Source organism: Lytechinus pictus, chromosome 18 (genome assembly GCF_037042905.1).
Source record: "Lytechinus pictus isolate F3 Inbred chromosome 18, Lp3.0, whole genome shotgun sequence".
Classification (NCBI taxonomy): domain Eukaryota; kingdom Metazoa; phylum Echinodermata; class Echinoidea; order Temnopleuroida; family Toxopneustidae; genus Lytechinus; species Lytechinus pictus.
The window spans coordinates 24,774,708-24,846,796 of NC_087262.1; the positions used below are offsets into that span (position 1 = coordinate 24,774,708).

The following is a 72,089-nucleotide window of genomic DNA, read 5'->3' on the forward strand; positions in this document are numbered from 1 at the left end:
TCAATACTCGTCTCGTGTCTAGAAGTAACCAGTGTAAATCATAGAAAGCTCAATTTGAATAATAAAACTCAAAACAATGTTAATGCCGTATGCTTTTGTGGTGAATTCGTCAATTATTTTTCCCAAAAATGTGTAAACATTGCTGAACATTGGGCCTACAAATTCTAGTTAAGTAGACAATATGCCTATGCGCTTAGGCCTAGATCTCTCACACCAAAATAACACTTTCACCCTAGCAGTAATATGAAGTTAATAAAAAAAAATAGCCTCACAATTTCATGAAAATCTACTGTAAATATTAAAAAAAATAAGAAAAATAATAATTCGTAATGATGACGAATTAGGTGGTCTTTCGTCTCAGTTTTATTTTGGAGCAACGTAGGCCTGTATGAAATGATTTGAACATTTGAACAAATGAACTCCTTGATGATCTTCATAGTAATCTTGAGAATATTTTTTTTACCATGACAGTGATGGTCATTGAGATAGGGATTGTCCTGATGATGATGATAATTTTTTTATTATCCGCGCGTTGAAGTCCTGCTCTATTATCTTTCTTTATCTCTTTTCCCTTTTATTTTCATATCCCTTGTGTGTGTTTCCATTTTTCTTGTTTCTTGTTTTTTGTTTTTTGTTCTGCTGTTCTATGTTTGTCACCTCCTTGTCCGTCTTCGTAGGCAATTCTAAAATAATTATTTAGAGGGGTCCACGGTAATACAAGCACTGTTTTTTAGTGGATTCCTCCATTTTCTCAGAATTTTATTTTATAATGTTTATGATATTTTGCTTATACACTCTAAATTACAGGGATTTAAAACAAGTCCACATGGACTGTAGTTAGGGACCAATCGAATTCCGGATTTAGTTTGAATCCTTAAGATTCATTTTTAAATCTCGAAAGATTTAAATTTAAATCATTTGAGATTTAAATTTAAGTCGTTATGATTAAAACTAAATTCAGAAATCGATTGGTCCCTAGCTACAGTCCATCTGGACTTATTTTAAATCCCTGTAATTTAGAGTGTATATAATACTTGTTTTGTTTTACTTTTACTTATAGATAAATATCATATATTGTACATGCCTCAATTTATTTTGTCTGTATAAGTTCATTGTAATTATTTCGACCACATTACTTTGTTCTGTTGAAAATGAAATAAAATAAATTGAATACGATGATGATAATGATGGTGTTGATGATAAGTATGACGATGAGGAGGAAGAGGAGAATAATAATCCTATAATGGTGATGATAATGATGCCGCTTGTGATAATGATGGGGGTGATGATATCAATAATCATGATGATAATGATTATGATGATGAAGATAATGATTGATGATGTTAGGCCTTTGATTATGATGGTCATCATCAATATGATCATGATGGTAATGATGATGGTGATGATGATGAGGAGAAGGAGGAGGAGAAGGATAGTGTTGGTTATTATTATGATGATAATAATCCTATAATGATATTAATGATGCTGCTGATGATAATGATGGATGATGATCATGATCATGATCATGATGGTAATGATGATGTTTGTTTGTATTTATTTCCATATAAAAATAAAATATATACATGCTCGATTTAACATAACGTACAGATTATGGAGGATGGCCCATTTCAGCGGTATTAATAAAATACCACTGTTCTTCCATGATGATGGTGATGATGATGATGATGGTGGTGGTGATGGTGATGATGATGAAGATGATGATGATGATAATAGTGGTGATAATTTTGATAATGATGATCATGAGGATGAGGGTTGCCACAAAGTCAAGCTAAGCTTACAGTGGCAACCCCTGCAGCCTTTCTAAATCTTTGTTATATAGAAAATACAACCTTGTTCACATTTTGTATTATTGTTCAATATTTTGTTACATTTTTTATTTTTTTGTTACTTTGTATAATCTATGAAAAGTTGCAGAAACAATAAATGAAATGAAATATGATGATAGGATTATGATAATAAAATATCATAATGATTACGATAACGATAGTGATGATTATTATGATGATGACTATATGATTATGTTTTAAAAATCTCAATGATGACGAAAAACATAGTGGTGATGATGATGATAACTTACGATTATCATGATTATGATGACGAAAATGATGATGATGATGATGATGGTGATGATGGTGGTGGTGGTGGTTATGATGATGATGATAATATTGAAGCTATAAAGATGATGGTGATACAAACAAACAATGACAATAACATTTGGTAACATAATAAGAGTAAAGTAAACTACAGAGGGAACAAATACTTTGAGAAAATTAGCCGTCATGGTTTCTATTATTATTATTATTATTATTATTATCGTTGTTGTTGTTGTTATTATTATTATCATTATTATTGTAGATTATATTCATAACTACATCCAAATCGTTTCGGAAATGATACTTTTTCAATCACTTTCATCAACGGTGATTATTTTGACTCATTTTTATACAAATGAAATGAACATGTATACAACATCGACCCAAGTTCATGATAAGTTATTTCAAGTAAATCAAGAAAAATTAACTGATTTTTTTCCCCGTGTATAGTGGACCTATGGGTATTGAAGATTCTGGTCAGTTTTCATATATTTTGGACTTTTGTGGTGGAATTCTTGGATATGAATAATAAACAAGATGGTTTTGAGCATAAGCACCATATTCCATGTTTATCATTTTAAACTCAATTTGGCTAAGATATCAACGTTGGTTATTTCCAATATATTCAGTAACAGAATCATATTCATTTGCATATCACCCGAATCGAGCATATTCAAATATGAGGTTGGTTAATTGCCAATTCGTCTATTGCCAACTCTTCCACTCATCACATGGTCTATATACCTTAATTTAGTCTAATGCTATTCCGTCCATCAACAAATCGTCTAACAATCAGTTGGTCCAATAACTATTTGGCCCAATAATAACTTCGTCTAATCACCAGTTTGTCTATGGCCATTTCGTCTCTGATAACCAGTTGGTCTAATACCCATTTTGTTTTCAATCACTTTGCCCAATTACTACACTTAGTCAAATTAGACCAAATGGTATATTAATGGCTATTGGACCAACTCTGGTGAATTCAGATATAGCTGATACCTTCAATTAATTTTTTGTTAATATAAGACCTTCTTTGGTAAAAACTTAAAAATACCAAATCAAAATGTTTGATTTGATTTGATTTGATTTATTGTTTTCTTCTGCATCCATAACATTCGTATAATACATTTTTCATAACATAATAAACATAACATGCTAGCATTTTTGGCATGAATCATAAATAAAGAGTATTAAAAAGATAATTCCAGACAAAAATGATATTCACAATTTGCAGGAGAAGGATTGTCATCATAAGCAGATTGCTTGAAAAAAATGACAATCCCAAACTTATACTAATTGAATTAATTAATACATTTATAAAGCAGAATGGGCATACATTTTCAAATACGAAACATGAATTCATGCAATATTATAGTATGAAGATGAAGATGATAAAGCTGAGGGTGACGGTGATATGATGATGTTGATGATGAAAGCCATGGAGATGATGGTGGTCATGATGAAGATATTGGTAATGACTTAATCGAAGGAGGAATAAATTCACGATAAAAGGGGTACGACACAGAAATTTTACTTCAAATATTCTGATAATAACATAGATTTAACGTTTGCCTTAAATGAGTGAAGAGACGAAGATTGTTTTTTCAGACTCTGGTAGAGAGTTCCACAAATCTGGACCATGGTGTCTTATGGATCTCTGCGCAATAAGCAATTTAGGGTTGATTAAATGGACATTTGAAGAGTTACGGGTAGGGTAAAAATGAATAGATGTATTCAGAGTATAAAAAATGTGGAATGAAGGTGGGAGCATGTTATTTACGTACTTAAACATAAGTAGTAAACTTTGAAGAGTCTTTAGTTTATGGAATAATGGATTTGTGTGTGATAAATATTGGGAATCAGTACAGATTCGAATAGCTTTTTTCTGTAATAAGTATATTGTATTAATTTTTGTTTTGCACATGTTGCCCAAACTATGTTGCAATATGATATATAAGGCAATATTAATGAATTGTAGAGTATGACAAGAGTTGTATGTGGAATTATGTTTTTCATTTTGTAAAGTATACCAACGTTTCTAGAAATACTATACATGTTCATTCCAATTTAAATTTTCATCTATTGTGACACCTAAAAACTTTGTTTCTCGTTTCCTTTTGAGAGGAGTTATGTCTATGTTTATATTGTAAGGAAATTCGTTATCATGTGAGTGTGTATGCTTGAAACATATAAAGTTTGTTTTATCTATATTGAGTGAAAGCTTATTACACTTAAGCCACAAAGATAGTTTTGGTAATTCACGGTTAATTATATCTACTAAAGTTTCTAAGCTATTATGTGAACAAAAAATGTTGGTGTCATCTGCAAATAATACATTTGATAATAAAGGTGTTACAGAAGTCAAATCATTGATATATATTAAAAAAAGCAAGGGGCCTAGGATTGATCCTTGTGGAACTCCGCATTGTATTAACTGAAAATCAGAAGGAATATTATTGTGAATTACATATTGTTTTCTATTGGATAAATAACTCTTAAACCAAGATAGTGTAATTCCGCGAATTCCAAAATTTTCAATTTTTTAAAGTAATATCTGGTGGTCAAGAGTGTCAAAGGCTTTGCTTAAGTCCATGAATACGCCTATTATATGTTCTTTTTTTGCCATTGCAAAAATCAAAATGTTTTTTTGCCATTGCAAATCAAAATGTTGCTAAATTTCTACCCACACCCACTAATTATTTCTAATTCTTTAACCCTAAAAATGTTAATGAAATAATTGAAATAACAAAATTTCTTAAATCGAGCAAATCACAAGGAGATGACTTATATAGTACTTTCCTTCTTAAACAAATCATGCATAATATTGCATCTCCTTTTTGTCATGTTTTTAATTAATCGATCAGCACCGGTAAATACCCTGATTCCCTTAATATTGCAAAACTTTCCTTCTTAAACAAATCATGCATCATATTGCATCTCCTTTTTTGTCATGTTTTTAATTTATCGATCAGCACCGGTAAATACCCCGATTCCCGTAATATTGCAAAAGTAAATCATGTAAAAAAAAAAAAGACAGTCCTCATGAAATTACAAATTACAGGCCCATATCTATTCTTCCCAGCATAATTTATCCAAAATATTAGAAAAGATTATTTAGACTTCATAAGTTCCTAGATACTTTTCATTTTCTACATACAAACCAATATGGATTCAGGAAAGGACATTCAAAATAATGACCAAGCCTTAATACACATATACGCTAAAATTTCAAATGCAATGTCAAATCAACATAATTTAATATGAGTATTCATGGACCTATAAGCAAAGCCTTTGACACTATCGACCACAAAATTTTACTTTAAAAAAATACGGAATTCTGGGAATCACATTATCTTGGTTTGAGAGTTATTTGTCAGATAGAAAACAATGTGTAATTCACAATAATAATTCTTCTAACTTGCAGTCAATAAAATGCGGAGTCCCGCAAGGATCGATTTTAGGCCCCCTTGCTTTTTCGAACTGATTTGACTACTGTAACGCCTTTATTATCATTTGTTTTATTTGCAGATGATACAAACATTTTTTTGTTAAGACAGTAACAGTAACTATACAATTCATTAATATTACATTATCGTATTGCAATATAGTTTGGGCATCTTGTGCAAAAACTAAAATTAATACAATATACTTCCTACAAATTAAAGCCATTCGAATTTGTACTGATTTGCAATATTTGTCACACACAAACCCCATAAACTAAAGACCCTTACAGTATTTGACATAAATTCACTTCAAAGTTTACTGCTCATGTTCAAGTACGTAAATAACATGCTCCCATCTACATTCCACAAAAGAACATAGCTATTCATTTATACCCTATACACGAAGCTCTTCAAATTTTCATTTCATCAACCCCAAATTGCTTATTGCGCAGAAATCTATAAGACACCATGGTCCCGATTTGTGGAACTCGTTACTAGAGTCTCTTTTAAAAAATGCTCGTGTCTTTTATTTAAGGCTATTAAATCCATGCTATTATCAGAATATTTTAAATAAATTTCTGTATCAACATAATCATCACTGTTAGCTCCACCATCACCATCATCATCTCCATGATCTTCATCTTCACCATTGTCACCACCACCACCACCACCACCATCATCATCCTCATCTTTATCATATCCATCTGAATTATTCGAATTATGAACTGATATTACCATTCTGCTGTATAAAGGTATTTTTTTATGGAGTTTTAAATATGGGGTTGTCATTTTTATTTCAAGCAATCTGCTTATTATAATCACAATCCTCCTGCAAATTTGGTAGTAGATCATATTTGTATAGAATTATATTCTGTTATCAAAAATTTGTCTCTATATACGATTCATGCCAAAAACCGTTTTTAATATGTTATGTTTGTTATGTTATGTAAAAATGTATTATACGAATGATATTAATGCAAAAGAAAACAACAAAATCAAGACGAAGTGGTGAATGGACGAAATGGCAAAGACCTTGTGGATAGAAGACGAACTTAATATGGTATAGACCAAAATGATAGCAGACGAGTTGGTAATTGGACGAAGTGGCGTAAGACCAATTGAAAATAAAGGTTCACTTAAATTTTGAAATCTCATAATGTATGACCGCCAGTTTTGATGAAAACTATGGGTGTAATGTCTGATTTCATTTTGTTAAAGTTCGGGGGAGGGGGGGGGGGGGAGCTGGTGGAGAGCAAGACATCTAAATGTGACGTTATATATATATTTTCTTTAATACTATAGAATTACTAGTATAGGAGTATACCTTTCATTTTTAGTCATGTATTCTTCTCACATTCATTTCGATTTCATTTGTAAACTGCAAACGGCTCTGAAATTTGGGAATGCACCAGCTTCTTAAAAGACTTCTCCCCTTTTTTAAAAATATATATTTCTCAATTCAAATAATAATAATAATAATTGTTCACTCACTATGTGGTAATTTTACTGATAGAGTGATAATCATTTATAGTTCGAGAAGAAGTAGAAACCAAAAATTAATGATTATTATTTTGAACTATACACCGTGGCAAAAATAACTGACTTTATTTATTGGAGGGTAACATTCAGTCTAAATCTGTTGCCTTACCCTATTGCATAATGGTGCCAGTTAAAAATGACAAAGGTAAAGAGGCAGATGTAAAAATAGCAGAGGCAAAAATGACTCATAAATGGCAAAGGTATTGAAAGTTTGAAGAGGCAAAAAAGGCCGAGGTAAAAAAAAATATGACACAAGCAAACGCGCAGTATAAAAAGTGATTAGCGCCAGCTCTTGATGACTTATTTCTAGTTTCAACTTTTTTGTTTACATGCAAAGCTTATTTCGATGCTCTTGTATTATTTTATTTGAATTTAGAGTAAAATTATTAATCTTCATTCGTATAAAAATGTTAGAAAGTGAGAGAACACTTATTTTTGTACATCAATTCACATGATAATTCAATAATAATTCTAAAATATTGAAAAATAACAATAATACTGATTATTATTATTAATTAGAGACTGAATTGAAACTAGATTTTTCCAGCTGCTCTTTTGACGTCTGCCTTATGCATGCACGAGCTTCTCCACACACATGTTGTCCTATTGTGCTCCGCTGTACTGTGCAGTGAGACAGCTCAGGCGGTTAGTACAAATCTACTGTGTAGACCTCATACAGTTCCAGTCTTGACAATTGCAGACGACAAACAGAAAGAAGACAGATTCCTTCTTGTTTTTGTGTGTGGACGGCATCCCTGTGTTGTTTGAAGGAAGCATTGACAAGCGGGTAAGCTGGTTAGGATGAGTAAATCAAAGGCCTAAGCCTAGGCTTACCCTTACTCTTACTTAGTCTTAGTGACTAGATAGATCATCTATCTAGCTGCGGCATGATACTACTACTACTACTATTTAATACTACTAGATTGGCCGGGTAGATTGGTCCATTTTATTGCCTCTGTGCCTGGTTTAATACTTGTGGCATTTTGTGCTAATGACAGATAAATGTGATATTGACACTGAAAAAATGACTACTAAATCTACTGAATGACTGATCATCGTGATCATTACTAAAATTAAAAACTAGAGTCTTTTAGAGACAGTCTCTATTATCATATTCATTAAATTCAAATTATGTTCATTTATAAAAAAGTTAGTATATCACATCACATCACATCAGGTATGGAAATGAAGGACTTCTCCTGTAGGTTTTCCGGTCTTTGCTTCTGGTAATTGACAATTATGTAGACAGTTTAAACTTGTGAAACTTTAAGTGCGTTGAGAAAGTATAGATCTAATTACTAATTACATTGGTTTTATGATAATGATGATCAATGAAGATGAATCATGATTGATCATGACGATGATGATGACGACGATGAAGATGATGGTGATGATGATGGTGATGATGATGATGTTTGTTGTGATATGATGATGATGTTGGTGGTTATGATATTGTTGAAAACTTGATGGTGATAGTGGTGATGATGATGTTGATGATATTGGTTATATGGTGGTGATGATGTTGGTAATGATGATGGTGATGATGATGATGATATTGATGATGGTGATGATGTGATGGTGGTGATGATGGTGGTCTGGTGATAATGATGTTGGTGATGATGTTGATTATAGTGATGGTGATGGTGGTGTTGATGATTTTGATGACTTATTTTCCATATGGTGGACCCATATTCATTTTCTGTGGTCCATATTAAATTAGAGGTGTTGTGGCTCAGTGGATAAGTCTCTGGAATTTGAACCACAATGTCTGGGGTTCAAATCCCACTGCAGCACTCATGTCCTTTGGCAAGGTGCTTATCTACATTTGCCCCTCTCCACCCAGGTGTAGTAAATGGGAACCCGGTAGGAAGAAATTCCTTGAATGCTCGAGCATCCGATCAGGATAGCTGTGCTAAAGCCGGGATAATAGAATGCAGTGCTTAGAAACATTTGTATTAAGTGCTATATAAATGTTGCATATTATTATTAAATCATTTATAAAATGAGGCCTTCACTTAGCCTTAACCAATAAACAAGGCGTACAGAGATGTTGTTGGCGTTGACAGAGCACTAATAGTAGGCTCAGTCACATCTTCCACATTGTGATGTCAAACACTGATTCAAGATGTATTGTAAATAACGTGCTGTTGTGACATTAGGCATCGGTGCTGTATGACCGGTTGTAACAGGGCCTCTGTGAGTGCAACGTTTCTGTGTGGTCGGTGATTGTTTTCTATAGAACCTGAGACCAATACCTATGTGTGTTGATGCAGAGATGCGTTATCAAGAATTACAAAAAATATTATCTCTGCCACTACATGTACAGTATGCCACAATGTGTCAGACAGATGCATGATTTATATTTCCTATATTGCTAGCACTTTTAAAACATGTTGCGATTGATCGTTTTATGATTTGTGATTATTAATGTGTAATGACTTTTATTCCGTCATCTGCATTTGTTGGATATATGCATCATTTATCGTATCTTTCTGAGGAATATGACTTCATACCTCAAGGCATATTTATGTACAAGGCTTGACATCTTTTTAGATTTAGATTTATGTATTTCCATGATCTTGATAAAAATACAGGTATAATAGCATAAAAACATTCAAAAATACATTCAAACACAGAAATACAAAAGAGTACATTATAAATACAGCAAATAATAGAAAGTGGTGGGATTAACAATAGGCCTCAAGAGCTTTCAAAGGTCAATCCTTTCAAATAAATACAAAAGAGCTACAAAAACAAAAACCAAAGGGGGGGGGGGGGGGGGATGAGGAACGGATATCAAGGCAAAGTAATACGCGTTCAATTTTTTTTTCTGAATGTTTGTTTAAAAGTCGTAAGACTTTGGCAAGATTTCAGGCTACTTGGAAGGCTATTCCACATACTCGGTCCCAGGTATTTAACAGTTGATCTAAGTTACTAGTATCATTCTGTTGTATATCGTATACCGGTACATATTTTTTCTTAATAAAACAATTACCTATTAAGTTTGGCAAGAAGTTGTGGACATATTTATACATGAATATACAGGTAGAAAATTTGTGAATATCATAGATATTCGATAATTTCTTTTCTTTAAGGACAAGTCCACCCCACAAAAGAGTAGATTTGAATAAAAAGAGAAAAATCCAACAAACATAACACTGAAAATTTCATAAAAATTGGATGTAAAATAACAAAGTTATGACATTTTAAACTTTCGTTTAATTTCACAAAACAGTACTATGCACATCCTGGTTGAGGGAACTGATGACATCACTCACTCACTATTTCTTTTGTATTTTATTATATGAAATAGTGAAACATTCTAATATTCTCCTCATTGTCTTGTAAAACAAAGTTTTATTTCTCCCTGAACTTGTGGAATTACCATTGTTTATCATTTTATGGTTCAGTCAAGTTGGTACTTATTGTCAAATCTGTAAAAATAGAAATATTGTATAATTCAAACAATAAAAAACATGAGAAATAGTGAGTGAGGGACATCGATTCTCTGATTTGCATGTGACTAAATTGTGCATATTTTTGTGAAAAATAAGCGAAACTTTAAAATGTCATATATTTATTATTTTACATCCGTTTTGATGAAATTGTCAGCATTATGCTTGTCTGATTTTTCTCTGTGGATCCAAATCAACATCTTTCTGAGGTGGACTTGACCTTTAAACAAAGGATTTGAGTGAGTGTAGGGCTTAGAGTTTGTAATTATCCATTTTGCACGCTTTTGAAGAATGAAAATACATTTAAAAGATATTTTGCACAGTTTGCCCGTACAATGTTGGAATAAATGTGAGGAAAGATCATAGACAAATATAGTTTTCAAAGAATATGAGATGGAACAATTGCAATTACTCTACTGATTGCACTTGATATTTTACAACTTATTTCATTTACGTGGTAATTCAAATTAGATGATTATCTAAAGTTACTCCCCAAAAATTAGTGGGATGTACAACTGGAATATTAAAACCATCAATTTTTACATCTATAGAATAAGTATCAATATGCTTATTTTTAGTGTGGAAAATCATGCACGATGTTTTATCAATATTTAGTTTCAGCTTGTTTGCTAAAAACCACTGGCCTATATATTGCACAATTCCCCGTTTAGTATTGCACAAATGTTATTTCCATAAAAAAATGCTATCATCTGCATATAATACAGAATCTAATGTTTTACTAATAAAATGTAAAGTCATTTATATACATATTAAATGGTAGAGGTCCTAAATCAGATCCATGAGGAACACCAATATTAATATTTTGTATCTTAGGGATGAATAACCATTTAAATGTACATATTGTCTGTCATTATAAAGATAATTTTGGAAAAAATCTAAGGCAAGACCTCTGATATCGGATATTGGATACGGTAGTATCAGTGGCCGGATGGCCTTTTTGGACCGGGCCACCAGAACTTTACCTCTGGCAGCCATATATTATGTCAAGAGTTGCCCTGATCGCTGTTTCTCCTGTAACATCTCTGTATGTAGCTGGATTTAAACCATATTTATTGTTTCAACTTAGTTTCAAGAAATATTGTTGCTATGAGTTCTTGTCTTGAGATTGAACTGTGTCAGATTTGTAAATAAAACACCTTCTAAGAAGGATTATTGTATACCTTTGGCTCTGGAAATTAACTCCCTTTTACCGCCAATTACATTCACACCACACACAATTTTGGACTTTGATATTTCACCTGTTTTGGGTCATTTTTTCAAAGTGGAAGTCCACCCCAACAAATAGTTCATTTGAATAGCAAGATCAAATCAAGTGAGCTTCATGCTGAAAAATTTCATCAAAATCTGATAAACAAAATGAGAAAGTTATAAGATTTAAATGTTCTGCTTGGTTTTCAAAAAGGTAAATATGTAGGACCTACATCCTGGTCAATATACAAATCAGGGAATATCACTATTATTTTATCATGTATGAAAAATTAATTATATTATTTTTTCCCCATAATGTTAAACAAGGTTTGATTCATCCTTGAATATGTGGGATCGCCTTTGCTGCAACCTATAGTTTTATTTTTAATTCTACAACAATTGATATATACTATGTGCACCTTGATTTATGACAATATACATAAGTATTAGTGAGTGTTTGACACTGACTCTCTTGAGGAAATAAATGAAACTTTAAAAACAGTTTGTATTCAAAGATATTCCTGGTTTTCTTCATTTATTCAAATCAAATTTTGGTTGGGGTTGGCTTGCCCTATTAACGATTTAGATGGTAAATTGCTCGCATTTCAATATTTCTACTTTTCATTCATTTTTCTTTATCAAATCCTAAAGTTATGGCTTGCGTTTCAATATTCTACTTGTCATTTATTTTTCATTATCAAATCCAGATGATCAATTAATTTTCACCATTACATGCACATCGAGGCAATAGTTTTCACTAACTTATATCCAGATGCCGCTGAAGCATTGTTCATAAAGTGCACTAATCAAATACTCTGTTCAGCATGTTGACTTTTCTCTACAATTTTACTAGAAAGAACATTAGGTCCGTTCCAAAATTTAATTAAACGTCTCAGTCTAAGTGCCATAATTTCTCACTTTTGTTAGGAAAGGAAGTATTTTATGACACTTCAGTAAACACAGCCATCATTGCGCTGTACAAGTACAATATTCACTTGTTGGAGAATTTGATTTTTAGCTCAGAGATTTTCGAACAGGGATTATTTGTATAGAAAAACTAAAAATTGAATTATTTCCATCTTGTGTTAAACATGGCTTCTATTAGTGTATTTGTGTATGATTTGCAGGTGTAAATTTAGATGGAGGTATCTAATATTAGTGATGAATTGGCAGTGCAATCATGCTATGTTTTCTTTTAGGATTAATGAACCTAAAATTAGAAAAGAAATTAATTATTGTTTACTCAAGAAGATCAGTGTTGAATTTTGTTTCCTTTTTTTGGACAAAATTCCAAAGTTATGCATTGAATGATTATGCAATGCAAGTTGATATAATAAGCAGGCTAAACATTTATGTGAGATATGAAATTCAATATTGTAAATACAAATGCTTTTAGAAATATGGCAGATTATTAAATCTGTCAAAATTTTTGTTTGTGTGGAGTTTTCTAGGGAGTATTATGTTAACTTTTGGTCCCAAAGAATATCGCCATCATGTATATTTGTTTGAAGTAGTTTTTGAAAAAAAATAAAGAAAGTGCATAATTATGATGAGGGATAAGAAAGAATTATTTAAAGAAAGTAGGAAGAGGAAAAGATCGAATTAATTAGTTAATATTTTCACATTCATGTATACAGTGCTCAAAAGTTAGTGAAACCCATCACAAAATGAACTCTGTCATGCCGAGTGTTGAATGTAGACAACAACACTACAATATTCGATTAATCCAGAGAAACAAACTTTATTGAATGTAATGTTTTATAACCTGATTTCACAATTAAATATCTAAAACATGGCAGAACTTGAACACTTTTAAATATGTTCATTTTCTGGTAGGGTTCACTAACTTTTGAGCACCACTGTATGTATGTTAGTTGCATGTTGGTTTAAACTTTAATGCTCTTCATATCGTTTTTGTTATCCCAACATTAACATGGAAGACAAACATACACATCTCAAACGTAAAGAAAATAAAGCAATCCAATTGCATTGACTTGGTGTAAATACGTGGCATATTGCTTATTGTGTAAAACATTAAACATGGAAGACGCAACATACACACCTCAAACGTAAAGAAATATTGGAAAGGAATCCAATTGCATGGACTTGTAGCCTCCGCATTACTCAAGAATTATGCGGAATCATAATATATCTCCTAAGTTGCTATGGTATTTGTTCACCGTGCAGCATCTCTCTCTCTCCTAGCCTAGTCTGCAAGCACAGACTCATATTTGATGCTTTAACCAATAACAGGTCTAGAGTAAAGACTAGACGACAAAGGCTCTATCTGTGTCAAATAAGGAAGGGCCAGGTAGAGCCAGCCACAGTACATAGTGAATCTAGTCTCACTACTTCAGACTGTGCATTATGCACTGTGTGAATTGCGAAAACCAAGGGTCTGTGCGTGCAGACTACTCCTATCCACGATGTTCATCCATTCATTATACTGTAATTTGAGCCGTGTTGCAAAATAAAAGATATAAAGTCATTGTTGCATGCTTTATTCTGAAGAGGAGCGTGTGTTTGATGATGGTCACCCGAGGCTCTTCCGTGATCAGTGGGTATATCCGTGATCGGTATAGCATTAGAGGAAAGGGGGGGGGATGTCATTGTCTGTTTTACAAACCTGCAACTTGGTGCACAGAAACCTAAGTTGGTGTAAAATGGCCTAACATATTAAGGTATTGTGATGTAACAAAATTAGCCTCTTTTATAGTCCTCTATTGATATGTAATTACATTAATAATAATAGGCATTTATATAGCGCCATCTATCTTGAAAAAATATGTTAAGAGGCACATTGTTATTATTATTATTATTACCCCAGCTTTAGCTAAAGCTGCCTTCAGCGCTCAGTGCATTCAAGAAATTAATCCTTCCAAGGACCCATTCACCTCACCTGGGTTGAGTGCAGCACAATGTGGATATATTTCTTGCTGAAGGAAAACATGCCATTGCTGGGATTCGAACCCATGACCCTCTGATTGAAAGATGAGAGTCGTAACCACTAGTCCATGCTTCACATTCGATTGAAAGTGGCTTAATGAACTGAGGAATATTATTTGTAAAAACAGTTAAGTTTTGTGACATGGTGTAATGAAATGTGTCACTAATACGTGCCAAATATACCAATTTGCCAATTTATCTGACGTTTTGTGAAAATTTTAAGGCAAATATTAAAACGGTCGGGTAATCTGGACCTGGCCTTTTAGGAATTTAGGGGGCCTTTTTCTCAAATGGTTTGGCTACGCGATTTCCCAACTGGATGTGATAACCTGATGTGATGACACAATACCTCCCTTTTAATTGGCCTCATAATAATAATAGGCATTTATATAGCGCCATCTATCTAGAAATATTCTATTCTGAGGCGCACAAGAAAAGAAAGAAAGAAAGTTTGGATGAGTGTCAAAGTGCCAATAACTAATACTGTTAGAAAAGATAAGACTTCAGTTTGGATTTGAAGGTCTCCAGTGATGGTATAATTCGTAAATTTAACAGCAAATTATTCCAGAGAGAAGGTGCTGAGGCAGAGAAAGCTCGCGCACCATATGCTACACGTGTCTTGGGAGTCTTAAGAAGTTGCTGGTGTGATGATCTCATACATTGTATGTCCCTATCATTGTACCCTATATATTTTTTTTCCATCTGTGCTGCTATTTACAAATGTGCTCATTTGAAAACGAAAAGTGGCCTTGTCCTATTTAAAAGATATTTAAGTGCAAGGCACGAAAATCGATTCTAGGACATCTACCCCCTGGACATCCACCCCCCGGACATCTACCACCCGGACATCCAGCCCCCGGACATCCACCCCCTTAGGACATCTACCCCCTAGGACAAGTACCCCCTAGGACATCTACCCCCCGGACATCTACCCCCCGGACATCTACCCCCGGACATCTACCCCCCGGACATCTACCCCCCGGACATCTACCCCCCGGACATCACCCCCCGGACAATTACCCCCCGGACATCTACCCCCCGGACATCTACCCCCCGGACATCTACCCCCCGGACATCTACCCCCCGGACATTTACCCCCCCGTATCCAAAATATCCGTGAGTAGATGCCGGGGGTAGCCTGTCTGGGGGGGGGGGGTAAATGTCCGGGGGGTAGATGTCCGGGGGGTAGATGTCCGGGGGGTAATTGTCCGGGGGGTGGATGTCCGGGGGGTGGATGTCCGGGGGGTGGATGTCCGGGGGGTGGATGTCCGGGGGGTGGATGTCCGGGTGGTGGATGTCCGGGGGGTAGATGTCCGGGGGGTAGATGTCCTAGGGGGTACTTGTCCTAGGGGGTGGATGTCCTAAGGGGGTGGATGTCCGGGTGGTGGATGTCCGGGGGGTGGATGTCCAGGGGGTAGATGTCCGGATACGACGAAAATCTATTTCTTGACTCTGCCACTCTCTGTTATGAGCTTGTGTGTGCAGATAAGATGTTACTTTGGACTTTCCTGGGTTAGGCAGATAGCAACAATTAGAAAAGCCTCAAGTTCATTCAGTCTTGACATCTTTGACTAATGTGATGCCACAGTCCTCATTTCAGACTTTGTCTTTTTTAGTCTGCAGGTACAGACCCTGATTGAAACTTTAATCAACAAGTGGGTCTCCACGCAAAGACCAGCACATACAAAACTGTCTCAATCCTGAGCAAGAGGGCCTTCAGTACACAAGGCATTATAGGCTGTACATTCAGACCCTTAACTGGAGTGAAGGGTTTGCACAGCAGACTAATGTCTTTCAGCCCCACATATCTTTGTATGCAAGCATGATTATATATATTTTAAGTGTTGAACATACAAGTAAAGTGAGAAGCATTTCTTGCTGTTTTCCCTGATACCATATACATGTATGTCCACACAAAAGACCCTGGTGAGAATTTGTTGAACTCCGTCATGGGATTATTCACGGCGGTATTGATTCGTAAGAGAGGATACTCGGCAAACGACGAAGAAGAAGAGGAGGGGAAAGTGAAGAGAAATGAACAATGAAGTGTGATGAAAGAGATGGATGGGGATCGTGCGCAAAAAGGAGGACATTTTAAGATAGAGTTGATCATTCTATTAATATGCTTTCACTCTTGTTCATTATATGTATGTATGTATTATTGGAAAGCACTTAATGCACAGTCGAGGTACAAATCCTTCAAAGGCTGTTTTGTATATCATGCATATTTCTTAACTTTTAAATAGCACATTCTGCTAAATTGCTTACACCTTAGCCACACACTTTGAAAAAATAATATTTGTCCATCTGGGAGCTTTTCATGCAAGGACTTGTTTGACGTTTTATCCGACAAATCCTTATTTATCTGACAGTTACCATAGTAACAGACACCTTTCTTTTGCAGCCAATCAAAATCAATGTCAGATGAAAAAAATATTGATGACACATTGTCCTTACTTATCTTCTTGTCAACATTATGCTCTTATTTTCTTTCTAATCAGAACAGATTAACTGATAGAAACCTTATAAAAATTGCAAAGGAAACAAGAAAACAGCACTAAATTGAAACATATACACAAAAAAACCTTTGAAACCAACCTGCAACTGGATGGATCGTGTAATAGAGCTTTACAACATGGATTTCGAGAAAATTCTTATTTAAAAGGAGATAAATTTTTAAACAAACATGAGAAGAATATATTACAATCATTAGATACAGTTTCCAACATTAAAAGAGATCTTCACGTAATTAAAACTTTAGTTTGTCAATTGAAGCGATTTTGACTGGTCTGTATAATGATTGATATTTTCCAACCATATTGAATTGATGATATGATTAAATTTATAAATTTTAATGGAAATTGAAACAGGTGTTACAAGAATTGGAAAGCAAACAAAATGATATAACTCAAAAAGTATTTACTGCCTTAGCTCAGATTTTTCACTATATATCGATTAAAAAAAACCTTAAAGGAGAATGAAACCCTTGAAACCAGCTGAATCCATATCAAAGAGAAAAATCAAAGAAACATATTGTTGAAAGTTTGAGGAAGATTGAATGAATAATAAGAAAGTTATGAGCATTCGAATATTGAGATCACTAGTGCCATGTAGATCCTCCCAACGGCAATGCGACCAAGATCTGTGATATCACACACGTACAACTCCCTCATTACTTTAGTACTTATTTCACTTATATTCTCACTTTTATAGAGTCTATCACAAGGTGAGGTGTTTTCTTTATGAGATGACAAGTACAGAGGTTTCACAACATTATATAATTGATGAATCGTTTGTCATATGATTAGAATGAGCAAAAAGAGATGTTTTGGGGTATATTTTCAGTGTCCAAATGGGAGAGTTGTACGTGTGTGACATCACAGATCTTGGTCGCATTGCCAATGGGAGGATCTCCATAGCATTAGTGATCTCGACATTCAAATGCTCATAACTCTTTTATTGCTAGTCCTATTTTACTCAAAGTTTTGTTGATCTTATTCTTTGATTTTGCTGCTTTCACAAAAGCTAACTTGCTCTGAGAGTTTCATTCTCCTTTAATGGGGAATCCAACCCAAATGAAAATTTGTTTTTATAAGGAAAAGAAAAATCAGACAAGTTGATAGGTGAAAGTTTGAACAATATTGGACAAACAACAAGAAAGTTATGAATTTTTAAAAGTTGTAAATATTGGTAATCACTATACCCATGGAGACTTCAAATTGGCCGCATATGGGATGTCATAGTGATGTAAGGCAAGGACTACCCTTCCATGTACTCCAATACATATTATGGCTAAAATGTGATTTTTCCCAAAAGTTTTATTTCAAATTAATATTTTTCTTTCATGAGGACATAAAACAATATACTACCTGGGTTACATTTAGATTACTGCCCCAGGGGAATGGGTACTTAGGAGAAAACCACTAATCCCTGATAATAAAGTACATGGCCTATGGGAAAGTTGTCCTTGCCCCTTGTCATAATTTACTTATCCAGTTGCCAATTTGAAATCTACATAGTATTAGTGATCTCAATTTTAAAGCAGCTATAACTTTCTTATTGCTTGTCCGATTTCTTTCAAACTTTCACCATTCTGTTTAATTTATTTTTCTCCTTCCCAACACAACATTTAATGGCCAAGGCTGGATTCCCCGTTAATATATTTGGCAAAGGCTTCAGTAACTAGATTATTCAGCAATTATGGCAGTCATATTATGTTTTCATTCTTTGAACATGGGGCTTTCTGAAATTCAGAATTTGTTGTCAAGCATTTATGAATTTAAAGTGGAATGGAGCTTACATGTAGGGTTCCTTTGCCTTACTTTGATTCTTTTCAATGTCAAATATATTTTAAATGATTAGGACATTTCCACACTTCAAGCCTTCATGTATATCACTGTGTCAATTTGTGGTCGTCTGTTGTTGTTTTTTCGTGAAATAATTTTTTGATGAGTACCTCTTTTAAACTGAAATATTATAGATGAATTATTTTATTATGTAGACTTGTTGTACAGTACTGACACATCCAATTAAAACTGAGCGATTTAAATCAAAGATTTCAAAAGGACAAAGCCATTCAGACATAATATGCACCAGGGGTGTTGCTTCAAGGGGGGGGGATGGCGACTGTCCGTATGGTTTTTCTAGTCCCCCAAAATAAAAGAAAAGGAAGAAAAAGAAAGAGAGCTCTGAAATAATAGTGCCAGAAAGAGAAGTATTGGTCATGTAACTATATCACGCCAGTAATTAATTTTTGAAAGAAAAAAGGTTGCCTTGCTCCTCATCATTATACACTCGTGCCGTCCCTAATATATTCTTTTGAATTCAGTCGTGTTATCTTTTATTTCATTTCATTTCATTTATTTCCATATTCATGTTGAACAACATAAAAACGTGATAAATAATGCAAACAAGATTTGATTAAAAATTGATAACAAAAATCAACAACATAAAAAACTACAAAAATGCAAAGAACAACTGACAACCAAAGAAACAAAACTTATGTAAACCTGAATATGGAGGAATCGCTCTAAGTCAAAGATGCTTTATCAAGGGCAATCCCAGAATAAGATTATTAAAACATACATTACATAATATGAGAGACAGAGAGAGAGATAGACAGAGAGACAGACAAATTGAGGAGTATGTGGAATAAAAAGAAAGAGAGGGAGAGAGAGAGAGAGAGCAAGAGAGGGAGAGATAGGAATAAGATGAGAGTAGAAAATTGACAAGGATATAAGAGTAAAAAAAAAAAAACAAAACATGGTACATGTATGTATTTGGAAAATCTACATGCAAAATATTACCCAGACATAATTATGTAATGATATCCAGTAACGATGTCCAAAATACATGTACATAAAGCTATCCAAGGTAGATATTGACGTAGTGTTCAATTTTACAAACAAGAGAGAACAAGAAACTTAAAGGACTGAATTCACAAAGATGTTTTTGAACCCATGGTTTATGCAGGATTTCCTGAATAAATTACGCTTAAAGGGGAATCCAGCCTTGGCCATAAAATGTTGTGTTGGGAAGAAGAAAAATAAATTAAACAGAATGGTGAAAGTTTGAAAGAAATCGGACAAGCAATAAGAAAGTTATAGCTGCTTTAAAATTGAGATCACTAATACTATGTAGATTTCAAATTGGCAACTGGGTAAGAAAATTATGACAAGGGGCAAGGACAACTTTTCCATAGGCCATGTACTTTATTATCAGGGATTTGTGGTTTTCTCCTAAGTACCCATTCCCCTGGGGCAGTAATCTAAATATAACCCAGGTAGTATATTGTTTTATGTCCTCATGAAAGAAAAATATAATTTGAAATAAAACTTTTGGGAAAAATGACATTTTAGCCATAATATGTATTGGAGTACATTGAAGAGCAGTCCTTGCCTTACATCACTATGACATCCCATATGCGGACAATTTGAAGTCTCCATGGGTATAGTGATTACCAATATTTACAACTTTTAAAAATTCATAACTTTCTTGTTGTTTGTCCAATATTGTTCAAACTTTCATCTATCAATTTGTCTGATTTTTCTTTCCCTTATAAAAACAAGTTTTTATTTGGGTTGGATTCCCCTTTAAATACCACGTATGATAAAAAAAATTGTCAAATGCTGATGCGCTTCTGTCACAGTGCGCCAAATTGACGCCTATTGCTGTGGTTGAGTATGCTATTTTATTCATAAGTGTACTGTTTTGAAGAGTGGACTCGTTAATTAAAAACAGTGGACTTGTGCATAAAATAGCATGCTTAACCATGGAAACAGGCGTTAATTTGGCACAATGTGACAAAAGCGCGCATCAGTAGTGGACATTTTTAATATACACGGTAAATAAGCGTAATTTATACAGGAAATCTTCATAAACCATGGGTTCAACCGATGGATTTCAAAACCACCTTTGTGAATTCAGGCCAAAATGTCTCAGAGTACAATTATTCCTGCATTGATTTCGGGTGAAAAATTAAATGTGCTGTGGACACTGATATTAACATGTTTTTTTGTGGACCGTGATGGGGTGTCAAAATGTATTGTAGGAAATTCATAGAGTCTGGAACTCGAATAATTATGTAGGCTTAAAATACAATAAAGTAAAAAAAGTGTCAGGAATGCTTGCTATACATTATAATTATACATTATGTGAATGTATATATCATTTTTACTTACCTCAAATGTTTATTTAAGCAATATGTATGTATTATATTGGGAATTAAAAAAAAAAACTAAATAGACTGTGACCACATGTGTATAGAGTGAACATATGATGAGTGGTGTCACAGGTGATATTCTGGTACTTGTTTATTGATATCCCTGTAATAATTAAGATGTCTCACAAGTGTCCTTACTCTGATAAGTTTTAAGTGCCTCTTATTTCAAACGCCCATTTGCTTATCAATCTTAAGTGTTTATCCTAACTCCTTGATTAATCCTTGTTAAACAAGAAACCCGTATTACACCTTCCGCCCTTTCACAAAACTAACAATTTCGTAATTTGAATGATGATTTTAGTAAAAAATAAGGCTAATGACAAATTTTAAGCACGTGTGAAACCAAACTAGAACATGATTAGAATCCCAAACTCTGGTCACAATCACGAATTCAGATTCTACTCCGGAGATGAATTCCAGTTGAGTTTCACTCATATTACGGTACAAATTTTGCATGTGAAAGGTCCGATGATTCTAAAGACAAATTGCAATCATCATTACAATGATGATTCAAGATTCATGAGTGAAAAGGCCCCTTGAGTGTCTGGTATGGATGTAAAATGCATTCCACTCTTACACATAATGACATACGTGTATCTTCAGATCAATGCCATAAGATACTTGTTAATTGTCCATGTATACGTTATCTTTCCCCAGGATCAGAGGGCCGTTACGATCCCACATCTGATCCAAGCACCTGGATGAGAGCATCCCCAGCACCTAGGGGGCGCTAATGGGTGCGCGGGGCTGGAGGAGGGTGATCATCGTCTGTTACGCATCAGAGACCACGAGGTTAGACTAGGCGGGTCCGTCCTACTCCCTACGGTAAGTGGATTTATCGGGTTGTCGTTTATTGATCATATCTCCACACCACTTATCGGCTACCCATGATGATGATGCTGTATTTAACATTGATAGTGAATTGGCATATGTCTCACTCAGTGCCTAATACTCCATATCTTCTCTAATAACGGAGTTGCATTAATCTCAGACAGTGTTTAAGATGTCTTACTAGTGTCCTTACTCTGATAAGTTTTAAGTGTCCTTATTTCAAAGGGTACATTTTTATTGATATATGTGTTTGTATGTTGAGAGTATTATATTTTTCTCCATACAGTTTCTTCTATGATGGATTAAAAATAATAGCTGGATTTATATAGCGCTTTTTGCCTGACGATACAAAGTGCTGCTATTATTACCCCTTTTTGTAGCTTGATCTACCATCACTGGCATTCTGTGCATTCAAGGGATTAATCCTGCTGGGTTCCCATTCACCTCACCTGGGCCGAGTGCAGCACAGTGTTGATAAACTTCTTGCTGAAGGAAAACACACCATGGCTAGGATTCAAACCCATGACCCTCTGTTTGAAAGGCGAGAGTCAGAACCACTAAACCAGGATTGAATATGTCAGCACATGGGATTTCTCTCTCCAATATAAAAAAAGCATAAAATCTAAAATGTAACCCTTAATAAAAGATGTGAAGGTTCAATACTAATATCTGCATTATGGAAAGAGGCAAAATATCTTTTGACATCAGAGATGACCAATTTAAAGATACATATAGTGTTTGTTGAAAAGAAGGCTTTTGACCTTTGTAATGTATCTAATGCAGCAATGAAAACCAAAGGTAATTGCTAGATAAGTGAACCTTTTTAAAAATTTGCATTCATTTATTTTTTTAAATACTGCAAGTACAGGTGCGTATTCAAGGGGGGGGGGGGGGGGGGGATGTGCCTTGCTCCAGACTTGTTTTTGGTTTTAAACAAAATGGCACCACTGAGTGATGAAACCTCCCCTTTTTTCGGGGAAGGGGGGCCTTGTCATATTTTAAGGGCCGCCCCTATCTCTGGTCAATGCTGTATCTGCCCCCTCGATTGGTATAATGCTGATTAAAGATTCACTTCTGTAGGCCGAGCTAATTCAAAATCATAAAGCCGTTTGAATTATGAATTACAAGGAGATTGGGATGTAGAGGTTGAATGGATGGTAAGAGAATCTAAGCCCCAAAATATGATTTTACCTTGATCAATGGTTTCAAGGCTTTTAAAATCTGTTGCTTGAGTGGAAAGTTAAATTGTATTGCTCATAGGCAGAGCAATATGATCCCCTATCATCTTTTTGATTAGCACAAGAGCCTCGATTTTCATCAGGCTAAACAACAACGGTGTAGAGAAGATCTGTGCATTATGGATGAGAAAAGGCTGAGAGAGAGAGGCATTATTGACAATCAGTGCAATGGAGCGTGGAGAGTTCGGTGGTAAAAGATAGAAATATGGAACTGGTAGTTGAGTCCTGATTGAGTGCATGAATGGAAGATGTGAGGAATATCAGGAGCGAGGATTCACCACGGTTTCGCTGATGATCGTAAGTATGTAGGTGATTCTGTAATGGAAGAATGTATTTCAAGTGGATGCTATGTTGTCGCAGTGTATTATATTACAGGTTTGAGAGATATGAGCTTTAATTTGATATTTGGAGGAGCGCAATGGAGAATGCACCTTGTCAGTTTCTTGAATAATTATCTCCTTGTATATGTTAATTTTTTTTTAAACGGGAGGCACATTTGTCTTTATGAAGATGAATGTTATTTTGTCTTGTATCAGGTATTCCTTAATTATTCATGGATGATATTCCACAAGAGTGTTGCTTACGTTAATACCAGTGGTAAACATCGCGACGTTTGTATTAAACATTAAGCTCAGGGTCATGTGTCAACTGGTATTCTATCAGAGAGATTATAGAAATAAATTCTTGTCCATGATTGATTCCAAGTGTTGATTAAGTGACTATTCTTTAGTTCCTTTACTAATCACTGATCAATGATTTCCCTTTCCAATTCTTTATGAAGCAAAGGGTGATTTGGAAAACTTGCGATATATGCAGGTGGTGAAGCATTGAACATGAATGTTATTATTACATACCTGTTTGTTAGTTGGTACATTTTTATGTCCTTGTAGGTGTAAGATCAATAATATAAAAACATGTTTTTAGGAGATTTAAAATGTAGGAGGAAAAGTAATGGCAAGAACCAACGTCATGCATGTGGGTGGCAAAAACAACCTGTTTAGACACCATATCTCGTTATCGTCTGTGATGAGTGATTAAGTAGAATATACTTGATTTTTTCTCATTTTTATATCAATCTGGTATATTAAAAATCATTAGAAAACTAATGAGGCATCCAGATATATATTTTGGCGCGGTATAGTTGGGTAGCCTTGATTTGCATTTAGAATGAAACACCTTTTTACTTTGTTGTCTTTGCAGAGTGATTAATTAGAATGTGATTACTTAGTTCTTCTTATTTTCACTGGCCTATCAATCTGGAATATTAACAAACACTAGAAATAGCTAATTAGGCATACAGGTATAGTATTCAGGTGCAGTATGAATCTACATTTTGAGGGGGTGGTGGTGGGGGGGGGGTGGGTGGGTCGTTCTCTGACGTGGAATGCCTCGGAGGAGTAAGTTTCTATAATTGTGTGCACGGTAACAGAGACTTAGCAATCTGATGTGGTTAGCTGTCATAAAGCGTGATTATCTCTCTGGTTAGTGAGAGCATTGTTGCCATGGTTACGGCAAATAAATCAATGACATCTGGCTTGTTACTTGTGAGCCGCAGAGAGGAGAAGTGTCCAAGAGGAATTTCGTTCCTCGGTGGCGCGAGACGGAGGGAGGGAAGTAGACAATAGGCTTCATAGAAGAAGAGGTAAATATTAAATCTAGGCATCATTGATGGTGAGGGGAGTGCTTTTTGTTTAATATAGTAAAGTTTAGCATTGAAATTATTTCATGAAGGGAATATTTGTGTTCTTACCAGTGAGAACAGATATTTTATATTATATCACTTTGCACTTTATTATAAACTCTGTCAACTAAAAAATTGATATTTTCTATTTGAAAATGATTAAAATTCCTCTGTAAACACGTTTGTTCTCTGTTCCTTTAATTTTTGATAAATTTTTAGATCTAATAATAGCTCTGTATATTTTGCTTCTCCTTTTAATGATATACATGTAGGTCCATGTTATGGATTGCTCTGTGAAGCTGAAGTAATTCCTGTTTGACTTAAAACTTGGAATTATGTTAACAACAATAACTGGAATAGTAATTATTTTGTAGTAATTATTCAAGATGTTTTGAAGAGAAATGCTCTGTTGAAATATAATACCTAAAATCTGTGTGTGTTTCGTACCAACCGATATTACAACCCCCCCCCCTTGCACTTGCACTTTCACTTTTATCAACATGATTATAACTTTCTCATTTGAATTTTTCTTTCCCTATCTACATTTTTGGTAATATTCCTATTATTTTGTGTAATAAAAGATAAGTCTCTTTTATTGCACTGTTTGTCTGGTTTTCCTTCCCCTTTCCTTTCGAGGCCTTTATCAATTTCAAGCTCTAAGCTTAAGATGGAGGTCTCTCACATTTCAAAATGTATTATGTCGATATATGTATATATATATATTTTTTTTGCTATTTGTTTTAATCATAATTTTTTTTAATCAGGTATAAATATATTTCAATTAGATTGTTAAAATGTACCGGTATGTATGCATATGTTATACATTATATCATTTGCTTATTGTTATGTTATGCTAAGAAATAATTATTACACTTGTATATACTTTTGTTATTGGAATGTGGAAATAAATAAATCACATCAAATCAAATCAAAATCAAGATTAAGTTTACTCCGGGAAATATTGATTTGAATCATTAGAAAAAATCCAGCAAGCGTAATGCAGAAGATTTCATCAAAATCAGATCTAAAATGAGAAAGCTATGACATTTTAAATTTTGCCTATTTTTCACAATCTAATAGAACATATGCACAACTCAGTGACATGCTGATGAGAGGATCAATGATGTCCCTCACTCGCCCTCTCTTGTTATTTTATTGTTTAGATTATACAATATTTCAATTTTTAAAAAATTGACAATAAACACCAACTGGACTGAATCATGAAATATTGAAATGATGGTATATTCAACATTTTCATGGAAGAATAAAACTTTCTTTCACAGGACAATGAGGGGGAAAATAAGAATATTTCATATTTCATGTAATAAAGTACAAAAGAAATAGTAAATGGTGACATCAGTCTCCTTATTTGCATACAAATCAGGATGTACATATACATTTTTGTGAAATAAAAAAAAACAAAATTTAAAAATGTCACAACTGTCTTATTTTACATCTGATTTTGATGAATTTTCAGTGCTATGCTTGTTGGAATTATCTTTTTTTTTCAAACAACTTTCTGTTGGGGTGGAATCATCCTTTATAGCTACCTGTATGTATTTAAACTTATGAAATGGCTACCCCAAGTGGCAAGTATTTATGCAAAAATACTATTTTACTGACTAGTAAAAGTTTTAATCAAATGCTACATTGTAGCTATGATTTTTGTTTAACCCCTAGTGTCTGCGAATCCAGTGATCCATGTATGAAGCTTATGTTAACTACAGAATACAATATTCAAAAGGTTAAGGAATAGGAATTGAGCCACCTGCATGGACTTTGGGCCCAATACTGAACAGAACCTGTTGAATTTTTAAAACAATAGACCTGTCATATCGGAAATTCAGTTGAGCTTCGTGTCGTGACCTTAACACTAATTTCCTATTACAATGTATGTCAATCATGTCTAGTTGGATGTTGTAATAACCTTGAACCAAATTTGAGGGGGGGGGGGGGCTACAATGTGTTTCACTTCATCAAAGTGGAAATGAAATGATGGATGTCTTGCACATTGAATCTGGCCACTTGAATACAATTCTACTTGCTTTCTTACCAGGCGTCTGAGATTGAATTTTTGTTCAAACTTCCTTCAGCTGTCATCTCTTTGGTGTGAATTTGTCATTTCTTAAATGAAAAAAAAAGAATTAAATTGATGTGATAGAGATTTCCTTGTATTCTTCTAATAACAGTTGTGTAAATGATGACAAAATGAATTTTATTTTTATATAGGATGAGGATCTAAACATAATGGTTCTGGTAGCATTTGAGTAATTAGTATTACATTACGGAAAATATTTGATCGCTGATAACCGCCACCACCACCACTACCACCACCACTATCATCATCATCACTGTCATGATCATCAACATCATCACCACCATCATCATGGTCATCTTCATGGTCATCATCATCATCATTGTAATCATAACCATCATCATAGTCATCATCATAACCATCATCATCATCAGCAGCAGCAGCATCATCACCATCATCATCATCTTCGTCATCCTCATCGACATCACCATTATCATCGTCATCATCATCATCATTATCATCATCATCCTCATCATCATCATCTTCATCCTCGACATCATCACCATCATCACCACCATCATCACCACCATCATCACCACCATCATTACCACCATCATCATCACCATTATGTCTATTGATTCCTTCTTTCTCATTCCATCATCTCCTGTTATCGCCATGAAATTTTATTTTCACTCATCAGTGTGACATTCTGTCACCTTCTTTAGAGGGCCAGTTTCTAAGAAGGAACAATTCCCGGGGGAATTAAGCTCTTTTCTTCCTTTCTTTCCTTATGTCAGACTTTGTTCCACTTCTAAAAGTGCTTCAATTTATATGGGCTACTAGGCCAAGAGGTTGAAATTTAATCGGCCAGTGCCTCCATATCCAGGGAAATGTTCTCAAGGGGTTTGGGAAGAGGGGTCGGCAGAAATCAGGATCTCGGGCCATTTTTTTGTAAGCACCTCTTGATCGCTGTAAAGTTGTCTTCATCTTGTGGAAATCTCTTATCTCACTTAGCGATGCATTAACTTCCTGTTCCGCATACCCTGGGTTTATATCCATTATGGCTTGATGCCTTATATCTTATTCTAATTGGTTTGGTTTTGTCATCTCATATGGGTGTTGTTTCATAAAGTCGTTTCATGTGATTTCATGAATGCCTGGACTATGGTGTGCCAAATGTGTGTGTTTTTAATTGTGTTGGCTAAAGTTGAAATATGCAGATGTTAATAAGAAATTGCAGTTCAATATATTGAATTCCTCCTCTCTGACCCCTTTAATATCTACCTTAGATTGCTGACTTTTTTTATTTTTTAAAAATACATTTCAATGAAAATATCCCTGTTTACATTCTGATTTGTCATCTTGTTTTTAATATCCATCCATTGCATTGAATCATTCATGTTTACTCAATAAAACATCATGTTATCTATTAATCATGATTAAGAAAATATCAAGTGGGATTTTAGATGCCATGTATGTTTTCCCATCAGTATTATAAAAAGTCATTGCAAAATTAAATCAAAATTTTTCAGCTCTATAAAAGAAAACTGATCAAAGCTTAATAGCTCAGTCTTACACAGTCATCAATCATTTTAATGTACCATAATAATATACAATCATGGCATTATAATAAAATATTATACACATAACGGTGATCATTCCTGCATAGGCTACAATATTAAAGACTATTTTACAGCACACCTAAGGCTCGTAAGACGGTAATTGCAGAATATTTGCTTGTCAGTATAAGAGCGGAGGGAATCCATTTTGGAGGAGTAATAGTATTGATTCACTCCTGGATGCTTGAAAATAGCTACATCATGCATGGTTTAAATTGAATGCTTTGTCTCACTCAAATTATCTATACATGTAGAGCGTCTCAAAATTTGAGAGGCAGTAGTTTGCTACAAGAATGTATTACATGTGGCAAAGGCACTTGTGGGTTGTATTTTATTGGTGTGGATGAATTTCATTTATTTATGGTACTACAGTTTTGAGATATCATCCATGGACTGTCAAAACTCCATACCTTCAAAATATTGAAATTTTGAGGATAGATACAACACTATAGTATAGAATTGTGGTAATTGTGGCGAATTTCAGATTCATAATTGTAAACAGTGATCGAATTCATATAGGAAACTCATTCTTGGGAAAAAGAAGGGGACAGGTTTAGGCAAAAGATCATAAAAAGAAAAATTGTATGTGTTATGAGAAAGAATGTTTGTCTGAGAAAGAGCAAAAGGAGGTAGATAGAAGAAATTCAGGGGAAAGAAAGAGATAGACAAATAGAAATAAGGAAGGGAGAGATTGGAAGAGAGAGAGAGAGAGGGGTAGAAATAAGAAATTAAGGAAAAGAAAGAGATAGACAGATAGAATTATGGAAGGTAGATATTGGAAGAGAGAGAGAGAGAATGATAGAGACAGAGAGAGAGGGGTAGAAGTAAGAAATTAAGGAAAAGAGATAGTCAGATAGAAATAAGGAAGGGAGATATTGGAAGAGAGAGAGAATGATAGAGACAGAGAGAGGGGTAGAAAATTAGAAATTAAGGGGAAAGAAAGAGATAGTCAGATAGAAATAAGGAAGGGAGATATTAGAAGAGAGAGAGAATGATAGAGACAGAGAGAGGGGTAGTATTAAGAAATTAAGGGAAAGAAAGAGATAGACAGATAGAAATAAGGAAGGGAGAGATTGGAAGAGAAAGAGAATGATAGAGACAGAGAGAGGGGTAGAAATAAGAAATTAAGGGAAAGAAAGAGATAGACAGATAGAAATAAGGAAGGGAGATATTAGAAGAGAGAGAGAATGATAGAGACAGAGAGAGGGGTAGAAATAATACATTTAGTGGGAAGACAGGATGAAAAGAGACAGTTGAGAAATAAATAGAGATAAAGAGGGGGAGAAAAGAGAGAGAGAGAGAGAAAAAGAGCATGAGTGAAAAAAAAGGTAAAGTAGGAGAGAGAGATCATGCAAGAGGGAGAGAACTAGTACAGAAGAGAGAGGTTGGTTAATTATTAGACGAAAGACGGATGTTAGTAGAGTAGGACATTATGAGGAGAGCTGAGCATTGTTGACAAATCATCAGTTATGCTGTCAACACATAGAAATAGAAAACAGAAGAGATGATTGGATTCACTATTATTTTATTGCATACACTGCTTGGAACACTCTTCATAATAAAAGCTCAAGAACTGGCTGTATTCTGTTGGGGGAATCTTCTTTGAGGTTTATCACTTAATCCAACCCCATTAAATCATTTTTAACACCTTCTTCGTATCTATAATATAATTTTTCAATCTGAAGATATCAGCGCTTCCTAATCCATGCAGACACGGTGCTTTCAGACTGACTCCAAGTTTGAGAATACCAGGTATTCTGTGTTCATGGATTTTACACTGATCCACTAGGTATTAAAAGGGTATTTTTGCCAGTATGACACCATAATTCTTACAATATTCCCATTAGAAAATACCTGAGCTGAAAGGTATTCTTGTCAAAATTGAGAACTTTTGCAGGGATACTTCCAAGGTCACAGGTATATTCTTGCAGTGTGAAAGCGATATAAAAGAACTTTCCAAACCTAGTGAGTATGTTGGACGCACGTGGCTTGGGGCTGCTAAGCTAGTGATTTTGAATCGTGCGCTTCATGTGTTAATATATTATATAAACAAACTATTGTCCATGGTCATAACTTTGAAAATTTTACCGTGAATGATTCTGGTACCGGTGGGTAGGAATGCAGAAATCAATTATCAGGTATTTCTGGGCCTGAACAAGTTGATGTAAATGTGACTGTATTTTAAAGATTGAGTTGGTTTAAAGGAACTTGTTTTTATGTGAAGATGATAGAACAAGCCTCTCTCTCTATCTCTCTATTATGCTTTTCACACTGCACTTTTTGTCCTAAATTGGTGGGGCTAAGGGGGGGTCTTAGCCCCACCAATTTCCCGGGGTTAAGCTTAGCCCACTTCGTTTTCACACTACGTTTTAGCAAAGTGGGCTAGTACGGTACTATCTGGCCCTGCAAAAAAGCAGGGTTAGCCGGCTTATAGTGGTGCTAGCACCACAATTGCGGTGCTAAGAGATGCAGTGTGAAACGAAACAGGGCTAAGCAAAAGCGGGGCTAAGCATTAGCCAATCACAGAAGTCGAAATTGCACGTTAATCGCGCTCTGTATGGTAAAATCATTAATATTTATGAGCTGTGTGATTGCCCTGGGTTAAGGCGTTAACCCCGGCTAAGCAATAGTACGGGGTTAAGAAAGACAGTGTGAATCGAAAAAAAGATAGTATGGGGTTAAGGATAGTATGGGGTTAAGGAAATGCAGTGTGAAAAGCATATTAGTCTATCGGACATCTTTGTGGTCAGAGAACAAACATTAAACATGATATTCTAATCCTAATGTGAAATCCTTTCATTTGGCATTTATTATCACAAGAAGCCTTGCGGGTGGTTATAAATTATGTATAATAGGGATTGTACAAGGTGGTCTAAATATTATGGATGTTTGGCTAACAGAGGGCCCTCAAAATTAAAATCAAGCCTTTGATAAGATGGATATTCTTAGATTACATCCTATTTCATTTATTTAGGAATAGATACAGAACTTTGAATGTCGTCAAAGAATTGCAAATGGAATACACCGAACCTGCCATTATGTTATTGCAGAAATCAGAATGTCATGATTGTCTTTCTAGGATAAGAAATCTATATTATAAGTTATTGTTTTGTTTTGTTTGGGTTTGTTTTCAAAATCATCAGCTGATCATTATACCATGGTAATAGTTTCAACATGGAAATATCAATACAGATATCTCCGTGGCTTCAAGAAGCTTTTTGAAAAACTAATGGTTAGAATGCTAAAGCAGGGGAAATAATAATAGCAGGGCCCGCTGGGAGAACAGTTTTTGGAACTGAAGTGGCTACCCTGGGTAAATATGCCGTTATTATTATTATTATTATAATCTTTGACAGAAGAAAAAAATAATGTGATATTTCATATCCTTGTACTGAAATTATGTCAAATCTATTATGGTGTAATTCCTCAAAAGAACTGGATGTGAATCCCATACTTTGCGGTTTATAATATCGTGTTGAATTGAATTATATTTTGAAAAAATATTTGTAAATACCAACTTGACTTATTACTTTTAATTTGGAATGATTAATATTTGTAAGTTTGTTTTGTAAATGGTTATATGGTATTATTTGAATGCATAGATATAAACTCAAAGAAATACAAACTTGATATACTTAATCAGATTCTGTAAAGTCCTCTCTTGCAATGGCTTGATTTTTTTTGTTCATTTCTGAAATGTCAGGCCAAGGTTAGAAATGCCTGGAATCTCTTTCTTTACTCATGCTAACCTGTCTGCTGCCCTCTACCATCATACCATGGCAAGTCTTAGTATCCATACTAATCTTTTGGTAACCTTGACTTAGTCTTTGTCTGTCTTTTGCAGCATATATGCTGACCTACAAGAGATAGTCACATCATTTCTGGTTGATGATTATATCATTTGAGTCCTGATCGTGATAGTGATTATATAGATATGCGTTTTTCAGCTCAGTTCAACATGGTAATACATAAAGCACACAAGAAAGAGCTAGAAAGAAAGCTTTGCAATATTAAACAAAAATGATGTTTACAAAGTTTGAAATACGAGATTATAATTATGTACTGTACAAATGTGATACAGGATTGACATTGTGTGAAAGCATACTTTTGGATGATTCCCATATTATATTGTTTCAACATATCAGTTATATTTTTGTCCGTTTTGGGCACATTCTCTCAATTATTTTTACTCAAAATATAAAATATATAATCTAGTTTTAAAAAAACATTTAAAGGAGAATGAAACTCTTGGAGCAAGTTAGCTTTTGTGAAAGCAGAAAAATCAAAGAATAAGATCAACAAAAGTTTGAGTAAAATTGGACTAGCAATAGAAGAGTTATGAGCATTTGAATGTCGAGATCACTAATGCTATGGAGATCTTCCCATTGGCAATGCGGCCAAGATCTATGATGTCACAGATGAACAACTCTCCCCTTTTGGACACTGAAAATATACCCCAAAACATCTCTTTTTGCTCATTCTAATCATATGACAAAACGATTCATCAATGATATGATGTTGTGAAACCTCTGTACTTGTCCTCTCATAAAAAGAAAACCTCACCTTGTGATAGACTCTATAAAAGTGAGAATATAAGTGAAATAATTACTAAATTAATGAGGGAGTTGTACGTGTGTGACATCACAGATCTCGGTCGCATTGCCAATGGGAGGATCAACATGGCATTAGTGATCTCAATATTCAAATGCTCATAACTTTCTTATTATTCATTCAATCTTCCTCAAACTTTCAACAATATGTTTCTTTGATTTTTCTCTTTGATATGGATTCAGCTGGTTTCAAGGGTTTCATTCTCCTTTAAGGGGGAATCAAGTTAATGAAGCAGTGAAACATTAATTCCAGTTGTGGTACTGATCATAAAATGAAGTCGAACCAAATCCATCAAATGATCTTCCAAATGTGTATGAATACATATAATGTGATGAATGGATTAAGAGAGAGAGAGAGAGAAAAAAAATTGCTATAAAGTAATATAGTCTGCTACATGTAGTATCGGTCTTGGAAAAATATTGATACATATTATGTTCACATCAGTGTACCATATATGATTTTACTTAGCATACTTGATTTTCTGCCTTGATCTCATGATTTGGTTTGTGATACAAAATAATGACAGATCTATGATAATTAAACAGCTGACCTTGATTTTGAAAGATTTTGTCCAAAATTATACCTCACTGGGAACAATGAGTTTCAAAGTGCCGTGTTATTCCATTATGGCCTCATTTTCTTGCTCCCAGCCCCAGGCCATTGCCTTATATGTCTCACACAGGTATTGTGGATATGCCAAGGTAATAATTCCAATTATTTAGATTGGACCAAGGTGGAAAGAAAATGTTAATAAACATTGTGTTTTTCTCTTCTTAAACTTAATTTGTGTCCTGGAAATATTCACCTCCTTTGCATGGCAATAATATTTTGATTGATTTGGTGATGAATACAATGTACTTTGTGTATTATTTGGAGAGGCACAAGAAATTTAATTGCATAAAGTTTTCCATTATCTGGGTAGGAACAATTAATTTGATTGCACAGAAATATCTTTTTCAGTTGTGGGGTTAATGGAAGTTCGTGGAGTACCTAAAATTTCTAAAATTAAAACTTAAAAAATCTATAACTTTAGTTTTTCTTGGATGGATTTTCACCAATTCATAGGCTTCTCATGTTTTTCTGCTTTGATTAAAAGACAATCTACCGCCAGGTGAACTTCGGGTTTGAGAAAATGTATTGTTCCTTATGAAATCCCTTTAAATGTGATATTTTCTGTGGAGGTAATGAATTCTATAATTTGAATTTATTTCAGAGATCTGTACATTCCTACACATACTATGACCTTTCGAAAGTCATGTCCATCTCTGTTCTTGAGGGTATATTTTGTCAGCGTGAACGTGTCGTGATGAAAGTCTGCACCATCAGAATCAGACGATGCAAATGATCTTAAAAGCTGTATTGCACCCCTTTATCCTCCTTTAGGTTGGCTCCCGAGATGAAATGTCACACACGTTTACTCACCTCCAAATCCCAGAAGCATCATGTGCTGGTTTTCTTTTACCTCTGTTTCATGTAAGAGAAATTGTTGATTTCTTTATGTCTTCCTTTCTCAAAGTGTGCTCCTCATTTTCTTACTTTTTTATTCAGCCTTGATAGCCCTGTAGGCTGTGTTCCTACTAATGAAGATACGTTGTCCATTCAAAAACTCTTCCTCTCTCATCTTAGACTCCCCCAGGCTGTGTTCAAGTTGGGGGAAGTGATGTACCCCTCTCTTTCATCTTTAGATGAAGGTAACATTTAAAACCTGATGAATCTCCTCTTATTTTTGTTTTAAATCCTGAGACTTCAAATGCTCGCTGGCTGTTTCAAGACTAATGGGAAAATGTTTCTCATTCAAGATTTAGAAATATGAATCTCTTCTCCTTCTTTCTCCTTCTTCTCTTCCTTCTCTTCCTTCTCCTCCTCCTCCTTCTTTTTTCTTCTTCTTCTTTTTGCTAGATTTTTTTTTTCTTCTTCTCCTCCTCCTTCCTCCTTCTCCTTCTTTTTCTTCTTCTTCGTCTCCCTCCCGTTATCATTCTCCTCATATAGTGTAGTCTGCTTCCTTGCAGAAATCGTTTTTATTTTGTGTCATCTCATGTCTCTTATTGATTCTTTAAAATCAAGCTTAAGTCAAGAAAGTGAAAAATACTTGCAAAGTGAAAAGCAGAATTTTCTGTTCACCATAATGTGAGGTAATCTACCCTAACATTGAGCATGAATTCCAGTTTAACCATTTCTACTTGGGAGGCAGCGTAGCTCAATCTGTTAGAGCGCCTGTTCCGGAAAAGATCGTAGATCTCAACGTGTGTGGGTTCGAGTCCCGCAGCATGCCAGAAGACGTCTAACAAAAAAACTGATGCTAGCGTTGTGTGTTAGCGTGCCTCACCACTGTATTCAGTGCAGGTGTGAATGTAGTTGTAAAACACTCCGTCTATCGGAAAGGACGCAAATGTTGGTCCCGTGTATAGGAGAGTCAAAACTTATGCACGTTAAAACCAATACACTATTCGTCAAAGAGTAGGGTGTTCACCCGGTGTATTGCACCTGCCGGTCCCCGGTACTACAATACTGCAAGAATCTTCAGGATTGAAGGAGGCAGTCAGTGTAGCTTGAGGAACTTGAAGAACTACTTTAAACGATATTTCTCATCTTAGTGTGAAGTCTCCTGAGTGGTAGACGAAGGGCAAGGTTTTAAACAACGTCACTCCTTGATTGCCTGTGATGAATTGCCTTGGGTTTGCCTATAGGCCTTGATATTTACATATTTCAGAAAAGAGAAATAGTGATAAAAAGAAGACGGTTTTACCAACCAAATAGTGGTGGTTTGTTAACAATTAGTCACGTGACATTCATACAATTATTTTACTCCTAATTACTGTGCGATATGTCATTTACCACCTGGTCCAAGCAATGATATTTTCTGCGTCACATCGTATCCCAGCAACTCAACACTTACCATTGCGAATCTATTGTTCTATATCCTCAGGCTTGGTGTCCATTTGACTTCAGAGGCAGAACATCTTGAGAAAAGAAGAAAAAAGGCTTATATACAATCAAATTGTAACTGATACTACTGACAGTGAGAATTGTGTGAAAGAAGAAACACTTTAGGTGCAATATAAGGAAGCAAGCATTTTCCTTATCATAATATTTATATTCTCTTTTAATTAATTCACTTTTAATTTCAAGGATTTTAAATAAGTCCAGATTGGTTTTAAATATTGACCAGCAAAATATTGGATCTATTTTTAATCTTAAGGATTTACTTTTAAATCTCAAAAGGTTTGAATTCAAATCGCTTTGCTCTATATTTAAATCTACAAAGGAAATCTGATGGTCCTCTGGTCACTGTTTACAGCCATCTGGATTTATTTAAATCTTTGTAATTTTGAGTGTTGATTGCCAGTAGTGAAGTAAAGACCAAAATAAGAAGTTGTTTTTTTCTGAATATCTTCACTGAAATGAAAAAAAAAAAAAACATAGCCAGGGAGCTCTCCATAGAGCTTTCTGTTATGCGTGAATTTGTATCCTACTTGAAAATGGCTCTCCAAATTCCCCTAATATTTTAACAAAGTGGATTTAAATTTGTTTATTTATTTGTTCATTCATTTATTTGTATTTTTGTTTATTATTTATTTGTTATTTATTTATTTAATCATTAATTTGCTTTCAGGTATTGCAATATCAAAGTGGGACTGAATTTCCTACAACACTAGTTGATAAACCTTGCATATGGATGCTTATATTAACACCAAAAAGATTTATAAATTTCAACTTTTATTTTAGCTGATGGGATTTTAAATAAAATTTATAATCTAATTCAGCTTCCAAGTACAATGTCTGTAAAGTAGTTATGAAATAGTTTGTTTTTTTAGGCAAAATGGCTACAACTTTGGCCAAGATTTTAAATCCTGGTTGATAATACCACTTGTAAAACCATTGATAGATCCAATTCATTTCAAAATTTATTCCAATCAATCAATCATAAAAATGCAAAAATATACAGATTTAGATAAAAACATGGGATTGGAAGCCCCTGAAGGTTAAACAAAAATAAAAAATTGTAGGTGGGGCACCACCATGATACAATTGAATCCAAATCAATATAGAAAAGTAAATAACATTAAAAGACACTATTGGCTGTAGAGATTAGATAAGAGCTGAGAGATTGCAGACAGAAAATGTCTCCATTTTTGTGTTAATTTCCAAGGTGTAGGTCACTCATACACATTCTTGTCACATAATACTAAATTTTATCATAATCATGTAGAATATCAGATGATCTCCTTTATTCTTCATATTCAAGGTTGATTGTTTAATGTTATATTTATGAGATTCAATTCCATGTTACTTTTGCTGTTAACTGTATACAAGCTTCAGACGGTGCTCTCCAAATTCGAAAACATTTGAAGAAAATTGGCGACAGGATTCAAGTGCAATTTAGAACAAATATTCTCATCCAGTGGGTGATAGTGAGGTGAAGTCTGCGATGTTGTCTTCCTTCAGGGGTGCTCAGGAGTCTCTGATGGAAGTAAGCCAGCCCATCTTACACCCCTCTGGTGGGAGTATACAATTCACTGGGTGACCTTGATTGTTTGTGACCTTCACATCGGGTTCAAAGATACCATGCCTCTGGAGATGAATTAAAAGTTGGGAAACAGTCTTGTTGAGATATATACACAGCAATACCTCTTAAATGTCTCTTAGTATTGCCTCCCACCTTTTAAACATCTTCAAGTATGGCCTCCTGCTTTTAAAATATCTTTTAGTATTACCTCCCACCTTATAAACATCTTGTAGTATTACCTCCCACCCTTTAAATATCTTGTCGTATTGCTTTCCACCTGCTACTGTGGGATATCTTTGAAAGACATCGCTGCTTCCTTTGCTTGTGGGGGAGTACAGATACTGTTTTTTAGTATCTGCTTCAGTGACGTCAAATGTGTGTATGAGAGGATCTCTTTGACTTAGACTTTGAATTATTCAAACTTACGAAAACATGCCTTGTATAAGTTTGTCTTATAATTGTGATGATCATAATGATAAGAAGACATGAAGTTTTTGTAGCACCGTTTCCATTAGGGGTAAATGCTCTAGGCACTTTAGCTGTTTGCCATTTCTTTTTTTTGGTCAACAACATATTTTTAAAATTCTACAGAGTTCCAAGCATTGTAATTGATTCATCTGCTTGTTAATCACATAAAAAAGGTAATTGTGAATGCAATTTTTTTTAATGAATTTGCATTAGTCAAACTGTAGGTATGACAGTTTTTATAATGTAGAATATATTTCATTAAAGTTTAAGAGGTTTCAACTTTTGATTAAGTTTTCCTTCTTTGACCTAATGGACTAAAATACTTGACCATTAACTTTTTTTTCATAATCTTTATGAGTTTATTTCAAGAAATATATATATATTTAAAACAAGGAATGTTTTTAACAGGGAGTACTCATTTTTTTATTTTTGAAGGATCATAGAATATCTTTGAGATAGTGTTACGTATTACAGGAAATGTCTTGATGTTTTAACAATGTGATCATTTACCAATAATGTATAAAAAATGACACTTGTGTAGATCTCTTCTCTTATTGGGATCTTGGCGTAGGCATATCTTTATAAAGCGGAAGCAATGTGATTCGAGGCTATTTAATACCTATGTTTGTGTCAAGATTTACCATGATCTCAGTGTTCCCTTTTTATATCGCCCTATCCTGGTCCGTTGTTTAGAAATACAGGGCGCTCCGGAAGATTTCTCCTACTCCTCTGATCTTAGGGTTATAGGGTGAAACCAATATGCCTGTTGACTCTTGAAGCAACGTTTTGTAATGTCTTAATGTTTATCCCCTTTCTTGCCCTCCTGAACTGATATAGCAAGCGGTACAGGAAATTGCTTGCATCTAGGTCATGACATCTCTTTTGATCTCTTTAAATTTCTCCTGTAGACAAGGAGTAGTCTCTCTGTGAATGTTTTGAAGAGTGTGATTCTTGAAAAACAAAACGATGTTTGGATCGACCCGGAGGCTTAGAGTTCCTGTGAAGGAGTAAATTGATTGGAGATGCAGGAAATATGGGTATGATCTTTGAAATCATGAATAGATGGCTCTCCATAAGCCCGACTCTGCTCAATCTTGGGATTCTACCCTATGCGTGGATTGTTCAGTTCAATTTCATTCAATTTCATTCATATCATGTTAAAAAACACATCAAAAGATCAAGTTTACAAATCAATACAAATTACAAAATACATCATACATTATGCATAACATGATATAAAGAAATAGAAAAAAGAGAAGTGTGGAGGATGTGGGGGATAAACAAAAGGCCTTTGGCCTGTCAAGGTTAATTCCCAAATTTACCCCACTTCAAAAAATAATACAAAATAACATATTACAAACATAAAGCTAACAACATACAATAACATACACATAACAATGTAAACACATAAATGCAATCAATTAAAAATTAAATTATTCAGACTTAAGTAGATATAATTTATATTTTCTGTGACCTTGGGACACTGAACATGTGCTATAGGTCCTTCTGCGCCAGACTGAGTTTTTACACTACCTCATTACTTTTGCGCATTGCACGCCTGCAAAAATGCCCTTAGCACCACACGTAAGAGCATTTCTGCACCGATGGGGTGCGTGAAAATGTTTTACTGAGGGTGTTCTTGCACTTACACAAAGATTTATTCATGGTGATGGTATCATACTATCACACATTATTAAAAACTAGCTAGCCAAAAGTATGCACATTCATTTGCCAAAGGTCACATTCCACGCTCAAACAACTATGAAAGAGTATTAAATTTGAATGTAAAACATACAGAATATAATTAAGATACGTTCACATCTTCTGAAGATAGTTCAATATTGATTGCAATTACTCTTGTGTTATTTCAGGGTTGATAGTAAAAAATATTGCCTGTAAGATGAAAGAGGATGGTATTCAACTATATTGTCGGCATTCATAGGAACCGTTGTTTCAGTCAGTTTTGGTTAGGAAAAATAAATTTTGAGATTTTTTGCAGAAAGTGAAAGTAAAAGTGCTATTTTATACATACTTAAATTTCTATGGCAGCAATTCATTTTAGTTTCTTAGATATGTGGGCATTTTCATGAAAATGTGCAAATCCCATTGGAAACTTGTACTGTAGCAAAGCAAACAACAGCTGCGCACACTTAATATGCAAATGCGTGGTCAGCCAAACCATCGTATCGGCACTGCATTGACTTTGCACATGAAAGAGCGATATAATGTTTTGACTGATCGCGTGCATTGAAATCGCGGTCAGGGTTGTTGTGTCAACTATGGTGTTTTTGTACAGGGAAAATCTAAATACTTCCTCTGATTTTTGGTTTTGTGTAAAAATAAAGATACCAATGTCAAGCAATTGTCTTGGTCTTTCCAACCATAAACTTTGAAGTTGTTCGTCTCTGAAATGGGCTTGCACTGTCGTATGTATGATATGACAGTTTGGATGACCGCTGACGATATAGTTGTACGTGCGGTAACGCGACATTTGCTCCTATGACATTTCCCCTTTTGCTAATTTTTCTCAAGTTATTAAGGTGATGGTTATGGTTATTGGTTCAAAATAGTGTGAGGATTAGGTCATTAGGATAACGGTTAGGTTTAGGTCTAAAGTCAAGGTTTATGTTTGGTTTGATTTGTGGATTTTTGGCAGGAACAATTATTGCAGAAGCAAATTTAGTGGACGCGTACCATTGCACGTGACCAGATAATGTGCTGGGTACCCATTCTCATGCACTCTTATTCTTTCTAACTGCAAGGTTCGTTAATAAACTTGAAGCAACATGATGAAGGATCGAGGGTAGCAAGATTGGAAACTGTCATTTCTGGTTCGTCCTTGCCCTTTTGTGCGGTCTTCATCAGCCCGAGTTTGCTAAATCTTGAGATTCCAGCCCAATTAGCCGGCATCAAGATTAATTTCAACATTCTAGAAACCGCTCCTCGAAAGACTAAGTGATTCTAACTCAGCACGGAGTGTGACCCTGGACTGTGGAGCATACATACTTTGGGCTCAATGTTTGAATAGTGTTGGATGATAGTAGGATATGTGCAGTATAAATTATCCTAAACAGATAATGTCCTTGCTGGTGAATTCACCAATGGGTCACTGTTTAACATAAAAAATGATGTGTAATCTTAAGATAAAACTTACACTTACTCAATCTTCATTGAATATAATTTGAATATTTTTTTCCTGATCAAATGCTGGAGGAAGGAGGGGTTGCCATGGTAATATATCAATAGACTACTGGTGTGTGGGCTCACTTGGTAGAGTCTCTGCCTCAAAACATGGAGGGCGAGATTTCAAAACCTGGCCGCATCAGACCAAAAGACATTAAAAGATGGGACTTGCTGCTGCTACCCTGTTTGGCGTTAAACAATTCAAGGGATAGAGCAACGTCAATCTATCGCTGCTCAGAGACTGCCGGGCCCACAATCAATTGGGCAAAACAAATGTTTTTGAGTATTTCTGTTTCAGTAGAAAAGTAAACAAGGCATCATCAAGAAATTCAGATCAAACCTGTTTGTGGTGTTTGGTAGGTCCCTCTGGAAAGAACTGTTAGTATTCTCAAGGTTCCCTTTCTGATCTCCATCATGTATCATTAGGGATTCAGGCTTGTCATTTATGTTTTTTATACGGAATTTCAGCAGTCCCTTCGTAGACGCTTTTTATAAAGCAGAGAATCTTTTGTCAAAAGTTCTTCATAACAAAGCAGCCTTTGTCAAAAATCGGTGAATAAAAAAAGTCATTCTGGACTCTGGACAAACTACATAATATGCAATTTTTGTCTGGTCCGAATGAGGGCGATGTGCTGTCCCATTCCACCAACTTTCAACAATGACCTCTTATCTGTCCAATGGGCATTTACAATAGATTATGAACGTTGCAGAAAGCTAATTGGCGGAAATTTGATTCTGAAATTTTGATGCATAAAATACTAACCAAAATCTGACTTTGGACGCAAAATTTGAGAGACCGTGCCACCTTTATTGACGTTATGCAACACCATTAAGTCTTTGTTCTGCTTGGTGTAAGCTCATAATAGAACATTTCCGTATTTCTTTGTGGTACAATGTAAATTGCACAACAGGAATTGATCAAAGTCCAATGCCCTAAAATAAAACAGAAAAATAAACATCGATTTAATTGTCTGCTACTTATTTTTAGGCAATTCATACCTTCATCGCTGTAATACTGAGTTAATTTTGATAAGTTGTTGTACCTTATTCTTTTACAATATGATAGAATCTCTGATTTAAAAAAAAATTGGAGAGAGGAATGACCAATGAAAGGATATCGAATGATGGAAATATTCAGAATTAGAGAGAGGGAGAGAGAGAGTGAGAGAAAGGGAAGAAGAAGGAGGGTGAAAAGAAAATGAAAAGGAGAGGGAGAAAGCAGAGAAAGAGAATGAGGAAGAGAAGACAAAGTAGAAAGAGGAGAAGGATGAATAAAAATTGAAGGAGAAGGAGAAAGAATAATCTAAGGAGGAGGAGGAGGAGGAGCAATATTACTGAGCTTGAGCTGTAAAATGGAATTGAAATACATCTGATGGAAGTTTGTTTTACTCCTTCTTTGGAAATATTGCAAGAATTGTTTCTGATATACTTACAAAAGTGTATTATTTTATGAGGGGTGGTTAAAAAAAATGTTCACCTTTTACACATAAGAGGAGTCAAGATTATGCTTACAGCATACACAAAAGCGATTCACTCAAACCTAATTTTTTGGTTACTTTGTAAGGCTATGGACTTGTTTGAGGGATATTTCTGATGTACAAATAGAATCTTGTGAAAGGGGGGGGGGGGGGGGTGAGGAGGGGTAAAGAGATATTTTATTTTCTCTTCCTATTATACAACCCCCTGACTTTCCGTTCTTTCTTATTTTGATTGGTAACCCAACACTATTCTCCATAGGACCTCCCAGCATTCTTGGGCTCGTGTAGCCTCTAGAACCCTTACTAAACCTATAATTAGAGATCAATTGATTGCAAAGTCTTTTGTAATTGAATGTAAATTCTCGCCTGACAATAAACTCCAGACGGACTGGGGTGATAAAAAGGCATCATTTTACCTCACCATAGGTGATGCTATGTAATGATAATGGGGGCCTTACTTTGTGTCTCTCCGATGTTTGTTTTCAATCTTACCCTTTGCTCCTTGTTCGTTTATTTTAGAATTGTTAGAACTTTGAAACTGTTAAATTCCCACCAGTCCAAAGCACACAAGAAGATGACAATTTACAAAGCCTTGATTAGTTTGATATTATACAAGTTAGGGTCAACAAGAAAAGTGGATCCTAATTTGTTGATATTGGCACCAGGAATGGTACGTTATCTTTTGCTATTATACAGAGAGCACTGATGAGGGACTTGGAGGAGATTGCAAGTATTTCTCTTCAGGTTTCATGTTGAGTGTTTAACCTCTTTTGGCAGTTTGGCTGAATGAAGGTGCTGATTTGAAAGCCGAGCTTTATTCCGCTATACGATGGGGTGTTAGGAAGCGTAGCCAGCTAGCGCGGAGGAATTATTTTCTTCATTTCTCTCACCGTGACGGCAAGGAATGTAATTCAATCAGCAGCGCAGGTAGGGCTACCAGGTTGCTTCTACCCATATTTTCTCTCTCTCTCCTTGTTTCATCCAGCGAGTGAGTCTCTTGATATCGGTAGCATAGAATTGATCAAGTTGTCTTGTGGGTCTGTTTAGGGTGATGAGCACCACGGAAACAGAATTGCGTTTCCTGTTTCATGAAATGACACTGCCCTCGTTCCGGAATGGGTTCCCACTGTTGTGATTTGTACCACGATTGAAACCGTGGTCTGAATCGTGGAGCAATCGTAGTGATTGTGTCAGATCCTATCAGATCATGACTCTGAGGTCAGTCATGGCAATCGTGATTGTAACGAAAATTGAACAACTCAAAATTATTTTAGATCAGTCGTAAAAGGCCAATCGCAACAGATGACACGACAGTGGGCATAAAGTATTATGCAGGTTGATTTCAGAAAGGTTGAAATATAAAGCGAAGGGAAAAAGGGGGAGAGATGGCAAATTAAAAAAAAAAGAAATATGGGAGTATTTGGGCGAAAAAGAGAAATGGATTTTGGGGATGGATGGAGAGGGGAATGCAGAGATAAAGTGGGAGCAAAAACAATAAAAATAGAGATCATGTGTGGGATAGTAGATTATATTGTACAGATATCACGAATGCATTGAAATTCATATAGTGCATGCTTAGGAGTGCAATATACCGTAATATGAGTGTCCATAGATTTATATTTCAACGAGGCCATAGGCCTAGTTGAAATATAAACGCCGCACGAGAAATTCGAAATTCATGTATACATACGAATGATATGGTATATTGAACGACATCTAGCAACCGACTTGAAATTGTATCAAAATATATCTGAACTACAAAATGTACCATTCCACGGCTTTAGGAGGTGACGTCACAATACGATTCAATTCATCGCAATCAGTAAAAAAACATGTAGGTGTAATACGCGTGTGGCCTGCTGGCTAGCTGTGCACTGCAGCTGCCCTAGATATCATGCGCGCTTGTGGGATTTAGCTTTTCGCTTTCAATATTTTTTGCTCCTTTTTCATAGATTAATAAAGGGAAAAACTTGATTTTTTCATATTTTTGCTAAATTCTGAGGTGTTGTTCAACACAAATAGCGAATATTTATGCATTGTAATGAAAAAATATCGCAGAATCGTTTTCTTCAAGGTGTCGATCGATACATCACCCTTTGAGGTTTTGTACACAAGCTACCGTGCAGAAACTGCTGGTATATGCCAAGATCGTAGCCGTATACCGGATTACATTATTGCAAAAAGAGGTCAATTGACCAATCAGAAGCCTTCTCTCATACAACCCATCTTGCATCGATAGGCTAATCTTCAAGATGGATAACTTTACACATGAGATTAGCTTTATGAGTCGAGTTGAACGATTGAGCGGAGAACTCAAACGTGAAACGGTGTGGCTATATTGCTTCGATGTACATTCCCTTGCTTGTTATGCGTGATAATATTTCACTGTTTCATCTCTCTCAATAACCCAAAAGCTTTTTACTTCGGAGCAATCGCATATACCATTGGCAATGTGCGACAGATTTAAACATAGATTTAGGTTGCAATCAAGTGACAATTTTTCAACCTAGAATCACCGGTTTTCAAAGACATTTAGCTTAAGATGCTGTTGCATTCAAGTGATTTTTGGTTGGTCCGGCGCAGCAAAAACTATTGATTTTTTATCGTTAAACTCTCACATAAACATGATAAATGTCATGTACTTCAATTCATTCAAACTCTTCAAAATTCAACCGATTGACCTACCACATTTTCTGATTTGATAAACGATTAATTGCTGGTTTGATTCAATTTGTATTCTTTCTCATTAACCCTTGTTTTTATTTATCTCTTCATATTACAATGAAGGTTAATTTATTTATAAGTTTGATTATTTACTTTTATGTTTTGTAGTGTGATTTTGTAGATTTAAAGAAATGCAAGAGTTATTTCAATCATGATTTGATGAAGATATGCTTTATCGAGGAGAATTATTATTTTGTTTAAATGAATAATGGAAGATTTGGATGACCGGGTAAGCATTAAATGCTGCACCACATCTTTCAGGTCACAGTTTACACTCAGTCTCAATCCACCCCCCCCCCATTTGAGTCATTCTAAAGTAACATCAAAACAAATTTATTTGTAAATTATTCCACATTGTATCCAGAATCCTCTCCATAAAGTCCATTATATCCAATACTCTATTTCCTGTATTCATTTTATTAAATTAATTTCATTTCCAAGTCACCTTGAAGTCACTAACACCCACTGGTGTTTATCTGTTTACAAAATATTTTCTGGTGAAAAAAACCCAAAAATTGGAGTTTTAAAAATTGTACATAAAAATCCTTTTCTACCAATGCAAAATGCAATTAAAAACTATCTAAGAGTTGGAAAAACAGGAATAATGATATGTTTGTATCACTAATTGATGTAGAAGTGTATTTTTAATTATTCATGATTTCCTCTTTTCGTATGATTTCAGTGATGACCGGAAAAAGAGAAAAGAATGGCTGGCGAGGTGTCCGTGGAGCGACATGTTCTTCAGACCATTGAGAGGTTAGCCTGCATACAAAAGGTAAATCAAACTGTTATAAGCTACTGAAATCCTTGCATCTGATTGGTCAAGGGCAAATTAGTCAGTGAAAAATCCCTGACAAGATGTTTAATGAAACCCCCCCCTCAGACTTACATAAAAGATCCTTGCATCTGATTGGCTTAGAGCAGATTGTTCTGTGAAAATCCCCTACAAGATCATTTTTGCCTTTGGACTTAATGTTAACAGACTAGAAAGGTCTTGAAGTTTTGTGCTTAAGAAGAGATGCAAATAATTTCATGGACAGACAGAGTATCCAATAATGAGATATTTTTCATCCCAAGAACGCCTAAAATAGGTCAACAGCTGAGATCCTATGATCATGTTTGTAGAATCTTGTAGTGTTAGAAGGACTTTGTGGATGATCAGTTTAAAGAGTGGAATTGCTGAAAGTGGGATTGATTTGGGGAGATTTAATGGCTTTATAGCATGTTGTATATAAGGTATGAATTTCAATTTCAATATTTTGAGAAAGCTAGATTAAAAATATACAAAATGTTTGTTATTTTTTGTTAGAATCTATTTGCATGAATATGTTTTGATAGATTATTTATTTTCTCATTGGTTTGTAGCAATTATCAAACCAGAACAGTTTCCAGACTGCCGCCAGGGAGCTACTAGAGTGGTGTACAGATATAAGGGCATTCCAGAGACAGTTTGAGTCTTCTCTGATCAACTGCCTCACAGTGAGTTCATGGGATAGTGGGGGACGTATGTTATTCTGAAGGTTCACTATTCAGAAAGTTTGAATACTCCAAAGGTTCATCATTTGGAAACACGCAAATATATACAAGATATTTGTGAGTCCAAACATATTTAATAGGGTTCTTTAATCTGACGATTTGTGGCATCATTTTGTAAGTTTGTTACAATGAAAAGGAGATAGGATCTGTTATTCTAAACATTCATTACTCTGACAACAACGTTATAATTTGATTGTCTGAAAATGGAATGAGATCCATTATTCAGGAGCTCTCATAGTCTGAAAATGAAATATGGTTCTTCAATTTTAAAAAACAACTAATGCACCATGCAAACCTTACTTTATTTTGGGGTTATTGAATCCTTTGGAATAAAAATGACATCAAAGTGACATCAATCTGCTGAATATTGAACCTTCACAGTATGAACCTCTTGAATACTGTCTTGTAACAAGGATAATAGATATCATCGGCATTCATCCGAACTGTCGTTTTAGTCAATTTCGGTCAAAAAAAAAAAAAAAATAAATAAATAAAATAATCGATTTTAGATTTTTGCAGATATTGATAGTACAAGTTCTATTCTATACATACATAACTTTCTCGGCAGCAATTTATTTTAGTTTCTGAGATATGTGGGGATTTTCACGGTGATCCCATGTAAATTTTTTTTTTAATGCGCAAATCCCATAGGAAACGTGTACTGTAGCAAAGCAAACAACAGTTGCGCGCACTTAATATGCAAATGCGTATATATTAGCCATATCAGCCAAACCATTGTATCGGCACTGCATTGACTTAACACTTGAAACAGCGATACAACGTTTAGACTGATCATGCGCATTGAAATCACAGTCAGGGCTGTTGTATCCCTTATAGCGTTTTGCTCAGACCAAAATCACAAGCATGTAGCTCTTTTGCGATATTTTCTCTGATCTTTGGTTTTGTGTTAAAATAAAGAAACCAATGTCAAGCAAATGTCTTGGTCTTTCCAACCATGTATTTTTTTAGCAATGAAAATGTTGTAAAGGCGGGGAACAAAGTGTGGAAATTATATTAAATTTGAAGTCGATTTTCTCTGAAATGGGTTTGCACCATCATATTACACATACAACCTTTCGGATGACCTCTGACGATTAAATGAAAAAATATTCCTCTAGCTTTCTTTCATATTTTTATATTTAAGAGCTTACACGTTTAGTTTATGATTATTCCTCCATTTTGTTATTACTATTTTGATATTGCAGAGGTTTGTTTCTTGTAGTTATGTTTATTTTTTTATTTTGCCTCTCACATATCTATACTTTAGCTAGTTGTTATATATACCAATCAAATTACTACAGGGAATAATAATAATAATATTGTAGAATTGATGAGGTGCCGATTTATCTAGTTTCCTATTCAATGGTGCACTATAGTGCTAAAGATGATTGGTGCATTCAAGGAATAAATTCCTGCCAGGTACCCATTCACCTCACCTGGGTTGAGTGCAGCACAATGTGAATAAATTTCTTGCTGAAGGAAAACATGCTTTGGCTGAGATTCGAACCCACGTCCCTCTCATTGAAAGACGAGATTCGCAACTACTAGAACATGACGCCACCACAAACAGGGAACGTCTGGTTCCTGTAAGCAACAGTATCATACATATTTCTTTGATTTAAAAAAAAATTATTTTATTTTTTTGAAATTTATTCCTAGCCTCATTCTTTTATGTTTTTTTTTAATTTTTTTTTCTTTCTCTCCCTGTTCTGATAAATAAACTTAACTATTAAGGAATTCTCCTGGTTTTGTGATGGCGGTAAAAATTGTGATTTATCAGCAAATTAATTTGAAGAGATTCTATAAATGTTGATATACTGAGCAATAAGCTTGTGCTTTTCAATTGTTAGCTTTGTGAGAAGAATAAACGTAGGAGGTTTTATTTAGAAAGAATAGATTGGTGGTATTGTGCAGATTTTTTTAATCTCTCATAAGAGCTGTTATTTTACCTGAATTATTTACAGAAGTCTGACGTTTCCTTTAACTTTTGTTTTTCCTCTGATCTCTGATGAATATTTCATGGTAGATTGTGAGCCAAGTAGCACCACAGGGAGGCTACGATCTAGACTTGGGATACAGGCTTCTTGCTGTATGTGCCGCTAACAGGGATAAACTCAGCCAGAAATCATCAGGTAAGTGACTGTCTAGAAAGACTAACTGCATTTTGTGTAGGAGTATCATACACATTAACTATCATGAATAATTCAAGCAATGTAATTTCAAACAATGTCTGTAAATCATAGGCTTCTTTGCGGTAGTAAAACATGAATATAGATATGGAGATCTTGAAATTGTCTGGACATAAATCATTTTTTTCAGAGTTATGGAGGATGATGATGGGGGGTATTAAACTTAAATAGAGGAATGAAACATCAAACAATCAATCTAGCATACTTAGAACATGCTTATTTATCTTTGTAAATAAACCCTAGTCAATCTTCCTATGTGTATTTTTAAATTTGGATTTAAGATCCTATTTTGCAAGTGAAAACTTAAAGAAGTATAATAATGTTTTAAATCTTGGACAAGTTTGGTCAGATTCAGTTCTGTTGCCATTTAGGTTACACCAGTGTTTTAAGTCATAAACTTTATATAAGTTCATACTCACCAGATTAGCGAAATTTTAATGAGGAGCGTTGCACCAGCGTCGCGAACAAAACTTATCACTCCTACGTTGTGTGAAAAGTATAAGCAGAGGTATTTATTTATTCATTGTCATTAATGCAGTATTTTATTGATGAAGATATCATAATCTTTGTGAATTAAACCAAGATAATTTCTATATAACTGAATTTACAGTGTAACCCTGTATTGGGTCTGATGATTTCAAATATTTTAATGCAAAGATGAATTTCTGGGTCTTATAACACAGAACTTAACATTTGATCATATAATTGATATCTGCAATTAATTTACACAAAATTTTCAATGCAACCTATCATAAATAAGAGTGATATGATAAATTTCTTAGGTTTGATTTACAGGGTATTGGTCTACTGGCAAATGTTATTTTATTTGTATACAGAGTTCAAACAAAATGCCATTCAGTTGCATGTGATAAACCATGACAGCATTTCTTTTTTAATGGCCTTTATCCAAACCTAATTAAATATGTCATTAGAAAATAAGGCTTCTAGAAGCTGTGAAAATTATTTCCCCTTCAAGATGATACCAAGATAAGCAAAGATATAGATAAACTAGATTTTAACATCTCTCCTTTAGATTTATGCTTTGCTGCCCTCTGATGTGTATTACATTATAGTTTTCATATCTGTTGACATTGGTGCAATGGTTTGGTGTGTCCTACTCCTACCATTGCTTCCCCCGCTTTATCATTTTTACGTATTGATTTATTACCCATATGAATAAATGGAGAATCATTAACCAATTGTGTTAACCAAATAACATACTGCTTTCATACTTCAATATCCACTGTGACGTTGGGGGGAAATCCTTTAAAAAATCACCAATTATATACAATTTTTCTTTTTGCTTTGATATTTGCTTACACTCTGATCATATCTTATTAGCAGTTATGATTGATCTGAGCATTCACAATTATGGAAAGCCAGCCAAACATCTAGAATGCATAGTTTTTTACAGTGTAGGTGAGAGCGGGGTTAATCCGCCCCCCCCCCCCCCCGGGGCAAGTCCGCCCACCACTTGATTTTCCACTTTGCTGTGACTGGATGTAGGTTTTGTTGATGATGTAATGTTAACCTACCCAAAGGTAGCAACATACCTTTGCGAGAGGTCATCTGCTCGGAATTCCAGAAAATTACAGTGACTCGTCCATTTCGAGGCCATTTTGTAAAAAAGGAATTTTTCAAATTTCTTGTATTTTTTATAGACACTCATGAATGCAGTTATAATATATTTTTGTTAACAAAGGTGTGATATTTGCTTACTGAAATATTCCTTTGATACTTCAAAATATGTTGTACATTTTGCGAAAAAAAAGAGAAAAGAAAATGGCTGCCTGGGGGGCTAGTTCGCTCCTTTTGCGATGGGGCAGGTCCGCCCCACTTTTATCTACATATAGACCCATAGGCCTACAAAAATATCCTTATAAACATGACATCACTTGCAAGTATGTCAGTATATGTGCTAAATCATGATAACTTTTGATAGATTATCGAACAGAAGACGTTGTTCCAATATGAAAAAAATGTTTGGTGTCATTGAACACATCATTTTGTTTCATATATCACTGTTTTTCCCTATGGGTGAACTTGCCCCGCCTAATCGGCGAACTTGCCCCAGGGTGGGGCAGGTTTGCCCTGCAGCGAAAATTTTCTTTACGGCCCATTTTTGCCAAAACAGTATGCATGTCCTAGCCAAAAATAAGGTATTAGGTAGATATTACCTTTATACATCCTAAAGCACAACCTTCCTGCTAACGAAATGACGATTCTCGAAGATCTTGAAAAAAAAAGGGGGCGGACTCGTTCCGCTCTCCCCTATTCTTTAAATATGATGCGCAGTCATGTCTAAAGTGTCTTGACAATCTAGTGTGCTCTTTGTTCCAAAGGAATATTGTGTAAACTGCTATTATGAAAAATAATGGCATTGATTGATTTCTATATTTGAAATTGATCGGATCAATCTCAAATTTTTGTAAGATTGGGTTTTGGTATTTAAGCACTTTAATGTGGATACATTATATCGTCTGCTCCTCATCTCATGGATAAGAAATCTTGAAGAGTGGAGGATATTCGGTCAGTTTTGCAGATAGCAAACTGTAGATATATAGAGAAAAGAAAGGAGAGAGAAACAGAGAGAGAGAGAAAGGGGCTGTAGCGGACTACTAGTATAAGAATGTAGGGAAGTGCAGTTTTTAATGTGATAAATATATATTAAATCAAATATATTAAATGCAAGAAAGTAAAGGTAAAATAAATTCAAGGTAATTTGATTATACATTACAAATAAATAGAGATAAATGGGTAATTGATTTTTAGGTAGAAAGAGAAGAAGAGACAGAAAATGGAGATAGAAGTATTTAATCTGCAGTTAAATGTAGGAGCATACACCATTTATTGAAAACAGTGACTCAACGCCAATAGACATAATATGATACAGAGAGAGAGAGAGAAATGCAGAGATAGAAAGAGAGAGAGAGGAAAAGAGAGGCAGATTTGGAGGAGATGGAGGGGAAAAAAAGGAGAAAAAAACAGAATTTTATTTGAAAGGTCAAACGATGAAGCGTTCCAAGCAGTTCCACTAATTACTTGCAACCCTCGAGCCAAAATAGATGCCAGTGATCGCCCGTCGTCATTATTTGCCTTCCGCGCAAACGGGAAAAAGATGCTTCCCATTACCGCAGCGATCATCCACCGCCACTTACAGCGTGCGACCCCCAAGAAGCTAGCGATTGCCTGATTCGCTAATCCCTCCACGATTGGCTGCGCAGGATTTCGTAATTAAATTTCAAGCATGAAAGAGGAAGAAGAGACAGAGCTTATGCAGGGACTATTTAGCTTGTGTAAAAAAGCATGACCCTTCTCTCCATCCTCCGTTGTGTGCAGCGTCCAGGAGACGTGTTGGGGGGGGGGGGGTCGATGGCTTGCTGCAGCGAGTTGCAAATTGTATTCCACTAATGACTAGATTAAACTCTGTGAGCTCAAATGTAATTAATTGATCTCATCGTGGTAACAATGTTTGGGAGGGTGATGCTTACTATTTAGTGATCATTACTTTGAACATAAACACTCTGTCCAAGGTCTCCCTCTCTAATCGATGTCGTGGGCAGTATGATTTGATATACAATCAAATGAACACGGATGATAGATTGTGTTTGATAAATATGACAATTTAAACTTGACTGTGTGTACATGTCTGGGGGATGTCATAATAAAGCATATTGCATTGTGCACATTGCTAACATGCAAATGCAATTATTATGTTTTGTGATAATAGATAAAGCATTTATTGGACGTACTTTGCACTAGGACAATTGTTTCACTTATCTTGTTGTTTCTAATGTGAGATTATTCAGTTCAGTTAGTTAATGATATGCTTTTCACACTGCACTTATATTCCTTAGCTCCACCAATTTCCCGTGGTTAAGCTTAGCCCACTTCGTTTTCACACTACGTTTTAGCAGAGTAGGCTAGCACGGTAAATAGTACGGTACTATCTGGCCCTGCAAAATAGCAATTGCGGTGCTAAGAGATGCAGTGTGAAACAAAACAGGGCTAAGGAAAACTGGGGCTAAGCATAAGCCAATCACAGAAGTCAAAATTGCATGTTAATCGTGCTCTGTATGGTAAAATCATCAATATTCATGAGCTGTTGGATAGTCCGGGGTTAAGGCGTTAACCCCGGCTAAGCAAATAGTATGGGGTTAAGAAAGACAGTATGAATCGAAAAAAAGATAGTATGGGGTTAAGGATAGTCCGGGGTTAAGGATAGTATGGGGTTAACAAAATGCAGTGTGAAAAGCATATGAGAGGCACACTGCAACTATTAAGGTGCAATTAGTGTAGAAAAAAAACCCCAGAAAAGACATTATTACTGAATACAATAATCTGAGTAAAAAGTGGATCAGAAGTGAAAAGTATAATGTATAGAATCTGAAAATGACAAATGTATGGAATTTGAAAAAGTGAACTTTTGTTGTGTCATGAAAGTAGGAAAAATAAGGCCTGAAGAATGTGTGAAAGCTGTCACATTTTATCTGACTTTTTTCCTCTCAGAGATTGTAAATAAATTAGAATAAAATGGGTGTATTAATGAAACCATTGCTCATTTTTGTCTCGCCAATCTCAATAATCTTCCTCCATGTTCAGCATGTCTATCACGTTAAACTTGAGGGAAATTATTGTAACATCATTCCATTTCACCCTTTTCACCAAAATGGGCTCTCTTAAAAGAATTCATAATTATTTAACAGGTTCTTTCATCAAATGGTCCTCTGTTGATGTCATATATCCTAATGGTATGTTAAATCATAGCACTGTGTCTCCCTCTCCTGATTTGATTTCATTTTAGTCCATCAGTGGCACTTAATATTATTGCATGGAGAAATTATTTATTGTTAAAGGAAGAAATAAATTTTAGAAGGAGTGTCTGGTCTAGTGATGTGAAGCTCTTTGTGGGACAGGTCAAATAACTTACTATCATGATTTTTTTTGTGTGTGCAAACAATCAGTTAGTGCTACAATTTCAGTGATATAAAATGATCTTAATACTTGGTGATATTTAGTTCATGAAACAAGACTATTGAAGTATTTCTTTATATGATCAGTTTTACCAGTTATAAGAAATCAACAAAGTGTATTGTCATTTCATAAGACTAGAATATTGTATAATCAGTCACCTCCCAAAAAGAAAAGAATAGCAGAACAAGATATTTATTTATTTATTTATTTTGTTTTATTTACCCAGGGTAGTCTCTTCAGTATACAACTGCTTTACAAGAGAGCCCTGTTCAAATGTTAACAATAAAATATTACAATATCATACAATGTAAAAAGAGTAAAACATTACATACAACATACAGAGAAAACAACTATAAAAACCAGAGAACAACAAATAATACCAGCATGATAAAAAATAGAAATACTAAAAATAGAGTAATACAATAAAATCAGTTAACGCCAGTTATGTCATAATGGCGGTCTTATCCTCGATTTTTTTTTTTATTAACATCAAGTAAAAAGAAGAAAAAAAAATGCTAAACAGGTATACATATATAAAAATATAGATTACAATAATATATTTAAAGAAAGAAAACAACAACAACAATCCCTCCCCATCCCCGACCCCACTATAAAGCCCACTATGACTATCACATATGATTATATCGGAATTCAGTTAAAATGTATTCAGTTTACTTTAAAAATGAACTAAAATTCTAAACTTAGTTGTTTACAATGCTTCTTAAAAATAATAAATGATCCACAAGTTTGTATGTTTAAAGGAAGAGTATTAAAAATGACGATTGCTTGATAAGATTCATATATTCTGTTCTAGGTGTTGGGACATGTAAAGGATTGGTTGCAGCATATCTTGTAGAGTAGTAAATTGGTCTATAGGAAACGAGTCTTGTTAGATACATTGGTACAAGGTTATTAATTATTTTATACATCATTATACAGTAATTGAATTTTATACGTTGAATAGATATGAATAGAGAGGTTAGGTTAAGAATGAAAGAGTGGTTGAGGAATGAGAAAGGTATTAGTGATTATTTTAGAATTATCAAATCAGGATGAAAAGATTTTGCAATTAAGAATATCCTCTACCCTCCTGACAATGCTCCCACTCTCAGTAATCATCAAAACGATCTTTTACCTAAACTCTAAATTTCAAGGATTTGAAATAAAATCCAGATTGGCTGTAAAAAGTGACTTGCTGAACATTGGATTTATTTTGAATCCTGAGGATTTATTCTTCAATCCAAACAGATTTGAATTCAAATCTACAAGGTTTAAATATAAGTCAGCAGTTCACTATTCTCAGCCACTCTTAATGTTATTTAGAGTCTAAAGAGAGAACCTTAAAAGTTTGTTTTTTACAAACTTTCCCCTTTTTGTGTATCCATGTTGTAAAAGGTCGTCATGTTAGTTTAAAACAACATTCTTAAAGGTCAAGTCCACCCCAGTAAAATGTTGATTTGAATAAATAGAGAAAATCAAACAAGCATAACACTGAAAATTTCATCAAAATCGGACGTAAAATAAGAAAGTTATGACATTTTAAAGTTTCGCTTATTTTTCACAAAACAGTTATATACACAACACAGTGACTTGCAAATGAGAGAGTCAATGATGTCCATCACTCACTATTTCTTTTGTTTTTTATTGTTTGAATTATACAATATTTCAATTTTTACCGATTTGACGTTAAGGACCAACTTGACTAAACCATAAAACGTTAAAACAATGGAAATACCACATGTTCAGGAGGAATAAAACCTTATTTCACAGAACAATGAGGAGAAAATTCGAATAATTTATATTCCTTATAATAAATACAAAAGAAATAGTGAGTGGATGACGTCATCAGTCTCCTCATTTGCATACTGACCAGGATGTACATATAACTGTTTTGTGAAATTAAGCGAAACTTTAAAATGTCATAACTTTCTTATATCACATCCGATTTTGATGAAATTGTCAGTGTTATGCTTGTTGGATTTTCTCCTTTTATTTTAAATAAACTTTTATGAGGGGTGGACTTGTCCTTTAAATAGCTAATAGTCATAGTCACATGACTCCTGCAAGATTGATTGTTATATGAGTTTGTTTTGAAGCCTTTCTTGTATTTGGTGATAATCTAGAGTAGATGTGGAAATAGAAGTCTTCTATCCAACCTAGCTGCTCTGTGTATCATTCTTTTTTGAACTCTCTCTTTCTCTTCCCTTTATTTTCTTCTTTTCTTTTATTCCCCCTTCTCCTCTTTTATCTCTCTTTTTTCTCACTTTTTTGTTACCCTTTTTCTTCTTAATTTCTGTATTTCCTCTTTGTTTATCTTTCTACTCACTCTCTGATTTTTCCTCTGTTCTGTTTTCTTTGATCTTGCCTCTCCTCAATTTCTTTTTGTCTTGATCCCTTTTGATTCCATTTTCATTCATTCTCTCCTTCCTCTTATGTATCTTTCTTCTCTCTTTGTTCCCCTCTCACCTGTTTTCTTTCCCCCTCTTTTATCTTGTCTCTCCTCTATTTCACTTTCTCCTTTCAATTTCATATATTCTCTTATCCCTTTTTCTCCTTTTGCTTTCTGCCTCGCATCACTATCTCTTCATTTTCTGTCCTTTATTATTTGTCTTTTATACCCCCTTTTCTCTTCTCTTTTTCTTTCTACCCATCTCTAATTTCTTCGTGGATCATCTCCAAATTTACTTTGTTTTACTTTCTCTATTTTTGTACAACTATCTCTCTTCTATCAAATATATAAAGTTGCCCTCTTCATCTTCTTTCTATGTATTTTTCTTACTTGTCCCTGCTTTTATATTCTGTCTCTGCCTCCCTGTTGCACCATTTAAAATGTAAAAAGGGTTAAAATTAGACATTTCATATTGTACTTTACTTTTTCTTGCCCCTTCTTCATCTGTTTTATTTTCCATTTTGTCTCTGTTATATTTTTACTTTTGTATTTGATTTGGTTTTCCTTCAATGCTGTTATTCTTCTTCTGTCCTCTTTTTCTGTATCTTATTATTGTTGTCATAGGCTGTTTTGAAAAATGTTCTTTTGTACCATGCTTACACTGTGCCTTCCTTTTCCTCAATTTATGACATCTAGATATGATAATTAATCTTTCTTAGCTTAGTTGCAGTTAGCATGATTAAAGAACAATTTGTTATGTTTATGAAATAAACTGACGTAGATTCCAAGATTTAATTGGATGTGGTCATGATTATCATGGAGTGTTTTGACAGTTTTGTTGTCGTGAAAGATCCTCAATACTTTAAATAGAAGCTGACCTTTAATTGAAGTGACTTGTTTTCTGAGCATGCCCTTCATTATTCCATTAATTTTTGACAGACTATTTTCAGAGCGAGGACCAAGGTTTCTCCCTCTCTTTCTCCCGTCAAGTGCACCGGTAGTGTATACATTAAACTACATAATTTAGGTGTAATAGAATACCCATAATCAAGCTACATTTCTTGAATGCATTATAAAATGCATCTCTTATTGACATTAATATGAAAGTCATCCTTCCCTTTAGTCCCTTTGTCTTTATTCTTTTCTTCTGATCATCGTGGTAATTTGAAATTGGCTATGACGTCCACTGGCAAGGCACCGAGATAGATCTGACGCGATTATTTGCAGAGCTATCAAGTTAATGATTAACATACGAATACGGGCAGGGGTGGATGATTGCGTTGTTGCCGCCATGGAGGAATGTAAACAGCTCAGTGGTCGCAAGACGTTTGCACAAAGACAGTGGTGAAACCGGGTTGGGTTAATCAGGGCGGAGGGAGGGGTAGGGGCCCTTACAGGGAGAGATTGTATGGGTGGGGGGTGATGGAGGGATAGTGGGGGGTAAGGTATGAATGCATTGTAGGATTTGCATTGGAGGGATCATATGAAGTGCTTGGGTGTCAGCTTGGTATAATTTTCAAAGTTGGTTTTCCCATCTTGATGTAAATTCAAATTGAAATATGGAAAATCAATTATATGTGAAGAAGCCTATCACAGTTGCATTATGGGAGCACTTCTTTGTCAGAATAAAGTAGCAATACAAAAAGGCTGACTAAGTGAAATAAAATAAAACTTTTGGGTAGATGATAGTGGTTTTCCAGGGATCTTAGTTTCTTGGGTATATTGGGGATAAAAGCAATTTTCAAAAGTGTAAACATGAAACGGGTGTATAGGAAGGGAGGGAAGGTGGTGGTGGTGGAGGGGAGGAGGGGGGTAGGGAGGAGGTGCACACTGTTACCCCCCAATCTATGTGAATAGTATATAGGATGGGCTCTGGTAAATGTCAGCACTCTCCCTCTCACTGTGGCTATGCAACTCTTATTTTCCTCTCTTCAAGCTTGTGCAAGGTGAATTTGAAACGCATCACAGGCACACGTTACCTCATAAACCGTAGCCCGGGGCTAATTTAGAGTGATCTCAGGGCTGTTTTTGCGATCTTTTTCCGCCGGTTGATTGATGGGATTTTGGATAGGGAGAAAAAGGTTGCACAAACGGAGGGAAATGTTGGGGAAGGCATTTACGCATCTCACCATGTACTTGAAAAGACCAATATTAATTGGAGACATGGATTTTTATTGTACTTACCTGGAAAGTGAGCGGGGGAACCCAAATTGGAAGTTAAAAGCTTTTTTTAAATCCCCTTATGAAGGTCTTGGTAGTCAGAGGGACAGCAATTCTGAAAATGATTTTTACATTATGTATGGGAGAGAAAACACAAACAATCTATATTTTTAAAACTAAGTGCATTAGGAATTGATTATTTATTATTATTTATAATTTTTTTTTTGGGGGTTCTTATTTTGAGGAAAAGATACATTTTTTTAAAAGAGACAATTTCAATAAAGGTGTAGAGCTACATATGGTAATTTATTCAAAGTAGAATTGTGGCAAATTCCAACAAAGTATTCCTTATAAATGGGTGCGTCGTGGTCTAGTGGTTCTGCCTTTCCTTCATTCAGAGGGTCGTGGGTTCAAATCCTAGCTTTGGCGTGTTTTCCTTCGGCCAGAGATTTATTCACACTGCTGCACTCAACCCAGGTGAGGTGAATGGGTACCCGGCAGGACTAATTCCTTGAATGCACAACAGCACTTTTTATCCTCAGGCAAGAAGCGCTATATATATCCAGACATTATTATCATTATCAATTCTAACATTTTTTTCCACCCCTTGTAATCTTCATGAGATATGAAAGTAGGAAAACTTTTCCCGCAAGAGATACCCCATCTATGTTTGTCACTTAAGAGAAAAGGAAAAATTTGGACAGGTGTCTATGGAACAAAATGACATTAGAAATTGCATTCTCTAATGGTCGATCTTAAAACTTAAAGACAAAAACATAGTTCTACATCTTTATCAATAGAGTAGTGTGTGTGTGCAGCACTTTGTAACCAAAAGGAAAAGTGCTATAACAAGTGCTTATTGCATTGGATTGGATCGGATCATTTACCCAATACTATTCAAATGGACATGTATACTGCATTAACAGTGATGTTGAAAATACACTGCTGATGTTTACAGAGGATACACCGAACCCTTTATACTAATGTTATAAATTCATGGTGTTCAGTCAACACCCATTGGTGTTATAATTTATGATAATATATTCTATTTTAATTTAACACTTTTTGGTGTTACTTTATTAATAAGACCCGAGTGAGTGGTCCCCTCAGAACACAGTCTGGTGTTCTTTTTAACACTATCATTTACAGTGTGTATTCAATTTGGTGTTATCCCGTGCTATCTATTATCTTAACACTGCCTGGTGTTTTGTTCATAATTCATGATGATTTTTTTTTAACACCTTAGTGGGTGGTCCCTCAGAACACTAAACTGGTGTTCTTCTTAACACTAAAGGTTATAAAGTGTATGTGTATTACCAAATGAAAATCATTGCCACACCCCCAAAATACACATTGATATAGATGACTTAAAAACATGTTTGTTATCAGAAAACATAGATACAAAACAAAAGGTTGATATCTGAAGGAAAAAAGATGTTTGCCAATTACTTAGCTTTTATATGGATGTTTATAAATTGCCTGTTTAAATACAGAGTCAGAGTAATTCGAAGGCTCTCATTTTTTTACTGTATAATTTATTATCGCACACAAATTAATGTTTTTAATCTCTTTTTGGGCCCCTTTTCATAAAGTCCTGTTAAGTTACAAATGCACAATAATTTCTTTAACAAATCAATATCAGCCAATCAGATGGAAGGATTTCAGTAGCTTTTAACTGTCATTTCAAATTTGGGATTATAACAAGTTTTATGAATCAGGCCACAGTTCTTTTCAAAGCTGATAATGGGAGTTTATGGTTTATGAATATAAAACAGATCATTGAACTCAGAACACACATCCAGAGATATGATGAAATACTGGGAAATGACTAGAGATATAATACAAAGAAAAGAAATAGATCTATAGAGAAAAAGAGAGAGTGAGAGAGGGTAAGGGTTAGAGTGAGGAAGGGGTGGATTTTTATGAGAGATATACATTCAAATATTTGAAAATGTGAAAAATCTCATTATTTACAAAGAGAAAAATGGAATGTATCTAGAGTGAGTAAAAGAGAGACAGTTTTTGTAAGAGACCTATTCATATTTATGTATGAAAAGAAAGAAAATCTTATTTGAAAGTCCTGATGGAGAGAGAGAGAGAGAGAGAGAGAGAAAGAGAGAGAGAGAGAGAGAGGAGGGGGGGGGGTGAAGAGGGGAGAGAGAGAGAAGACAAAGAAATTGAAAGAGAAAAGGGAGAGATATTGATACAGAGATGCGAACAAGAATAAGAAGGTCAGAAACATTTTGTAATCTCTTTCACAAAGTATATTTTCATGCATCATTTGCGTCCTTGACGTCATAGCTTCGTTACCTACCAACAGTTTTCTTTCTCCGCTGACATTGAAAGTCTACCATATTTCTTCCACCTTCCTCCTTTTTTTTTCATCTTCCCTTTTTCCGGTTATCCCAAGCATCAGTGGATTATTGCCAAGTGGAGGTTTTCTCAATAATTCAGTGGATTTTCAGCCAAAGATGTGGAAAATCATTTCATAAGGCATGTAGGCACAATGAACGCCTGTGATACGGAAGGAGAGTAAACTCAGATGTAAATCTACACAATTTATGCTCATGCATGAATGGATTCATAAATAAATTGTTTTGTAGTTACTTGTTTTCTTTTGATTATTTGTTTTATTTTTGCCAACAGAGTTCATTGCCACATTCCCTACGAATTTTGTTTTAAGATCTTGTTGTCTTCTGTTAATTTTCTTGGTTCCTTGTACTTCCAGATTTGTTATTTTATTTGCTTTAAGTGATGAATGCTTTAGATTTGTTTCTTGAAATAAAAGCTTTTTGTATGTAGTTTTTTTTATAGCAGATATAAAAAATGCTTGTCTTTTATTTCATAGAGTGCATCTAGTATAGAGTAAGTATATACACAGGAATGATAAAATGATGTATTTTGATTTTTATGAATGAGTGTACAACCATGGTCCATGGTATAACATAGCCCAGTTATGTTTGATCATGTTAAAAGAATGATTGAAAGTAACTCAAACTTTTGTTAGTATGCATCTATCTTTTTTTTCTTTCTTTGATGACAGATAATGTATATTGGACTCATTAATGACCATATATCTATAAGATTGTTGATTAGTCCTTCAAAAATGTTCTTAAAAGAACCATTTACCTCTCAATTCTTTATGCGCCTTGACCACTCTGTATAAAATGGATTTTGCGCTTCATGTGTTACATTTCTATTTTTATTATTATTATCAATATTATTATCATCTTTATTGTAATTATTATTATAATTTATTGTTTATTATCATTATTATCAGTATCATTATTATTATATATTTATTATTATTATAATCATTATTACTATTATATATTTATTGTTATTATTATTATCATTATTATTATCGTCATCATTATTAATGTTATTATAACTAACTGTCAGTGTTCATCTGTTGCCATGCCCACATTGTGTACTCCTAATAAGATTCCTTTTTACCTTGTAACATAGACAGCAGGGCGTCCCAACGGACCCATCACTCTTCCCCATCCCTCTACTCCATATCATGCTGCGTGGTGTGCACAAGGTTCGCGACTCTCCTTTCTCATGAATATTCAATGAATTATCTATGAGCTGCATATAAATACTCATCAATTTAGGCCAAAATGGCTCGCCGTAAACGATCGCAAGATGAAGAGATTATTTGAGCCGTTCAAGACGAATGGTTAAACTGTAGAGTGATGTAGAAAGTCATAAACAGATTGGGAAATTGAATGCGTGGGACATTAGCTATTCCACAGCGTAGGCAACACAGCATCTAGGTTTCTTAAAAAAACTTTCATTTTATGTATTAGAAATATATTCTTAATAGGGTGTAAAATAAATGGTAAACATGATTCATTTCTCATAGAAATAACTTGAAAATCTGTAGGTGGAATTATTGTCCCATTAGGGCACTTGGCATCTCTATAAATAGGGACTTTTAATGAGTCTAATTTTATTTGTAAATTGCATTATTCATAACTGAATTATTCATCAGAATTTGCTCTAATATTCTATATTAGGCCTGTGTCCTTAACCTGGAATACCAGAATCTATTAGATGTACTTGATTAGATTCTGGTAACATGTTTCTAACTCTTGAATGGTAAACATTATTTTTCTACTCAAGACATCATGATTCTGTTATTTTGTAATTTTAATTTTGACATTTTGTGTAGTAAAATTCAGCATGCTTCTTATGTGCTGAATTAATTTTAGGGATAATAATTAATATTTTAATGATGTTTTCTTTGAATCTAGCTTTCCATATTGCACCATTGATACGAATAATCATAACTTAGATGCTACCCCAAAACCACTCTGATATTTTACGATTGTTAAATTGTACGAATGTGCAAAATTTGCAATAGTAGTGTGTTAAAGACTTTTGGCGCATACAGTATAAAACATATTATGGAGGCATAAATCTCAACATTTCTGGACACTAACAAAAAAAATATGATGCTTTACTTTGTCCCACCCTTCCTTAGTAATTACCCCCCCCAAAAAAAAATATATATATATTCAGGCAACTTTTTGATATTCACACACTTTCCACTAACTTGGATTTGCCCCCTTTTGAAATTGAGCTCAATATTTGAATATATAACACGCTTTCCTTTAATATGGTAGTTGTCTAGCATTATTATATCATATGTATTCCAAATAGTGTGTGTATTATTATAAGTCTAGTCCGTGCAGTCTGAGTAGAAATGATTGAGAAATTAATTATGATATTATCTATATGATCTCGGATCATCCTGGATTTTTGCTCTGAGAAAGAAGGATAAGAAGATCTGGGTCATGAAGGAAACAAAACAAATTATCACAGTAAAAAGGAGATCCATCTTACAAAGAGTTACGATTGATCCAATCAATCATAACTCTATGGAAATCCATCAGTGTGATAATTTTCCTGCAGGAAGTTTGCAAAATGTCTTTTGTAAACAAAGGAGAACACACCAAATTGTCAAGAAATCAATGAATGTATAGATATACATTCATATGTAGAGATTTTTTTTTTCAGCAAACATGCATTTTATATGTTGACTTTGCTGGCTTTCCATAGTTGCGATTGATCGGATCAATTACAACTCTTTAGATATACAGAGATGGAATGAGAAAGAAAGAGAGGAAGATATAAGCAAAGGCAGATAGATAGATAGAGAAAGGGGGCGGGGTAGATATATAGAGATGGAAAGAGAGAGAGAGAAAGATAAAAACAAAAGTAGATAGAAAGATAGATAGATAGATAAATAGAAAGATAGATAGGTGGAATAGATAGGATGGATAGAGAGAGAAGGGTGATAGACATACAGAGAAGGAGAGAGAGAGTTGGCAATCGATTTACAAGAGAGGTCAGTGATTAGATTATCATGTATACGTCAGACTGAAGCTTGTAAGTTGCCATGGTAACCCGATTTGCCCTTACTTTTTTACTATTTTTCTCTCTTCTCCTCCCTCCCTTTCTCTGTATTCACTTTATACTTCCCCTCTTTCTCTCTTGTTTATTAATTGGACATGGGGGCAGACAAGCGATTTCCCAAATCTTGTTAGCCGGCGTGTGAGACGATAATGAGGTTGACGATCGAGGAATGCTTAGTATTGACTTGGTAACAAGCCAGGTGGTACAGGAGATGAACGTACACCTTTATTCTCTTCTTAATTCTGTCATCCGTGTTCTTAACGATGAACTCTGATTGTGGGAACAATCGCAAAATGATTTCTAACAGATTCCTGCAAAAATTTATGTTTGTGTATATTTTTCAAAATAAGTTATCAATGTTACTAACCACTAACAATTTAAAAACTGTAAAGTGCCGTATCCATTTTGATTACTGTAAACTTAAGGCATCTGAAAGTTTGTTCAGTCATTTAAAGAATGACCCAGTTATTTGTTAACCCCTCTCATTATTTAACATATCCATCTATGAGTCCTATTTTTCTCTTTTTCCTTCTGTTCCATTCTCTTACCTGTTCTCTGACCCTTCTTTGCAATCTTTATCTTCCCACGCCTCCTCTTCCCTTCTCCATCGTCCCTCACTTAATATTTCCTTCATGTCCCTCTCTCATAAATAACCCCCTTCGTGTCAACCTGTTTCATAATGGCAAATTATGTTAATAACTTGAGTTCACAGGACGATGTGATATTCATATACCATTTTGAAAGTCATATTACGTGTTTAAAAAACATGAAAGAGATACTGAGAATCCTATTCACGTGTGAAGTTTGGTGTGTAGGGTATAGTTTACTGTATGAGGTAAATTGCTACTTGATCTACCACCTACTTGGTCTACACTACTAGCCCATAATAAAGACGGAGGCTGCAGCTTTTGTCTTTGCCTTTATACGAGTCTGATGCTGTTACGCAAAACGTCAGCAATATAGTCTGAAACAGAAGAAGATAGAAGGTATGCAGAGTCTATACAGCACTGTCTGTACTCTCCGGTCTTGTGTTACTTGTTGTTTTCTTTTATCGACCAATGTCTGTTGGCAATTTCTCGTTACGAAAACCTGCACGAATCCTGGTCGATAGAAAGAAAACAGTAAGACATAAAGACGGTGGATAGATGTTTTGTAGTCTTGTGTATTAAACTATTCATAACGTTTCGAGTAAAAGCATCAGAATCCTCTAGATTATAGACTAGGTCCACACCCACTCTTCACCCTCAAGGTCTAATCCCATACCTGCCAACTACTACCATTTTGGTGTAATTATTATGATTTTTTGTTTTGAACTACGCCTTACAATTTTATGTCACAAAATTACGATTTTCTGATATTCTGACTATTAAAAATAAAATGTCTACGACGACTGGACTCCAAGTCTAACAGCGCAGCCGAATTGTAATTCCAACGTCTGCCCTCTACGTTCAACTAGTTGTGCTTTTATCAAGGCTTTCAGATTAAAATTTTCTATATCCCGAACGCACGCACATCTACAAGCGCAAAGCAGCGGCACAAATCGCGATATATAGCGACTGGTAAATACGTCTGTAAGGATGATGACATCATCCAAGATGGCAACTTACGTTGACCAACGAAAGGATCGAAGATGACTCTGTTTTGCTCATCATTTGAAAGGAAATTGTGGTAACTGCGGTCTGAGGTACGATATTTCTGAATTCTATATATTTTTTTCGTAAACTTGATGTAATTTTTTTTTATAATGTGACATTTTATGTCCAAAAAACAATCCGAAAATCAGGTTTCCGCCGAATGTTACATCTAACGTTACTGCTTATACGTTGACTGTACGTACGGGCCAACAACTCTTCAGTCTATGTATTGGTGAGTGGAGCCAACGCAGTTCAGCGGAACAACTAAAAAAATATAGAGATTGAAGCTTTTGGTCTACTTGACAAGAAGAATGGACCTGCAATCGAGGAACAAGCCATGCCATTCTACTGTGCACTCCAAGGAGCTACTCAAAAAAGCGAAACAGGCAACGTCCTCATGCCTTAGGGCTTGAGGCCTGATGGGTAGACTTTGTGCGATCAGTAAAGGTGAGGTGGAAAATCTGAGAGCGTTAAGTGTAATTATGTATGAATTCATTTTTCTCCTCAAGGGTCTATTTCATCAGAGGAATTTTTTAGCTTTTAGTCCTTGTTTTTTTTTTTTTTGTGGGGGAGGGGTTGCATAAGTGTTGAAAAATGAGTTTAAAGTGAAGGAAAAGGGCATTCCTCCATGTTGAAAGTACCAAGAGCTCCCTACCGTGGGAGGGGGGATAACCCCCTCCCACACCCACCCCCGCTTGATCGCTTCGCTCCCTCGGGTCGGTCGCTACGCTCCCTCATAGTCCATGTAAAAAAGGATTACTATTTTTAGTCTTCAAAGGTTGGCAGGTATGAAATCCTAGTTCATCTACAACCAGTACATCAAACCATTTGGTCTGATTGATAAAATGCATAAAAGGTTGGTAGATGAAGTGGAACTATCTGGGCTAGATTGACTAGTATGGGATAATTTTTTTTTATTGGCCAACATTGGTTCATTCCTAGTTTTATTTTCCCAATCTGAAGCTCTTTTGACTAATATATTGAAAACATGCTCTCTCTCACTGCCTCACACTCACAAAAAATTCTAGCCAAAACAAAGAAAAAAAACCCAAACAAGTACCCCAACAGTACAAACAGAAGAAAACTTTGATTTACGTCTAGGTTTAGTTTCAGCCCTACTAGTAAATCTATATCTGTGGAAAAGGTCTAGATCTACTCTAGATCTGGTTACCAATATGTCCAGTAGCAATTAGTAACTCTTATCTGCAACCAATATTTTATAATGGTTTGAGTTTGACAGCTTTATCTATATACATCCATTTTTAATTGTGCTTGTGTCGCAATAATGACTATCATAAATATCACGTTTAACAATTTTGAATATTTGTCAGGAAACAAACCCTTAATTTTTTGCACTTTCAAGTATTGATTGATGCATTGGGACAAAACATGATACAAATATGTTTTATTTTAATTTTAATAATGTGTAATTATATAAACCGGGGGGCTGTTTCACAAAGCTGTTCGTAAGTTAAGAGCGACTTTGAGAATGACTGGTGATCCTTTTTTGTGGTAAATGATATGTTCTTTGGTGATTACTTAGTGCGTGAGAAATGTTCACCAGTCGTTCTTAAAGTCGCTCTAAACTTACGAACAGCTTTATGAAACACTCATCGGAATGTGCAATACTCTCTCAATGGTTTTTCCATGAGGGCTCGCATGCCTCTGGGCAATAGTACTGAATTCTACTTTTGCGAGCCCTGGCCCATGGAAAAACCATTTTCTTACTCTTTTCTTTTTTTCTTTCATTTCTACTTATCAATATTTAATTATTCAATTTCAAATTGTATATTTGTAATTACTTTGTACAATTTTCGTATGTTTTTTATGGCCAAATAAATAATAATGATGATAATAACAAATAAGTTCTTTTCCATGAGGATTATACACTTTTCTCTCTGATGATAAATATTGCCATCAATGTTTGATTACAATCACCTAATATCCATTAGTGACTTGGTTGACTTTAATATCATAAGAGTATGTGGGTGTGTATATGCTTCTTTTTTCAGGACTAAATCAGGCTTTTGATACATGTCTGGTTCAAAAGAGATGGAGTAATATAAAGGCTGTCATTAGATATTTAATATTCCACTAACGTGCATCATTGATATTTATCAATTCTTTACTTTGTATGTAGTAGTTCCCACCTTCCTTCTATATGCCTACTCTTTTTTGTGCTTATTAGGGTTGACTTAACTGAATTTTTTATTTGAAGCCAATTTTCCATGCTTGTCCAGTGGCAAGCGTAAATACCATTAATTATGGAGATATAACGTGAGTGAAATGAAAATGCCGGTGACTTATACAATCATAATAAGCCACTGCTTATTCAAATCATAAAAGCTAGGCACATAACGCGTCGAGGATTGATTGCCCTTGACCGGTTATAATGACTCAAACAATTAAATTCACTGACCACGCGTGGCATTTGAATTTTGCCAAGATTGCAGATGAGAAATTGAGCATACTGAGGAGAAATAGCTCGAAATTATCTGTTACCTAACTTACCTTCTCAAAGCTTCTTCTGGGTTGAAATTGTGTTTTTTGTTGTTTCGTGATCGTGGTATCATTAAACCGCCACTCTTCACATTGATAAGGCTGTAGCCAGCTGCCGTTGCATGTATGCTATCGCGGAATTCATGAATATATTCAAATGGCCGGGAGAAAAACAAGGCATCGTGTTACAGGGTGATTGACAGGCGGCGTCTAATGGATAATTTCAGGTGACATTAAAAAAAATGGGGAGAGTATGGAGGAATAGGGAATGGATTCGTGGGGAATGTAGTTGAATGATCTAAAATGATGAGTTGATAAATTCTGAGAGAGGGAAGGATCGATAAAGCAATGATGGTAAGAAGAAAGGGTTATTATGATGGCGGGGGAAAGAATTGATGATAGAGGGAAGAATTGATGGATTATTAGGGAGAGAAGAATGGAGGAGAGGGAGAGAGAGAGAGGGGGGGGGGGGGTTAAGGGAAGGGCATATTATAGACTTTGGGTAATTTATATAGAGGCAACTAGCTAAACAATTTCATATCTTGTCAGATAGATCGAAGAAGCTACAGTTTGAATTGCATTATTAATAATTTTACAATTAGATACTTTAACCCTTCTTTTCAATTGGTTGGAAGAAATTGAGCAAGATAAACAAGCATTGAAAGCACGAAGAACAAGATTTAACAGATTTAAAAGAGAGAATCCCAACAGATGATGAAATATTTATTTATTTATTGGCATATATGCACATAAAATTGACCAGTAGCACATGCTAAAAGGGTCAATTTACAAACATTCTTGATGTACAATGTATCAAAGCAAATGAACGAAAACGTAATTAAAGTAATCTATATCTAAACTTGAATCTACTATGAAGATATATGAAGATATATCTGAGCAAGAGGAGGAGGGGAGCGAGGGTATTTGATGTTTACGTTCTAAATGGAATAATAAATGGATCTGTTTTCACTTTTACCTCAAATGAAGATTGTCATTAGTTTCATGGGGGTTTGGGATGCAGCTCCAAGGCTCCTTTTACCCCCTACCCCCGGAAGCATATCACCATATGTCTACTTACAAATAAACAAGTCTTTTAATGAGAGCCCCCTCATTGGCCCGAAAGGGAACAGAGTGTCAGGTTGCTTCTTCAACTTGTGACTTGCCACAAATACATCGCGCATTTTGTAATTTATTGCCTTACCCTTTTCGGTTTAGCTCACTCTCTTGTATTTTGTGTTGCGATTAGATTAGTGCTTCAGGCATGTTTGGGTCTTAATTTGATATCTCGGCATATTTGGTTTAGGTCGTATTTTTCTTCCTTTTCTGTCTCTCAAGTTTTTACCTCCCTTATGTTCTATTTCCTTCTAGATTTTATTTTGTGGCATCAAGTTTTGTAGATGCCTACTTTAATGACAGTTGTTATTATTGAATTAAAAGTTGAGATTTGATGATTATAAAGCATCTTGATCTATTTCTGCCTTTATGTCTTTCCATTCTCTTTCCTTTATATCTTAACTATGGCTCTTAATTCATTCTTATTTTCTACCAATTTGCTGTATTCAAGCTTGTTATATTTTTACATCCCTTTTCAAAGTAAACTTTGACAACAGGTGTTTTGTTCTATCACATTCTGAATGAATATTCAACTTGTCGTTGTTTTAAGGCTAGAGCATATGTACAGATCATTGATTTGATTTATTGTTTTCTTCTGCATTCATAACATCATATACAATACAATTTCATTACATAACAAACATAATATATTGCTAATTGATTTTGGTATGAATCATAAAGAAAAAAAAATCATTCTAAACAAATATGATCTACTACCAACAAAAAAATTTAACATTTACAGTTTGCAGGAGAAGGATTGTCATTATAAGCAGATTGCTTGAAAAAAAAATGACAACCCCGGAATAAAACTTATTAAATTAATATATACATTTATAAGCAGAATGGAAATGTTATTTTGTTCATAATTATATAATGATGAAGATGGAGATGATATGAATGAGGATGATGGTGATAATGGTGAAAATGAAGGCCATGATGGAGATGGAGATGATGATGAAGGAATTGCAATTAAACCTCTAAGACTGAATTAAATATTTGATATTTTGAAAGATAAATCTTAAGGATTTGAATTGGAGCTAGAGTTCCCTTGGAACCAACCACTGCCAGTGTCGATTAATTTTGAATCCATGCAGATAGTGTGTGGACTTTAAAGAAAATTTATTTAGCAGAAGGTCCACAAGTTGCCTCAAGGTCTGTTGTACACTGCAAAACAAATTAGTAAAAAAATGTTTAGGTAAAAGGGTCTGTGTTTTGTGCAATTATTATGAGATATTAAATTAGACACCATGATTTTAAAAAATACATAGCATGAAAGTGAACAATGTAAGAAACTATCACAAAGTCAAGTGAGATTATGGTAAGAAATGGCCTTTCTATTAAGTTGCTTCATTCCAATATTAATTTGGAAAAAAAAATGAGAATCCATATTCTAATCACTATTTAAAAAAAAATGTTTTTGAGAAATAAAAAAGATATTACATAAATAATCAATCACGAATAAACCACCCTGCCGTGATAGTACAAGGTACAGTAAATAAAGACTACTGAGTTCATATCCAGGTTAGATTGTGTTTTCCAATATCTCTGTGAGCTAATGCAGTGTTTTCTGATTTTCTGGTTTCTTTAGGGGGTAAGTCCCCATTTTTTGTGTGAAAGGAAAAGGATGTAGTTGAAGGACCTACACAAGAATACAACATTTCATGTATATTTTTATTGTGAAAACAATATAAGACCTTCCAAACTAATAATTGTCAGATTACAAGAAATACATTTACCCATTGAAGACTGAGCTTGAATTCATGCTGGCTTGTAAAATTTTCCCTTTGCATATATATTCACTAATCACTTTTCCTATTTATTTATTTGTTTATAATTGTAATTTATTCATATAATTGATTATTTGTGTAACTATCAATTAGTGAATTATTTCATTTAATTTTTAATTATTAATGGATTTATTTAATTAGTTTTGAAATTTCATATATTTTTAATTGATTGTTGGTACCTTTGTATATTTCATGCACATAAACAAACTCATATTTGAATCATCATTTCTTTACTAATTGTCCTTATTACTATAATTTATTCATCATTGAATAAATTATTTGTTTTTATTTATACATATTGATTATAATTTGCAGGGGCTCCATTTATCTTCAAATGTTATTTATTTTCAGTCTCAGTTTTCTAACCTTTCCCTCTCCATTTTACCCCAGAGTCAATCAAGTTCACCAGTGTTGGGGGATTAAAATGAATCGATTGAGGAAGAAGCAACAACAGTAGATAATCCTTCCAAAAATCCCTATTGTATCAAATTAGCTTTCAATGAAAGGGTTTTTCACAACTGAATGAGTTTTATAGTAGTTTTTATGAAAAGAGTATTCTTCTGCTAATCTTTGTGTTCATTT

At 34.7% G+C, this 72,089-nt stretch overlaps 1 protein-coding gene across 4 annotated transcripts; it reads left to right on the forward strand.

The window, feature by feature from the left end:
• The first annotated feature begins 23,610 nt into the window (after positions 1-23,610).
• Positions 23,611-52,093, forward strand: LOC135157476 (zinc finger MIZ domain-containing protein 1-like). 4 transcript variants are annotated; one of them, XM_064113119.1, is made up of 4 exons: positions 23,611-23,793; positions 46,485-46,577; positions 47,168-47,281; positions 49,365-52,093. In XM_064113119.1, exons 2-4 carry the CDS (start codon positions 46,509-46,511, stop codon positions 49,476-49,478), a joined length of 297 nt encoding a protein of 98 aa, XP_063969189.1. In that variant the 5' UTR covers positions 23,611-23,793; positions 46,485-46,508; the 3' UTR covers positions 49,479-52,093. The 4 variants fall into 4 exon arrangements, with proteins under 4 accessions (XP_063969189.1, XP_063969187.1, XP_063969186.1 ...); XM_064113117.1 differs by lacking the exon at positions 23,611-23,793 and adding an exon at positions 43,630-43,748; XM_064113116.1 differs by lacking the exon at positions 23,611-23,793 and adding an exon at positions 43,737-44,005.
• The last annotated feature ends 19,996 nt before the right edge of the window (positions 52,094-72,089 follow it).

Excerpts from the sequence above, each read along its gene's own strand:
- LOC135157476 (XM_064113119.1), top strand. The coding sequence starts at position 46,509 with ATGGCTGGCGAGGTGTCCGTGGAGCGACATGTTCTTCAGACCATTGAG. Across the intron at positions 46,578-47,167 it reads GGTTAGCCTGCATACAAAAG|CAATTATCAAACCAGAACAG; the intron begins GTAAATCAAACT and ends ATTGGTTTGTAG. Across the intron at positions 47,282-49,364 it reads CTCTGATCAACTGCCTCACA|ATTGTGAGCCAAGTAGCACC; the intron begins GTGAGTTCATGG and ends ATTTCATGGTAG.